The sequence below is a fragment of the Gymnoscopelus microlampas genome (assembly GCF_963454915.1).
Source record: "Gymnoscopelus microlampas genome assembly, chromosome: 2".
Classification (NCBI taxonomy): Eukaryota; Metazoa; Chordata; class Actinopteri; order Myctophiformes; family Myctophidae; genus Gymnoscopelus; species Gymnoscopelus microlampas.
Genome location: NC_139939.1, coordinates 3,683,043 through 3,755,131, shown reverse-complemented (window position 1 = coordinate 3,755,131; position 72,089 = coordinate 3,683,043). Strand labels below are relative to the sequence as shown.

The 72,089-nt window shown below is 44.2% G+C and overlaps 2 protein-coding genes across 2 annotated transcripts in view; both read right to left on the bottom strand.

Moving 5' to 3' along the window:
• Positions 1-28,995: 28,995 nt before the first annotated feature.
• Positions 28,996-56,081, bottom strand: LOC311059449 (uncharacterized protein). Its single transcript, XM_084077382.1, has 6 exons — positions 55,955-56,081; positions 53,743-54,531; positions 44,220-44,388; positions 43,693-43,843; positions 42,546-42,732; positions 28,996-29,108 (listed from the first exon to the last, which is right to left on the bottom strand). The coding sequence occupies exons 2-5, from the start codon at positions 54,114-54,116 to the stop codon at positions 42,554-42,556; spliced, it is 873 nt and encodes a 290-aa protein (XP_083933508.1). The 5' UTR covers positions 54,117-54,531; positions 55,955-56,081; the 3' UTR covers positions 28,996-29,108; positions 42,546-42,553.
• Positions 56,082-71,145: 15,064 nt separating this feature from the next.
• The window catches only part of LOC311035535 (piggyBac transposable element-derived protein 4-like), a gene marked incomplete at both ends in the record, with an annotated part of 1,326 nt that continues 382 nt past the window's right edge, over positions 71,146-72,089 (bottom strand). The window contains one exon of the mRNA XM_084043808.1: positions 71,146-72,089. This exon is cut by the window's right edge and continues 382 nt beyond it. Coding sequence (XP_083899934.1) covers positions 71,146-72,089 — 944 coding nt within the window.

Here is a 72,089-nt window from a genome sequence, read left to right as displayed (position 1 = left end):
CTGGGGGTTGATCTGGGTATGCCTATAGGAGCAAAAGTGGAATTTCACGGTGGCCACGACGGCCATGGCCCCCATTGCCCCTCTCTTTGGCCGTGTGCCCCTCGAATAATGACATGCCGCGGCCTTGATGCCCCCCCCCCCCCTGCACTGTCCAAGTTTTTTTCACGTTTCTCCTCAGCGATATATCTTCCTGTCAATACGGCAGTGGTGGAAAAATTACTCAAATGCTTTATTTAAGTAAAAGTACCAATACTGCAATATAGAAATACTCTGTTACAAGTAAAAGTCCAGAATTAAAAATGTACTTGACTAAAGGTACAGAAGTATTGGCATCAAAATGTACTTAAAGTACCAAAAGTAAAAGTACTAAAATGTTTGAAAATAGCACATCGGCTATTTGCAAATAGCCTATTTATAAAATAGGGCTGAAGTGATTAATGTATGTTTTATAATATAATAATGTATATCAGCTAGTGACTAAAGATTTCAAATAATTGTAGTGGAGTAAAAGCACAATATTTGGATCCGAGATGTAGTGGAGTAGAAGTAAAAGTATTGGAAATACTCAAGTAAATTACAAATACCTCAAAATTGTACTTAAGTACAGAACTTAAGTAAATGTACTTAGTTACTTTCCACCACTGCAATATGGTAGACACAAGTTGGTTGAGATGAGATTCTAAATTATTATTGGACAACATCAAGTGAAACGCTTCACATATAACCAGTGGTAGGTTTGATTTCGATCCTATTATGTATAGCTCGCAGCTTAAAATGCTGCAGAAGCCAAGCAACGCTTTTGACAGCGAGAGGGGGGGAGAGAGAGCAAGCGAGCAATTGAGCTAGAGCTACTGTTTAATGTTACAACTTACCAGCGTAGTTCAATTAATTTGTGTCAACCAAAAACGGGGGTCAACGGTCAAACATGCCAAAAAAGTGCAGCCAATGGGTCCACGTCCCTACTGTGTGTGTGTCTGTGTCTGTATGTGTGTCTGTGTCTGTGTCTGTGTCTGTGTGTGTGTGTGTGTGTGTGTGTGTGTGTGTGTGTGTGTGTGTGTGTGTGTGTGTGTATGTGTGTGTGTGTGTGTGTGTGTGTGTGTGTGTGTGTGTGTGTGTGTGTGTGTGTGTGTGTGCGTGTGTGTGTGTGTGTGCGCGCGAGAGAGAGTGTGTGAGAGAGAGAGAGAGAGAGAGATTATGAAACATTAACTAAAGATCTGTTGGATGACAGTTGATAATAACATTATTATGTGTATTAGCCTAATATTATTCGGCTAACCAAATTAATGATCAATAAAGTTAATCTTATATTATGAATACTTAAGCAATTCTTTATTTTAAAAAGTCATTTTTAGTGCAAGTCCAATCACATTTCATTTGAATGAAAATAACTTTTATGGGAAAAATACGACAACATCTCTAATATGTTAATGCTCATGTGATTCACGTGACTCCTACTTCAGTCAGTGATACATTATTTACATTAATTTGGGAAATAAATGGGTTATATTTCACTGATAGTTATACTGTTCTTGTACTAAATTAGATTAAAATGTAATCATCCTTAACCTTTAAGTGAAATTCATTATTTACGTGGACATAATATCATTGTTTTATTGCATGGCCTTCCTACCCTGGCATTTGGCCTTTGTGCTCTCAGACAATTGACAAACACCACATGCACACACACACACATGTCTTTGTTCCTGTGTGTCCCCAGAAATGGCTGAGACGGTTTGGCTACCTGCCCCAGGCCAGTACAGAGCAATCTGCCATGATTTCTGCTGATACCCTGTCTGATGCCATCAGTGACATGCAGAGGCTCTACAACCTTGAGGTCACTGGACAGATGGACCACCAAACCATCACGTATGCTAGCTCCTCCTATTGTCAATAATGTGTGATAATGCTTGTTTCCATTGTGGTCCATTGTACAGTACATTGAGGTCAATTGAGGCTGATGTTTTTTTGCTCCAAGGGTTTCAGATTTACCTGAAATATTCCCAATTATGTCCCAAACCACATTTAAAGGGACTACACCATGAATGTTAACTTTTCCTTCTTTTTTTGTGTGTTTTTGGTCTCCCCTACCTCTCTTCTATCCCAAAAAAGTACCCCAGTTTGAACACTCAGGCTTTCACAGCAAATCTGGGGTTTTATGTAAATTGGTCTCAAAACAGGCCAAACCGATTTGAATCTTTTTTTTAAACTTTTTTTTTGCTTATTCCACTCAGAACCAAGAGATAACATGCATATAAACTGGCTCAATAGCGCCACGTGCAAATCAGGACAATGTGCTATTGCAGGTGAAAGTGCTTTATAAGCCAGAGAGAAGTTAGTTGGAATGAGTATATCTGAGGCTTGATTTAGGCTCAAATCTTTTGAAAAACGTTTGAGGGACATACACAATATGATATTAAATATTATTATTATCTTATCTTACTACTATAATTGACAAAAGCTCAGAAAGTTTGTCCGGGATTCGCAAGCACAGGATCACTCCACATGCCTCCAAGACCCACCACAGACTGTTGATCAGAGCTATGGCTATGATTTAGGCATCTTACCCCACCTCGATCAGTGATCAGATTGATTCTCTGATTTGCCTATCAGCCTGATCTGGCAGGTTGCCATAGCAACCATATACAGGAAGTCTGACCTCTTTATCACATAACCAAGGTTAGGAGGTTGGGACTAGAGGTTAGGGCCACAAAGCAAAGCGGGGAGGGAGGAGAGGAGAGGAGAGGAGAAGAGAGGAGAGGCCAGAGGGGCCGGACTTTGCATGACATGTGTGCAGAGTGACTAGGCCAGTGCTGTCTGGACCAACCTCGGATCGGGCCTAGATGTTTTTTGACATCTAGTTTTTTGGGCGGTGTAGCCGCCCCTATAACTGGGGTTGGGACATTGACATTTGCTGCACTGTGATTGGCCACCCATTGTACACCCCATTGTACACCCCCATTGTACACCCCTTCCACCCCATTGTACCCTGCGTACCCTACGTTGTACCCTACGCTGTACTGTGATTGGCTACATTAGTATAACGCTAGCTGCACTGTGATTGGCTGACTCTATTGGCTGACTCTATTCAGCACTGTGATTGGCTAGCGAGACACATGATGAAATCAACAACCTATAAATAGGACTATGCACTTAAAAAAACATTTTTTTTTAAGTGAGCTTCAAAAAGAAGTGATGACCACTGTGATGACCACACCGCCCACTTCACACTGGGTGTGATTTTTTGGGGCGGTGTAGCCGCCCCCTATAAGTGAGTTTTGGACACTGACCAATCCTGCACCGTGATTGGCCAATAGTCTACAACGCATTGTATACCCCTAACCCTTCCATTGTTAATGCAAATCGATACTTTTGCAAAGTCGGCCAATCACATTACAGCTAGTGTCATCACCACTAGCTGTAATGTGATTGGCTGACTTTGCAAATTCAGGACTGTGATTGGCTAGCGAAACACATGACACATGTGCAGCCCTATGAATAGCAGTATGGACTTAAAAAAAAATCTTTTTTTAAGTGAGTCATGTTGTGATGACCACACACCGCCCACTTCACACTGGGTGTGATTTTTTAATTTATGGTGTAGATCCTTTAAAGAAATGCAGACTTTAAAGGGATACTAGGTAACTTCGCAGATCTGTGTTTGTACACACCCCCTCCCCCCTCCCCTCTCTGACAGGTATCAAAGTGAATTAGAGAGAGCACTAACGAAGTTGACACTTTTATGGCCCTATCAATCAACTCAATGCACAACCCTTTTGAAGTTCAAAGTGATCAATTATGGGCTCCACAGACTTTTCAGTCCGTGCAAAGGGATGAATGTCAATATAAACAGTGGAATGTCAACAAAAACAGTGGAGCCAGAGGGATGTGTCTTTCTGCAGGAAAACACACCTGCATAATTATATAGTGGCTGATAGCTGGCAAAAATGTGTATATATATATATATATATTAGGGCCGGGACTTTATCGCGTTAATTTCGATCAATTAATTACAAAAAAATTATCGCGTTAAAAAAATTAACGCATTTTAATCGCGCCTATTTTTTCACCGCGGAACGTTTCTCACTGGACGAGTTTCACACGGACCTATTATCCAGCGCACCAGGTTGGTGCGCTGGTATTATCGGGGGGTTGCACGATGCGGTGCGGGTCACATGCGCGCGATTTTTTTTAATAATTAATTAAACGACTATAAAACAACTAACAACAACACACTCTACCAGCCTCCAATGGTGGAAAATAGCAGATCTACAAGCTCACAATGCCTTGTGCTTGTAGATCTGCTATTTTCACATGGTTACTCTATGTTTTATAATATTAATCGAAATCTACAAAGTAACTTGTAACTAAAGTTTTAAAATAAGTTTAAAAGTAAAATATTTGCCTCTGAGATATAGTGGAGTTACTGGAGTAGAAGTAAAAGTATTAAAAAATTGGAAATAGGCGTATTCGAGAGTCAAGTGCAAATACCTCAAAATTGTACTTAAGTACAGTTCATTTAAATGTAGTCTCAAAGTTACCTAGTATCGCTTTAAAGTCAGCATTTACACTGAGACACATCACTAAAGGTACAGACACTTCAGCCAAAATCGTGCAATCGAACAGTCGTGCAGTTCCACTGCAGTATGTAATTTCTGTAATATCTCCTCCTCTCCACTCTCCTCTCCCCTTCCCTCAGAGCCATGAAGCAACCTCGCTGTGGCGTTTCTGACAAGACTGAATCCAAGTTATCCAACAGCAGACGGCAGAAACGCTACGCTCTGGGGGGATACAAGTGGGACAGGAATCACCTCACTTACAGGTAAAAAGGAAAGTTCTGTTACTGACATACTGTCATTTTTCTATGTATAAAGTTGTATTGACATGTGTGAAAATGATGTTGTGTTGTTCTCTCATAGAGATCTGGCATTCAAGTTGGGTATTTGTATTGACAATGTGCTGTGTCAACTTCGTATACATGCACCTTTATGGGAAATGGGCATTGTCCATTCCTATTCCTGAAGAGCTATTTGATTGTATTTGCAATACACAAGATGTGGAGCATATTCAGAGTGTGCAGACCATATTATGTTATTGCATTTGTCCTGCACCTGGACACCACTTTTCAACCTATCTTCATATAATAGTTCCTCACTAATGCTCATGATAAAATGATAAAAAAGAAAAATCTACTTGGTCTCTGTCTCATAGGAGGGCTGTGGACAGTCCAGAAACCTGTCTACCAGTGACATCATCGTTAGGCAGGATTTTTTTCCCCAAAAAGATTACAATTTTTTCATTCCGACTTTTATTAAGGCGAGAACAATGGGATCTATTATTGCATTATTATTGCAACTTTCCAGGAATACAAAGCCTGCAGTTTCTATTAGCTTGGATTCCCCATCGATGATGTCACTGGTAGACAGGTTTCTGAACTGTCTACAGCCCTCCTCTGAGACACAGACTGATTAGAAAGAAATTGTACCATTTTATCATGAGCATTAGTGAGGACCTATATGAAGATATGTTGAAAAGTGGTGAAGTCGTCCTTTAAGTGGATGTGCATACACTTTTTCCTTTATGAATGGTTACTACACGATTTGCCAACATACCTCATTTTGACCAAGACTTGCTGAGTTCTAGGCCAAATCCAACCAAAACCTGTGGAATATTAGGTTTCTGTGGGGTTACTGTGGGGTTTAGGGAATTAATATTCCAGTTGGACAGCTTTTTATTATTATTTTCTCTCTCCTTCTCTCTTCCCCTGCCTCTAGTATCCAGAACTATTCAACCAAGGTTGGAGAAGATGAAACATACGAAGCCATCCGGAAGGCCATAAAAGTCTGGGAGGAGGTCACCCCGTTGACCTTTGAGGAAATCCCGTACGAGGAGATAAAAAGTGGACGACGCAATGAGGCCGACATCATGATGTTGTTCCCCGCCCGTCCTATCCATGGACAGGACGGGCAGGACAGGATTTTTGATGGGCCAGGAGGGGTCCTGGCTCATGCCTTCTACCCTGATGATAATTTAGGTTCGATAGCAGGTGATCTACACTTTGAATCATCGGAGTCATGGACAATCGCTAATCAGCATCTGGAAGGTAATTGAAGGTGATGACATCTAGACCTGTATGGGCAATTTGGCTGTGGGCTGGAGCTGGGCGGGAGTAATACCGTTGACTGACAACCCCTTCAGCCAATCAGCAGTCCGTTACAGCACCACCAGAGCAATGTGACACAGGGGGACTTTTGAAAGGGCCATGCCGAAAATAGGTTGCTTTATTCGGATACATGCGTGTCACTGCCCGCCCCTGCCGGTTCTCTGAATAAAAATAAATAAATAGGCTCTGTCATGATTAATTGACCACATATATTAAGTTAAACAACTAAATTCTATCCGAACGATATGTTAAAAGTAAATTCCATGCCTCAAAAAAGAAGTTTGAGAGCGTTTTGAAGTTTTAAAAGAGAGACGAAAACAGCGGACTGAATTTCAATGGCGGCCGTCCCATTTCGGTCGGCTGCACTCGGCTCCATTATGATTCACTCGGGTTCCACACCTGATTGGCCTACCTCCGCTGTCAATCACAGAACAATGAGCGAGGACGCTGATTGGAGAGTTCATGTTATTAACTCCGCAGAAACGCCCAGACAGGCCTGCAGGCCAGACTCACTCCTGATATCAAATGGAAATGAGATATCCGGAGGGAGGGGTTTACCAGGCTAGGTGACATCTGGACAGGCAGTTTGTAGACTTGGCATAAATAATCAACAAGCCCCTTCAACTTATATGAATTGAGAGTTGACATGATATCAGTGAATTGACTTGCGCTCAGATGTGTTGAAGGAAGTTTTTAGTTAAACTATTATGACAATGATAATGAATGTATTTATAGTGCTTTACAGAACAAGGCAATAGACCAGCATGGTAACCATAAGAGATACAACAACATTAGATCAGTGGATAAATAACATAATATAAAAGGGGATTTGAATAAATTAAAATTATAAAGATAAAATCAATAAAAACACTAAATTGGGAAGAATACACTAAGAAAAGGCTTTAATAGAGTTGCATTTTCAGAAGTGATTTAAAAGATGACACTGATACTTCAGGTAGAACATTCCAACGCTTAGGAGCCCGGGAAGAGAGCCTTATCTGCCCTATCTACTGTCATCATCAGTAAAATCTTAAAATCATGGCGGCAAAACTAAAGTGGCTCTAAAATGTACTTAAGTAGCTCTGAGCATTACACGCATGTTTCTGTGTAAACGATTACAATTCCATCATCAAATGAAGTAACTGTGAAGACAACAACGAGTTCTTCATGGCCCTGGGTTAGGGTCTTTTTGGGTGCAGAACATTGCAGTAACATAATTTATCTTCTCTGTCCATCCTTCAAATCCCTCCACCCCATGTTTTTGTCCCACCCTTCTTCCTGTTTTCATCCATCCATCCATCCAGGTACCCATAATCTGTTCCTGGTAGCGGTTCATGAGCTGGGTCACAGCCTGGGTCTGGAACACTCCAACAAGAAGGAGTCCATCATGTTTCCAAAATACCAGTGGATGGACACTGACGACTACCAGCTGCCAGAAGATGACCTTTCAGGGATTCAAGACATCTACGGTGGGTTTGATAAAGGCCTGTGAGGACACTGTCCACAACATGGTTCTTGGGACCCTATTATCTCTGTTAGGCACGTCAACATTACCTGGATTTGGTACACAAAGCTGTTCCACATCTGACTCAACTCTAGCTAAAGACGAGAAAAACGGGTGGACAATTAATAATACTAAATAGTGGATGGAGGATGACATTAGTGGCGTAGCCTTAGCGAATCCACAATAATTTGGTCCCCACTCTTTTGGGATGTTTGTTATTATTTGCACATACGTAAAATTTGTCCTCTGCACTTTATCCTAACTATAAGAAGCAGTGAACGCTATCAATACAGCACCCAGGGAGCAGTTAGGGTTTACGTTTATTTTTCAGGGTCACTTTTGACGCGGGCCGAGGACCTCAAGGGCTTCTCTACCTAATCACTGGTCCTTGTGTATACTCTCTCCATCCATGTACTTCTTCCTGCCCTGTCCTCTACCATCACAGAGGTGACCTGCTACACTGGCAATGGCAAAAACTATCGGGGAGGGGTTGCCAAGACGATCTCTGGCAAAACCTGCCAGGGCTGGTCGGCCCAGACACCTCACAACCACGACCGCACGCCTGAAAACAATCCAAGCAAGTATGAACATCCAGCCAAATATCTATCTATCTACAGTATCTATTAGTGGTGTGCCGATACACAAATTTCATGATACAATACACGATATTGGGCTCACAATATTGATACGATACGATATATGGCACTTTTTTATTCTGAAAATATATGGGGGGGAAAAAACGCTTATGGAAATATATGGGGGGAAAAAACGCATATGGAAATATATGGGGGGGAAAAGCAAATGCAAACAAATACTTGTTTTTGCAAATTTCTTTTTAAACGTCAAAACGATACATATTGTCACGAAAACGTATGGTGATATATCGCGGGATGATATATATCGGCACACCCCTAGTATCTATTCATCTGTCTGTCTGTGTGTCTACATACTACCTACTGTACCTACGGTATATACTTACATATGTTTGTCAGAGGCCTGGACAACAACTACTGCCGTAATCCAAACAATGAGAGGATGCCATGGTGCTACACCACTGACTCAAAGACACTTTGGGAGTTCTGCCAGGTCCCAAAATGTGATGTTTCTCGCAAGCCAGGTAGCTTTTACCACTTAAGTTCATGACAATGCTTTTAATTGATTATTTTTAGGACATTTCTGTTGAGACAAATAACAAACACTCATGTCTCTATGACTATGATCAAGCTTACAGTTTACTGCTCTGTTACCAGAGCATACTTGCGGAGTGGAGTGGAAGCGGAGCGGGACAATTTTTTACGTAGCGGGGAGCGGGTTTATAAAAAGGTAGGAGCGAACGTGGAGCAAGGACCGGTTGCCGCTCGAAGCCACTCCGGTCGGGGCGGCGCACCACATGTTTGGACGTACCCGGTCACACAGACAGACTAAAATAAATCCAGATGTGCACAGCGCACGTCCCCAAGATTTAATTCAAATGTCTCCGTAATCCACACAAGTATGTTTATATCTTGATCACATGACCCAAGAGACAATCTGGGAACCCATAGTAAAACAAAAGGGAAAAAAATTGGCCTCTGCTGTTTTTTTCCTTTGAATTTGTGAATGCGTGATGACATAGATACACTACATGAAAATAAATGAATCTTGATTTCGTTCACCTGTGTGATTCCCATAGCTGCACGATCCTAACACACCTGATTTTAATTACAGAGCTACTCCGTTTTGAATCTCATTCAAGATGACATCCAGACGGCGTATTACTCATTTTAAACTTAATCGGCACACTATAATGTGTCTGAAAACATTTTAGGTTAGAAGTAAGCCACTTAGTAGCAAACATGCTTAGCTGGCCATCTCTCTCTCCCTTGTAAACAAACAATAGCCTAGCTGAATCCATGTGCAGCATAGAGTTAAAAATAATAGAGAGGGCACACGAAATCCCCTCCGATCCACTTGCATTGAGTTGCTCACCCAGCGCATGAAGCGAATTCACCCCTTCTTCCGGGTTAGAAAGTGTGATGGGTGTAGCCTATTTGGGGCTACTGTGATACGTTCTGCATCACAGAAGTGACGCGTTTTACGTCACAGAGGTGTGCGGCCCCGTGCGCAAGCTTGTGCACAAGCTCGTGAGTCGAGCCCATTGGTCGAAATCGTTTTCGCTCGTACATTGTGCAGTGGCCCCGTCCGTTTAAACTGCAGTACCTACGAATGGCCAGCATGTCCTTTTCGCTTCAATGCAACCACTGGGTTCTGGGGGCTTGATGTGCAGTTATTGAGATTCCAGCGTCCCATAGCCTGAAGGGGTGGGAGCTTCTGATTGTTTGAGACCAGGTTGAGATGACGTTTCAGACTGAAACTTCAAAATAAAATGACAGAAAAAGCCATTGCGCCCGGTCTTTAACACTATTAATACAGCACCAAGGGATCAGTTAGGGGTTTCTTGCTCAGGCACACTTTGACACAGGGCGGGAACCTTTGGTTTACTAGAGGGCGTCTCTTCCAAAACACTGGTCCTTGTGTTTACTCTCTCCATTCATCTACTTCTTCCTGTCCTGTCCACCATCCATCGTCCCAGAGCTGACCTGCTACACTTGCGAAGGCAAAAACTATCGGGGGGAGGTGAACAGGACGAACTCTGGCAGAATCTGCCAGAACTGGTCTGACCAGATGGTCATGACGCGCGAAAACTTCCCACGCAAGTGAGAACACCATTATGTGTACATGTACTGTATGTGTGTGTATGTGTGTGTGTGTGTGTGTGTGTGTGTGTGTGTGTGTGTGTGTGTGTGTGTGTGCGTGCGTGCGTGCGTGCGTGCGTGCGTGCGTGCGTGCGTACATATATATTTACATATATATACATACACATACATATATTTGTTCATTTTTCTGCCATTTGTCTGTCTGTCTACCTACTGTACCTACCTACATATTTTGTCAGAGGCCTGGACAACAACTACTGTCGAAGTCCAGGCTTAAATCCAGACTATCAAAATGACAAGCCATGGTGCTACACTAGTACGATGTTTGACTCGGAGGAAAGCTGGGAGGCCTGCCCGGTCCCCACATGTGATGTGTCAGGTAGTTTTGGCCACTTACATTTATTTATAACAATGATTTGATTGATTACTTTTAGGACATTTCTGCTGAGGAAGAATAACAAGCCGTCATGTCTCCGTGACTCACTGTGCTGTTTGCAGAGAAACTGACCAGCTTACAGTTTACTGTTCTGTTACTGAGCATCAGTATCCCTGCCTCAGGGAAAGACAAGTGTGATTACATTCATCAAGACACGTGTTTCCACTCCAAGTACATAGATACCAGACACTATTTTAGTAATTTAACAACTCGCTACAAGCCCTATAGTCCCACGGCAAACAGCAACACAGCAGATCTACAAGCTTACAGTGTTGGGCCTTGCGCAGCGACATTCTTACATGATATAATAATCTCATGTTACCCTTATATTTATTATTAATGGTTTGTTATACACAATAATTTGGTCCCCACTCCATTGGTGTTTTTTCACTAAAAAACGTGAAATAGGTTTACTGCATTTACCCATTCCCAAGCAAATTGTAAATGCATGTAAGAAAGAATATATTATAAAGCCGTTTTTTAAAGAAAATAACAAAATAAGCCACATTTGAATATGACCTGTGTGTGAAACCCCCAACATGTTTGCAATTGATCTTTGACAACGGGCGTTTTTCCAAGTGAAATGAAAACAGCTAATGTTATTCCAATATAGGCCTACAAGGCTGGAGACAAACATATTATTTTCAAATTATTGTCCGGTTTCTCTACTCCCTCAATTATCCAATGTATTAGAACAAATATTCTATTTTATCACAAAACAAAATATACTGTGCAACCAACAATATGGATTTAGAAAAAAAACGGTATACAAAATAAATAAAATCTGGGGGCTTGTTAGGAATGTAAACCAAGACACGTGGGCCGGAAGTGGAGGGCAGAGGGCGGACCTAACATCCTAACATCCTGTTATCCACATTCTATTGGGAGGTCCCCCCAGAGTCAAATTCAAAAGAAAAAAACAGCAGAGGGCGCTGCTTTTTCATTTTCTTTTAATATGGGTTCCGAGATTGGGGGTTTCTTGCTCAGGGACACTTTAACACAGGAAGGGAACCGGGGACCTTCCTAGAGGGTTCTCTATCAAAAACACTGGTCCTTGTGTTTACTCTCTCCATCCATCTACTTCTTCCTGTCCTGTCCACCTACCATCGTCCCAGAGCTGACCTGCTACACTGGCAATGGCCAAAACTATCGGGGGGAGGTGAACAGGACAACCTCTGGTTCGATCTGCAATAAGTGGTCTTGGCTACCCTCTTTCCACAAGAACTCGCCCCAAGAAAAGCCATGCAAGTAAGAACACCCAGCTTGTATGTCTGTCTGTCTGTCTGTCTGTCTGTCTGTCTACATACTACCTACTTACTGTACCTACCTACATATTTTTGTCAGAGGCCTGGACAACAACTACTGCCGTAATCCAGACAATGACAAGATGCCATGGTGCTACGTGTCATCGGCCATGTCATCGGCCAAGAAGGAGTACTGTCAGGTCCCCACATGCGATGCTCCCGGGTCAGGTAGCATTCACCACTTAATTTCATTACAGTGATTGTATTGATTACTTGATCAACAAACCCTCATGTCTGTATTACTCACTGGGCTGTTTGCAGAGAAACTGATCATGAGTATAGCTACGTAGAAGTAGATGTTTTTCATATATAAATATAATTGTTTTCAAATATATATATATATATAGTGTACCCAAAATTACCCAAAAGCACCCAAAAATAGCCAAAAGTACCATGCATACCCAAAAATACCCAAAGGTACCTAAAAGTGTACCCTAAAGTACCCAAAATACCCCAAACTACCCAAAAATACCCAAAAGTACACTACAGTGTCCAAAAAACATACCCAAAAGTACCTTAAAGTACCCAAATGTGTCATGCTAATTAACCCAAAAGTACCCAAAAGTATACCCATTTGGTTGCGTGCTGTGTCAAAGAAGAAGAGGCAACATCTGTAATGGGGTCGATACAACCTTTAATTTGGGACCCTGTTTTCTTACACTCAAAGCTTTGATGGATGTTATTATTGACAAATATACATGAACATATATTTGTACTGAATTTGTCAAAAGGATAAAACATCAGGACGTGTGAGGACGCTGGCGCTGTTTGTTCACCGCTTCCCCGTCTGTCTGTCTATCTATCTCAGCTATTTTTTTTTTTATAACAGTATTCAGTTGTTGTAGTCTAGATCTTTCTTTGTCCCCATTTGCACCTGTCCCTTTTAAATAGAATTAGCCAATTTTATTTGATCAGTGTTTTCACCTACCTGACACCGGTGCTACTAGCAGGGTGCCATGTCATTGTTCCGACGGCTCATTGTTCCGACGTATACTAACCCTATACCTAACCCTAACCCTAACCTTAACCGCACGCGGAAGCCACGTAGTCGGAGTAATGGAATGTCGGACTTATGGGCAGTCCCCACTAGCAGTGCTACCTCCTGCTGACAACAACCCGGGACCGCACTCCATCTGGATCCGTTCTCCTGTCCTCCTGTCTCCTGTCCGTCCTCCTCTGTCTTCTTGCTCTCTGTCCACGCAGTGGCGCAGTCGTTAGCGCTGTCGCCTCACAGCTAGAAGGTCCTGGGTTCGATTCCCGCCGGGAATGCTGTGGGCGCTGGGGGCATGTCTTCTCCTCCGTGTGTCATCAGCGCCCATACCCTAGGTGGGGTTGGCGAAAGGGCCTACTCTGTGTGGAGTTTGCATGTTCTCCCCGTGTCTCCTAGGGTAGTTAATACCCTCACAAAAACATGTACTAATCCTGGTTGCTATACCGCCTCCCCCATGACAGCCGGGGCGCCTGATGGAGGGGAAGGGAACTGGTTGGAATAGCGTGTTCCTTCCACGTGCTACGTCCTACCTGGGAAACTCCCCCCTGTCAGGTGACAAGAAGGTCAGTTGGCTCTCATGCATTGAAGGAAGCATGAGCTCGGCCCTGGCCTCCCTAGGCTGTGGGGGACTAGTGTAGCGCTGGTGTAGGGCTGGAGTAGAGCCCAGGATCACTTAGGAAATTGGCACCGGGTGAAAAAAATGGGTTACAAAAATCGCGGGATAAAAATGTATTATTTGTTTAGCTAGCATTGTTTGGATAGCGGTTAGCAGAGGTAGAGCCCCGACAACAACACCACTGGACAGCATGACAATCCACTATTCCACCGATGAACTTTACTAACTAAATATCCCCATCACTCCTGGATACATTAAAACCATCAAAGAACACGGACTTCTCCGCCGGCCGTGCTATGTTCACAGGGGCAGCCGACGCAAGTATATTGTTCGCTCAGAGAATCACATTCCCTCTCTGTTGCCCAGCCACCGGCCAGCTGTGACGTCACGCAATAATTACAACAACAAACCACACGTGCACACTATCTGTCTGAGAGCCTTAGCCAAGACTCCTCACTCCGTCAGCATATCATCCCATCTCAATTGTGCACTGTTCAATACCCGTTCACTCAACCTCAAGGAATCCATCATCAATGACTTCATCACTGACAATAATCTGGATTTGATCTGTTTTACTGAAACCTGGCAAAACCCCTTAGAATACATTTAACTAAATAAATCCACTCCCCCCTGGCTACTGCTACATGGACAAACCTCGCCTGGATCTTCTCTCTCTGCATCCCTCTCTGATGCCTGTGAATGCTGGACACTAAAGCAAGCCCTACAGAAGTCCCTGTAGTTGGGGGTGCTAAGTGAAAAATCGTTACGCGGCGGATAAAAGCATGAAATTTGATACAGATGTCCCTTGGGTCATCCTAAAACATCCTAGAAGGGGTGCCCAAAAAAATCTTAAACAGGAAGTGAGTTATTGGCAAAATTCAAAATGGCCACCTAAACTGCTGACAGTTGACTCAAAAGACACCAAAAGAATCTCCAAAAAGCATGAAATTTGGCACATATGTCCCTTGGGTCATCCTAAGACATCCTAGAAGGGGTGCCCAATTTTTTTTTTAAACAGGAAGTGAATTATTGACAAAATTGAAAATGGCCGCCTTTAGTCTTGGCAATTGACTAAAAAAACCTAAAGAATCTCATAGAAGTGTACAATTTGGCACATATGTCCCTTGGGTCATCCTAAGACATCCTAGAAGGGGTGCCCAAAAGAATCTGAAACAGGAAGTGAGTTATTGACAAAATTGAAAATGGCCGCATACGGTGTTGTCGATTGACTCAAAAGACAACTAAAGAATGTCATAAAAGCATGAAATTTGGCACACATGTTCCTTGGGTCATCCTAATACATCCTAGAAGGGGTGCCCAAAATAATCTGAAACAGGAAGTGAGTTATTGACAAAATTGAAAATGGCTGCCTATAGTGTTGACCAATGACGGAAAAGACACCTAAAGAATCCGTTTTTTGTGTTTAGTGACTATTCATGTGTGCCATTTCACAATTACCAGCACATTGGCATAATGCTGTGCAAGGTAACCCAGCATCCCGGCATCGACACTTTCTCGAACAGAGGGGCTCAGCTTTGCAGCCACACTTGAGGAGTTCTCTACAAACTTTGGCAGCCTCTGGCAAGAGTGTCCATAAAGGTGTCCACGAATCATCGACTTTAATCCATCCATATTTTTCAGGAGATGGTGGAGATTGCATAGCCTTCAGGCTTCTCGACCAAATGCCAGATTGGTAGACTGCTCGATGGGAATGTTGTAGCAGTGCAGCCTGTGTGGGAGGAATGTTTTCCATTGAGAGACATCTTTTAGCAAACAGATCCTTCCTTAGCTCATTGACATTTTCAATGTCAGTTGTCTTGTCATACAGAACACAGGTGTATCTTTCTAGCACTGCAAAACTGTTTGATCCCTGGCTAAGCACTTCAAAAGGATTAACCATCATAGCAGTGAAGGCTTTTGTCACTTCTGGAAATGATTTCCAGGCAGCCCAGGCTGTCTTTTTTCCTTTTCCCTGGAACTGCGAAGTTGTATCACAGCCTGTGAATGAGTGGAATCCCGGTAGAGCCAAACTCATTTTCCTCCCCAGCTTGTTGAAAATTGTGTTGATGCATATTTCCTGGAAGTTTTGCCCCATACCAAAAGCAACCCAGAGGCCTATATTTGGGTACTCTTCAATAAGCTGTCCAAACAGACCCACGAGAATCACTACGATATCCGTATCCACTGTTCGAATTACGATTGTCTGTGCACCCTTTTCTAGAGCATCTTTCAGATGGATGCATACTCTAGTGTCTGCCTCCTCATGATCACAGTCTGGCATTGTGGCTAGAGCACCTGATGAAAGCACATGTCTACCTTTAGTCGCATATACTTTCTTCCCTGGTTCGAACGTGGTGGAGTTAACCGTCTCGGCTAGCATTTCAAAGAGTTCTTCCTTGTTCATCGGGTTTTTCAGGAAATCAGAGAACTTGCGGGGAAGCTTAGTCATCTCACCAACTTTTTGTCGGACACCATGTCCTCTCTTTTCTCTTGTTGATTATTTGAGGCTATTTGTTTTGTATACATCCCAGACCATGTCAACTCTCTCACAGGCCTTCAACTGGAGCTCTAGCCATGGCAGGAAAACATCACTGGCATATTCACCAAAGGTAGATACTTTGTCAACAGGCAGGGCATGTGCGATAGCGGCTCCATCGATTATTTTAGCATCAATAGAGGATGGTACTGGTGGGTAAGTATCAGCCGCTATTAGACCCAACAAATCTGATTTCTGAGAAGGCAAATTGAGTTTACTGTCTTTGGACAGGGCTGGAGGATAAATAGCATTCTCATGAGAGAAGAACTCATCCAGGTTGCCATCTCTAAACTTGCTAGCGATGTAAAGTTGACTGAAGAGGTTACAGTCACTTTTCAAAGCTGAAAGTTTTGCTTTCTCCTTGGATCTTGGCTTTGCTTTTGCATTCTTGAAAAGAGGAAGGTTGTTCCTCTTAATGCTCTGGTGAATGGGTGTTTTCCCATCAACAATAACTTCCTTCACATATCTCTGATACTGAGTAGTTCCCAACATCTTAATAGTACGCACAGTGTTGACAACATCTTCATTTGCACAGTTTCGGGTGTCCAGGACAAGCAACTCTTGACATGTATCTTGGAATGGATTGCCCATGGCTGAAATTGCGTGGCACATGTTTGAAACCTGTTTTTGATAGGTTTTTTGGTATGAGGAGCTCTGCTCATGTTGTAGATGCAAAGAGTTTACATCTGAATCTGTATACTGTGATTCAAAATCAACAAGTAGCCTAGCCTGCTCTGGTCCTGCTACCATCCATCGGCGAAAGGCGGTGGGGTTCTCTGTTAGACCAATAGCACCTCCTCTACCTTTTACTAACTCATTATTTTGTTCGTGGGCTTGATCAATCGGCATGCACGAGAACCTATTTTTAGTTTTTGGAATAGACCAGAAGTTACACAGTTCGTTCTTGATAGATGGTGGCAGAGCTTTCATATCACGTATGTGGATAGGGATCCATCTTGCGTAGTTGGTTCTGTCCAGTGCAAAAAAACACGGGGCTAATGCCTCCAGAACTTCCACATACAGTTCAAAATCTCTGATTCTGTGAGCACGGACAAAAATCATCACAAGTTTCTCAAATTCAAGAACAATGTTCCAGAATTGGAAAGTTGGGTACTTTCTGATCATCTCTGCTCTCCATACCTCAAAGGAAGTACTTGTAGATTCCAACAGCCATGCATCCTTCTGAAGCTTTGACAAGGCTAGCAGCGATACTTGATGACTGTGCCTGGTTTTGGTTAAGTGTGCAGCCTTCAAGAAGGAGTCTGCTGTCCCAGAGGTGGCCACCCCAGCATCACATATTGCGGTTGTCCAACCACTTCCTTCCAATATTTCTCCAATTGTGTTCCACAATGTGTAACCCACCAAACATAATCACAAATTTGTTCTCACCATAAGAGTCTGGAAAGCTCCACTGAACCATTTTTGCAAGGGCGTACAGTGGTTGGTCAAATGCCATTACTGGGGCTTGACCAGGATTGAGGTGTTGTGTAATCTGCTTTAGTACATCCATGCCATGTTTGACCATAGCAAAACTGGCTGCTTTTTCATCAAAAAGAGGAAGAAGTGAGCTTATAGCAGGTGGGTCAGATGGTTCTGGCTGAAGAGACGCATGGTATGCTGCCCAAGAGATAAAGTGTCCTCTATCTATTGTATCACTTTTAAGGAGCAGGGTTGCATGATCTGCCCATTTTTCCTCTTCTGCTTTTGCCATGTCAATTTTACCATTGATATTACTTTGCTTTGCTTTAGGCACTGAGATAGCCTTTGGATTGCAAGTAACAGCTGGAACAGTTGTGTACTTCTCAGGAAGAAGGAGGCTATCATTTTCATTTGGTTCAATAGTAATTTGTTCTCTACAAACACCTGCGTTTGAAAAGGTTGGAAATTGGAACACACTTATTCCAGTACCATGGAATGATCCCTGAGCTGTGGTCGATGAAGGATTATGGTCTATGTTATCAAGTGCCCCAACAGTGAAAAGACCTTTCCTTAGGATAGCAGGGCAGACCAGGTCCTGTGCCATGTAATTTTGACAGACAGCAGATCCAAGCTGATTTTCAACCTCAAGGACACGGTGGTAGCGAACACTGATTCCTAATGCGTGGAGATCATTGACAGTGTTCTTGCTTCTCGTTTCAGTGTGAACTTTAAGACCAATATAAAGAGGAAGAGGTGGCTCGTGAGATTTGGCAGCCCTTGATGGACCTGCTGCATTAGGACATCTTTTCTTCATATTGAAAAGTATCAGCTGTGAAATAGTTAGGCATGCCTGAGAAACATCACTATCTTGAATAGAGACATTAGGGCCATTAAGTAGCATGGAAACCAGCGCCTTCAAGCTTGGTGGGACGGAATCGTTCTGACAGTTCTGTGGGAAGTGACCATCAAACTCAAACTGTGTATAGTCAAATATATCATTGCGAATTGATTTGACTATTTTTGCCAATGCAAGTGCCTCTTTATCATAGTTTGGATCCATTGTGCATTCTTTCAGCATGGCCTGCATTCCTTCTTTAAAAACAATTAATGTTGTTTTTCCACAAGATTGGTCCTGACATCCATGAAAATGAAAATGACCCATAATTTGTGATTTAAGTCTTGTTTTGTTGATTGTTTTGTTTATACCAAGCTGACTTAGCCGACTTTCATAGAAACAATGTAGTTCTGTTAGTTTGAAAATGTGTGTTCCCCCTTCCAGATTGCTTTCTATATATGACACCAATTCAGCAAAAACCAATGCTTCAGCACATTTGTCAGTTTCAATTGAAACAGTGTTTGTCTCAGACCTTTGGACACTCCTGTACGTGTTTCTGTATTTAACAAGACAGTCACGATGGTATTTTGCTTCAATCGCAATTAGATCCCCCCCTGAAAATTTTCCTAACAGAGCTGTGTCCTGCATTTTAGTGGCCATTTTACGCAAACTGTCATCAAGCTCCATCGTTGAACATTGATGAAGTTTACCTGTCTTCACAGAGCAAAACAGGCACTCAGTAAGACATGTGTTTGACATGGATTGGCGCTTGGAACGTCGCAAGTCTTCATCAACAGAGTCTTGTTTTCTTTTTTTCTGAGCCTGACGCATTCTTAGTTTCTCCAATTTTGAGAGGGAAAATTTCAGATGGCATGACTTGTGCCATTTGGCTTTATTTTCTTCAAAAGCTTTAACTGTACCACAACCTTTGAAATCAATCTCTACAGGCATCCCATCCAATTCCCTAAATTCTTCAACTAACTTAAGGAAACTGTTGTACACCTCTTCACTGTTTTTTTTGCAGAGAATCTGCTGGACACCTCATATCCCCTCCTCCCTCTGAACAAATAACACACACACTCCAGTCCATGTTTTCTTATCCTAATTGAAACTAATCTGACCCTAAATTATTTGAAAAATAAAATAAAAATCTAATCAAATCAAACAAAGTGTCTGATAATTGACGGAAATGTAATGTAATCTAGTGTTTGGAAGCCTTTAAAAAGGCTGTTGTTTAAACAAATGTAGTAGGCTACTGCTGCTCAAGTTAGGTCTTTACTTCAAGTAAGTGTACAGATAACTGAAGAGAAAGTGAGAAGCAGAGAAAATCTTATTAGGAAGACACACCCCCTTCCACTCAGTGTCCTGAGTGAGTGCAGGTGTGTCTGTGTCCTGCTTTCCCACGGGTGGGGGGGGGGGGGGGTGTGTGTGTGTGTGTGTGTGTGTGTGTGTGTGTGTGTGTGTGTGTGTCTCTCTCCTGCTTTCCCGCACAAGTTTGCAACATTGTTTCATTTCAAGCACGAGAACTGCTCCCACACTCTGCTCCCACACTCTCCTAAATTTTTGGGGCATTAAAACGCTATGGAGTTGTGCCCCAATAGAGGGCTTGATCTCTGGTCATATGAAGATTTGTACAATATATTATGTATTGGTAATCATTCATAGGGTCTTTTAAAAGTTTTTAAAAACAATTATGTATATTTGGCATTGACAATATATCACTTAGAAAAGGATTAATCTGGAAGGTCATCTTATTCAGAGTGGTTTTTAAGACAATTTGGGGCATTTAGAGTTGTTTAAAAAATATTTAAGACATTTTCATGGGTTATTTTTGCCAAATCCTTTAATATCAGTCTATTTACTATACATGTAAAAGTTATATTTAGCACAATCAGCCAAAATGTCAGAATTATATCACCTTTTAGGAATCATGGGTCATTTCTGGCGGCCATTTTAGATTTTTCCTTTAAAAAACCCTTTAATGGGTCCAATTTTTTGGGCACCCCTTCTGAGATGATGAGATACATCCTAAAGAGCGCGTGTACCAAATTTGGTGCTTTTATCCGCCGCGTAACGATTTGGCCCTTTTTTGTGGTTAGCACCCCCTACTACTGGACGGGTGCTACACCAGAATGTTACGTGTGGTACTGAACATCAACCAGGACGAGCACACATTACCAACAAGCGTCTGTACGGGGCACTACCAAGTGTATCAGAAAAGATAGCAGTCAAGAATTCCCGGTCAAAAAGCTTGTACTGTGGGAACCAACACACGGGCATCGATCAAGAGGACGTCCCACACCTACCTACGTGGATGTACTAAGGAAAGATGCTGGTGCAGAAAGCACAAAGGAGCTGGCCAGATGTATGGAGAACCGAGGTGACTGGAGACTCCGATGGAGGGCTCGTCTGAGGACGACGTAGAGAGAGATCTCTGTCTCCTCCTTCACACAGAGTGATTCTCCCACCAAACTGGTTAACATTTTCAACACCTCACTCTCCTCCTGTCTGGACCAGCTCGCACCCACCCAAACCCGATCTGTCACCTTCACACACACTGCCCCCTGGTACACTGAAGAACGTCGCCACCTCAAATCCAAGGGCCGACAGCTGGAAAGGCTCACTAGGAAGACCGGGCTCACCATTCATGCAGAAATGTACAAACAACACATGCAGCTCTATACCGACACCATCAACTCCACCCGCAACCTCCCACCTGTCTGGAATCATTCTGGCAGTGGCAACCCCAGAGTACTTTTCTCCACCATCAACAAACTCCTCAAACCCATGGACACCATCTCCCACTCCTTCACTGTCGAAAAATGCAATGGCTTCTTAACTTTCTTTCACGACAAAATCAACAGTATCCACAACCAGCTGGCATATGCATACTAATAATGTCTATGGAGCAATGAATGCAATGTATTTTAAGAGTTTAGGCGTGGAATCAAGCCACCCAGGCTCCTGGTAAATCATGCCCATAAAATATTTGATTCTGTTCACAAAAGAAATATTTGGAAAACACAAGATCAAATATGATTTGTTTAAACTTTAAGGGGTCGCAGCCTGAATAGGTTGAGAACCACTATACTAATGGACTCCTAATGTCCTGGCATAGACATAGTGCCTGTGCAATGTGCATTTTAAAATGCAACTTCTGTATTCATTAAATCAGTGTACTACCTATTCTGAAGTAAACCAAAAGACTGAGAAATCAGCCACTGCACTGTATAGTGGCGGTGCAGGCATCAAAGCATCATGGTCCAACTCTATTGTTTCTGAAAACATAAATAAAGGGCCCTATTCTTGAATTACGCACAAGGGAACTGGCACTGTCCCTTAACGGTGTCTTGCTGCCGCTATATCCGCTATTCATTATGCTGACTCCGTTACTTCCGCCTGGAGGTGTGCCCGTGGGTGTTTTGTAGCGCTTTCCCTAAAATTGCTATCTTGCCCACACACGTTTGGGAAAGCGCATAGTGGAATCTAAAACCAGTCAACCATGCCAAATTAGTTTGGTAGAGCACGCCTAGCCTGGCATGGCCAGAGGGCAATATTTTTTTTTTCGATGGCAGATTTGTCAGGAACCAGGCTAGAGCGTGCCTGCAGTGGACATGTCGGAACTCTTCTCTCCTAATTCTCCACGTATCTATGTGATTCTAATGTTCCTATAATCAGCAGAAGTGAGTGTCAATTCGGGGTCATCCCTATGTTCCCCAGGTTCTATGTTCCCCAGGTTCTATGTTCCCCTCCCCCCCAAAAAAAGGTTCTATGTTCCCCGGGTTCTATGTTCCCCGCTCAGCCAAAAAAGGGTTCTATGTTCCCCACTCATCCAAAAAAAGGTTCTATGTTCCCCACTCAACCAAAAAAGGTTATAAAAAAGGTTCTATGTTCCCCACTCAACCAAAAAAAGGTTCTATGTTCCCCGCTCACCCAAAAATGCAGGAAATGGTGAGACATTTAAAACGGTTTAAAAAAAAACTAGAAAAAGTGCTCCTTGGAGCACAGGTCTCCGCCAGGTCAGGTAGGCTATTGTGGCCTCCTGGTGACGCTATAATAGGCCAATGTGAAAAGGGTGCCATTTCTTATTAGGCCTTGCACGGCAATCGGACACTGCATTCATGGCTTGAGGCATTTGTGCAAAAAATGTGTTTTGCTAAATTAGACCTGCTGGTGGCGCTATAACATGCCAATGTTAAAAGGGTGGCATTTGATCCTCAACATAGTGTGAAGGTGCGTGTAAAGTTTGACCGCAATCGGACGGTGCGTTCATGATTTGCGGAGTTTTGTTCAAAACAAGCCACTACTGCAAACTTTAGATGTTAATCTTAGCCAATGAGAATGGAATATGAAAAATCAAACACAACCGTCTTGATCACATGACTATAGAGATCATGTGTACCGATTTGCGTGAAATTTGAATAAAATCGGACGGAGTAATATAAAAAAATGTGTTTTACGTAAGTCTGCCTCCTGGTGGCGCTATAAAAGGCAGATGTGAAGAATGCAGGGCAAAGGTTTTTCCTTGACCTCTAGGGAGTGCGCATACAAAGTTTTACACATATCGCTGCAGTTATAGGTACAAACATGAATCCGCCTGTTATAGCGCCACCATGAGGCTGATTTGAAAGTTTTCAAGTGCCATTTCTTCCTCGGCATAGTGGAAATATGCGTGCAAAATTTCACGGAAATTGCATGCTGTGTTCATGATTTGAGGCATTTTGTTCAAAACGGAGTACTCCTGCAAACTTTGGAAGCCATTTTTAGCCAATCAGGATGGAATATAAAAAATGTGAAAGACCGTTTCGTTTAATGACTATAGAGATATTGTGTACCGATTTGCGGGATTTTTGGACAAAATCTGTAGGAATACTGTAAAAAAATATGTTTTGCACAAATTGGACTCCTGGTGGCGCTAAAAAAGGCCCATGTGAAAAATGTGGGGCAGAAGTTCGGAATTGGCATCCAGGGAGTAAGTGTGCTCAGTTTCGTTGCGATCAAGGCAACGGTGGCAGAGATTAGCTGGTGACAGACGGACGGACGGACGGACGGACGGACAGGGGGTAAAACATACTCTCTCGCCATGATACTAACCGTGATACTAACAAGATACTGACATGATACTAACAAGATACTGACATGATACTAACAAGATACTGACCATGATACAGACCATGATACTAACCATGATACTGACATGATACTGACCATGATACTACCATGATACTACAGTACTATGATACTGACATGATATTGATATGAAACTGAGCATGATGCTGACCATGACACTGACCATGATATTGATACTGATTATAAGATGTAACACTTTTCTCAACAATTTGACCAGCTATGGCCCGGACGGCTGGCTTGGCGGTCCGGGCACAGCGTGTCGCGGGTTCGACTCCCGATCCCAACGGACTTTGCTGCGTGTCACTTCCATCTCTCTCTCCCCATTTCCTCTCAGACTACTGTATACTATCTAATACATTGACACGGCGTAGTGTCATCAGCGCGTCATAGCTGGGGGCGGAGTCGAGGTCGGGGGAAAAATACATTGGCTCTCGTCCACTGCCATGTTATTTCCGCAATTTTTAAATGTCAGTTCTTAACAGAACATATTTTTTTTGATAACTTATAATGGCGTACATGGATTCCCTGCTGCCAGTGGACAAAGAACGGTACTTAATAAAACTTAACAGCATAGGAATGGATTGTTGTCCGTACATTTGTAAGGAGTGGACAGACGATCCGACGCAATGGCCACCGGTTGCATACCACGACATGTATCGGTACCTCATTGAGTCGCCTGGTAAGATAAACTATTACATTTTCTACAGCTATGATCAATTAAACTTACCATAATATCAAACACCAAGAGCCAGTAATGCATTAATAATGTTTTTGGAGCTCATTTGAGTGAATTCCAGGTACAGTTGTTTTGACACCAGTGGTGTGACTGGTAACTAAGTACATTTACTTAAGTACTGCACTGAAGTACAATTTTCAGTACTTTTACTTCTACTCCACTACATCTCAGAGGCAAATATTGTACTTTTATTCCACTACAATTATTTGAAAACTTTAGTTACTAGTTACTTTGTGGATTTAGATTATTATTACAACACAAACATTAACCACTTCAGCCCTATATACATTTCAGCTATTTGAAAATTGCTAATCTACAAGCTCACAATGCATCATAAGGCATTGTGAGCTTGTAGATCTTTTATTTTCAAAACCACTATGACACATGAGCAACACAGATGTTTGCTGATGTCACTGCTGTGTTGATGATTGAAGTTTACTTTTGATTTGCTGCTTCTATATTTTATATATTTATTGTATTTCTTTTAATTAACCTAATGAGTAATATTCGGTAGTCTGTCAGCTGTATGGCTGTGCTGTATGTTGTAATGTCCTTCTTGTGGTCATCGACCTGTGTAACCTAAAACCACCTCTTAGCCAGTTATTTGTTGTAAAAGATACTCATGTCTCAATTAGTTTTACTGGTTAAATAAAGGTTATAATAATGAATATGTGCTATTTGTTATCGTGCAGGGATTTATTCAGCTGGCACCATGAGGAACTGGCGGTCCCTGGAGGCCTTCAGCTTTTATGAAAGTGGCTATGTGGGTGTTGTTCTCCACAAGAAGATCCCAGGGACTGAGAACATCATTATGCGGTGTGATGTGAAGCCATCGTGGAGGACCACTGGAAGCCCCCACCGCACCTGGGTTGCTGTGCAGGGAGATGGTCCTATCCTTACAGTCCATTGTGATTGCAAGGCAGGGTAAGTGATGGATGAAGCTATTTTTTAAAATAAAACGTTTATAAAATGCTATGACTATATTTTAACTGATATAACATAGGGATACCAGGTTGAAAGTGGTTAATAAATGTATGGTTGCAGACAAGAAAACACACATATGTCACATGTACTGTAGATAGAAGTCCATGAATGAGATGATCTGTACTGATTAATCTACAAAAAATGTTCAGAGTTGGGGAAAACATGCATAAAAGAACAGAATTTGAGGTTAAATGTGAACACTAGTGTGTGACAATTGTCATCCCCTGGGACCCTAAATTACGTCCCTTATCTTAAGCATTATAAATGTCATGATTTGTATTCTCAAAAACAATGTTTATCCTTTTTCTTTTTTCAGTCTTGGTGAATCGTGCTCGCATGCAGCTGCTGTCCTCTTCAAACTCGAGGCTTGCATTAGGCTCCAACTAAACAAAGTGGCTTGCACAAGCCAGGCCTGTGAGTGGAATAGGGTTTGTGTGAAGAAGATCGAGCCTACCCTTGTTGCAGAGACAACTTTCTACAAGCACACCTCAGAAACCAGGAAAAGAAAAGGCCCAATGCCCAAAGCCATCCCTTCACAGCAGCAGGCGTTTCTTAAAACGCTGGCTGACAAAGCACCTGATGCTGTAGGTTTGAGTAGCTTCAAAGACTTCTCCAAACCAGCTAAGAAGCCATGGTTCTTCAGCCAGCATTTAGTGACCGCAGATGAGGTAGAGGAGGTGGAGAGGGCAACCATCCTACAGGCATCATGTGACCGGTGGCATGATGAGCGTGTTGGTCGTATTACAGCCTCCATAGCGCACCGTGTCCTGAGAACGCCTGCAAACCCTAATAAGACGTTTGTCACTGAAATCTGTCAGCGAAGACACAGGCCGCTGGACAAGCCATGGCTCGATTGGGGGAGACAGCATGAAAAGGATGCCATTGCAACATATAGCCATGCTGTTGGAGGTGGAACACAGAACCTCTCCACCAAAACACACATCACTGATGAAATAAAAAAACAACATATTAACCTGGTAATTAGCAAGGCTGGTTTCCGAATATGCCAGCCAATGCCATTCATGGGAGTTTCCTGTGATGGCTATGTGTCCTGCGATTGCTGTGGTGAGGGTGTGCTGGAAGCCAAATGTCCCTACAAATGGGCGATGACCCCTGTTGGGTACCAGCAGTGGCCTGTTCAGAAAGGTGGACACCTGGACAGTCTCACCACTTTGAAAAGCAACCATAGCTACTACACACAGGTAAGTTTTTTAGTTTTCACACACACACACACACACACACACACACACACACACACACACACACACACACACACACACACACACACACACACACACACAGAGATCATTCTCAGACATGTTAACCACTTACACCCGTGTAATATATCATTGTGAAGGTACATCATTATCAGACCAAAATGACCCTATACTGCCATAATAAATGTCAAATCAATGTGAGTTTCCAAATGTATAAAAATGCTTTGAAAATAGCATATCTGCAAGCTTTCAAATAATTGTAAAAAGTTAAATATTTTCCTCTGATATGTAGTGTGGCGTAGAAGTAAAAAGTGCTGAAAATTGGAAAGACTTCAGTAAAGTAAAAACTCCTCAAAAGCCCTGAAAGTCATCACATACAGCCTGGTTGCAGCAGAAACAGTTCACTGTCTGCATCCCACAGACTTCACCTGGGTTCACCTGGCGATGACCCAACAGGGGTCATCGCCCATTTGTAGGGACATTTGGCTTCCAGCACACCCTCACCACAGCAATCGCAGGACACATAGCCATCATAGGAAACTCCCATGAATGGCATTGGCTGGCATATTCGGAAACCAGCCTTGCTAATTACCAGGTTCACATGTTGTTTTTTAGTTTCCCCCCCTACAGTTGTACATGTAAGTTTCAAGAGGCTTGCATTGCATGTAATTGTATATGTACCAAATATACAACACTAACCATGCGGTACAGGTCAAAGTGGAGGCCAAACTGAAAGGGAGCCCTGTTATTTACAGAAACATTACTTATTGCATGTACAATTTGTATTTATTTGTCAGGTCCAGATGCAGATGTTCGTCACCCAGCGGGCATATGCTGACTTCATTACATGGACTCCTCAGGACTGCGTGATCTTCAGGGTCCCAAGAGATGAGGAGTTCATCAGTACTGCTGTCAGTGTGATGCAGACATTTTGGTTACAACATATTTCTCCCAAACTTCAGGAGCTGAAAGATGCACAGGTATGTGGTTTCATTTTCTACCAGTTTGTAAAAATGAACACACAAATGTCATTAATGTCACCTACATATTTTATTTGTAATTACATGATGGCTTGAATGCTTTGTGGAAGCACTGAAATCACTTTCAAATCAATAAAAGCATTTTGTGTTACATGATTGATCTTTTAAGCCATTAGGACCGGGAACGCATTTGTGTCATGTTTAGATGTCTTTGCCAATTCTATAAATAGCAGCTATACAAGCGGACAGATTTCATATTCGGAAACCAGCCTTGCTAATGACAAGGTTCACATGTGGTTTGTTGACTTTATCAGTGATATGAGTTTTGGAGGCCATTTGTCAATGGCAACTTTTTAATGCTTTCTCCCCCAATTGAGTGGCCTGTGTCTTCGCTAACAGATTTCACTGACAAACGTCTTATTAGGGTTTGCAGAAGTTCTCAGGACACGGTGTGCTATGGCTGCAATGTGAGCAACTCGCTCATCATGTCACCGGCCTGTAGGATGGTTACTCTCTCCACCTCCTCTACCTAATCTGCGGTCACTACATGCTGGCTGAAGAACCATGGCTTCTTAGCTGGTTTGGAGAAGTATTTGAAGCTATTCAAACTCACAGCATCAGGTGCTTTGTCAGCCAGCGTTTTCAGAAACACCTTCTGCTGTGAAGCACTGTCTTTGGGCCTTTTCTTTTCCTGTTTACTGAGGTGTTGTGCTTGTAAAAAGTAGTCTATGCAACAAGGGCAGGCTCTATCTTCTTCACTCACACCCTATTCCACTCACAGGCCTGGCTTGTGCATGCCACTTTGCATTGGCAACATTTTTAACTTGAATCTTTGCTTCTGGGGATTCTACAAAATGTCTTCTAAATCCTAACAGTGTTTTGAAAAACTAATGCTGCTATAATGCAAGTGGTTCTCAAACTTTGTTCATGTCAAGGACCCCCAAAATCATATGTATTTGGCCGTGGACCCCCATCTCAAAATATGTTGTTCCAGGGATCCCCCAGAAGCACAGATTGGAGTTAAAATGTTCACTTTGAAACAAAAAAAAAGCAGAAACAAACAGCAGATCTACAAGCTCATAGTGCAGCACTCAGTGCCGCGCTATGAGCTTGTATATCTTCTATTTTTGAATAGCCAAAGAAATCTTAAAGTGACACAGATGCGTTCCCGGTCTTAATGGGTTAAATATATGCATTGGTTGTATGAAATTGAACAGAATAAGCAAACCTTAACATAATGAATATACACATTTATCTTAAGGACACATGGCCAGGCATTACTGGTGCAACTAGTGTCACATCGGGCAGCAGAAGGGGCAGCAGAGGTGGTGGCAGAGGCGCTGGCAGAGGTGCTGGCACATCGGGCAGCAGAGGTGCTGGCAGAGGTGCTGGCACATCGGGCAACAGAGGTGGTGGCAGAGGTGCTGGCAGAGGTGCTGGCACATCGGGCAGCAGAGGTGGTGGCAGAGGTGCTGCCACATCGGGCAGCAGAGGTGGTGGCACTGCCAGCTGCAGCACAGCGGACGGATGCCCAGCAGCAGAGCAGCACTGAAGTTTCAGAGACCTGGCGATCAACACATGGTACAGTCAGAATGAGTACTTTGTACAAACCCAATTCCAAGTATGTAGGACGTTGTGGAAAATCAGAATAAAACAATATGCTAGCATTTTCTAATCCTTTTCTGACATATGTTTTACCTTATCAACTTTATCTTTGTCAATATATGCTAATTCTGATTTTGATGCCATCAATACCTTTCAAACAAAAAGCCGCAAAAGACCAGGAAATTTGAGGAAATGTTACCAAAAAAAACACCTGGAATATTACACAGGTTTTATTTCAAATATTTCACTCGATGTCTCGCTATGGGAGAGCGCCCTCCGGCGTGATCACACAGAAGTACACCTTCATAAACTTCCAGACAATCCTATTGGCTGGACTGACCTTCCTCTGACTGGAGGTCCCGCCCTCCTCCTATATCAGTCAGTGGATGGGTCATTTTCCCTAATTCAGTTTCTCTTCTCGTTCGCGACCGAGGAAGCACCTTCTCAGTCCACCTTATGAAGTCAGTACGGCGAAAGTCTCAACAGGACAGGATAATATCCCGGACCGCGAGACGCTACTGATGGTAGGTGTTGACTTTCTTTACAAAACCTGTGATAATATCGCAAGTTGCCCTGCTAGGAACTTAATACGTTCCATAGCCAAGCTTATTAAGCTAAAAAGAAAGCATAGTCTGCTTACATAGTAATCGTGATTCGAAGGACAAGTTTAATACACTCTCCCTAGTCTCACCCTGATTACTAGCCACAGCTAGCCCTGAGCTAGCTGTAAAGAACAACACGCCAGTATAATATACTCGGCCCCAGTGTTTGTTTCTTTCAAGCCTAGCAGCAGGTTGCCAGAGGGAGAGCCCTGAGCTCTCCTCAGCCCCACAGACTGCTAGCCACAGTTAGCCACGAGCTAGCTAGGGAAAAACAAACATGTGAGCATAGTCCGCTCAACCCCTGTGTTTTCGTTTTTTCCCTCCTCCCTGTTCTGTTCCCTAAAGCTTAAAACGCTTAACGTGAACGTGGCCTCCACAACTCTGAGGAGCAGGACCGGGTCCAAGAGCCCCGGTCCCGCAGAAAAGAGTGTGGGACGCCACCGGGTAGTAGTATCATAATACTACCGGCTAGCGTAGCATGTCGTCACCGAGAGCTTAACAAGCTCCCACTAGCGACACTTCTTGCAGGCTACCATGCTAACACAGGGTAAACACGACACCTTAACATCGTGTTTTTCTCCGGGGTGACTTCTCACCCACAAGCTAACACCGAGTAAAAACACCAGCGTCGTCCGCTCTTAGTGTGCTTTCTCCGGGTCAGCTCTGCACGCCACCAGCTAGCGCCATAAGACACCAGCTAGTTTTTAGCATGTTGTCACCAGTGAGCTTAATAAACTCCCACTAACAACACGTCTGGCAAGCTATAGCAAACACGACAGCGTCCCTGCTTTACATCGTGGTTTTTCTCCGAGGTGTTTCTTAGCCAAGAGCTAAAACACTGAACAAACACACCAGCGTTTACACTCTTAAATGTGTCTTTTCTCTGACCAGCTTAATACGCTGCCAGCTAGCTTAGTGCGTTGCCATCGGTGAAGCTTAAAACAAGCTCCTACCAGCAACACGTTACACACTGCGTGCTAACACAGAGTAAACACGACAGCATAACCTGCTTCACATCGTGTTTTCTCCCAGAAGGGGTTTTAGCCACAAACTAAACACCGGGCAAACACCAGCGTAGTACGCTCCTACTGTATTCCTTCAGAGACAGTCCTGTACGCCGCCAGCTAGCATAATATGCTACCGGCTTGCTTAGCACGTTGCCATCGGTGAGCTTAAAGCTCCCACTAGCAACACGTTTTGCACACGACGTGCTATCACTGAGTAAAACATGACAGCATCACTGCTTCACATCGTGTTTTCGTCTCTAAAGTGGCCTCGTAGCCACGAGCTAAAACCGAGCAAACACACTAGCGTTAAACGCTCCTAGTGTTTCTCTTTCAGCTCTGCAAGCCACCAGCTAGCATCATAAACTACCAGCTGGGCAGGCTACAGTTAGCTACACGCTAAAACCGACATCGTGTTGTTTCTCTGGGACAATAAAAGCTTAGAAAGTTTTTCTCCCATACACGACTCCCCTGTTTACAGACCTTGCCACAAACAAGCTCCACGCGTGTTGCAAACAATGACCGCTGCAGTCCAGCAACGAAGGGACCCCTGTCCCTCGAAAGAGTGCGGGGTCTGCGGGAATAGAATGTCGGGTCACGACGAACACAACTCATGTGTTATTTGCCTGGGACCAACCCACGCAGCCCGAGGGCCGTGTGAGGAAGGTCCGTTCCGCATAAGTATGTGGACTAACCGAACCTAGGTTCGTCAGAAAAGCGGGCCAAACATTTCCAGTCCCTTCTACACCAAGTTAGGAAGAGGACATGGACGAGGCCCAAAAGTTACTCCGGGGTACAGATTATGTCCCCTATAACCAGGTCATTGAGCAGGCGACTGGCCAGTAAAACGAGCCTCTCCCCACGACTCATACTCGACCTCGAGTTGCCAGCGGCGTAGCCTATAGCCACGAGCCGCGGCCAGTATGAGAGAACGGTTTTAATGCCTACTCCTGTTGGCAACCAGCACTGGGACAACAGTTGACGTGTCCTGGGCTGAGCCCTACTCTTCCGCTACCCGTGGAAGAAGGGGTGGCCACACACCTCACGTCAGAAGCCACGGCTCTGACACGAGAGCCCAAATCCATTGCGAAGCACGCATCGCCTAAATGGCAGGCGTTCTCGCTTGCAGCTTACAGGCCAGGAGGAGCACCCTAGCCAGCCAGAGGCAGGCCTCGGGTAGCTACTCTACAAGAGTGAAATACAGAAAGGAGAGGGACATGGCTGGGACTATGTCAGGAGGAGACGGTGGACACCGCCTCCCCCTCTCTCTCTGGTGGTCCTGGAGTTCGGATGGCCGGGTGGGCGAGGCGAACACGCTCCGCCGCCCGATGGAAGAGAGAATAACTTTACACACTATACATTATGTGGATAATGTTGTGTGAATATAAACATGAGTTACGACTGTAACCCCGGTTCGATGATACTATGACCACGATGTCTCCTTGGCAAGACATCAGAGTGGTTATTGGAAATTGAACCCTCTCTACCTGTTTCTCCAATAAAATTCAAACCGTTACAGCCTGAATTTCAGGGGCACGGCAAAAAGAAATGAAACAGGACAAAACCAGAACATAAGGGACACACGCTCGCTACCGCAGAGGTCTCACAGACACTTCAGGGTAGCGGGGCGAATACTCGCCATGAAGAGATGGCGATTACGCCCTGTCCCCAAGGGAACGGCTCACGGTCGACTCTGTTCAACCACTATATGGCGCCATGGCACCACAATCGAGCCTAACCAGTGTTGTAGGAACCCCACTGTATGATATCGGAATGGATAAGGTGCAACACACCACAGTAGGTGCTGCACTCTATACCCAGGGATGTATACTACAGTTCGCCTCGAGACCTCCCCAAGCTAGTGGAAGCGATCTTCTCATAAGCAGGGGACAGGCGGGCGATTTTCTACAGGAAGATAATTCTCCCTGTTAGGAAAACGAACTGTACAGGAAATACCAAGAGACCAAGCTAACAGCGGGCTCTATTCGTGCTATTCCTGGTCAAAAAGAAGGGGGGGGGGGGCTGCGTCCGATACTGGACCTAAGAGCCCTCAATCAGTATCTAAAGGTGTTCAAATTCAGGATATTATCAAATCCGTTCTCTCCGCATGGTGCGTCAGAGAGACTGGTTCACATCGATAGACCTAAAAGACGCCTAATTCTATGCTCCTTTTTTTTTTTACCCACCACACAGAAATCTCTGTTGTTAGGGTTCTGAGGTTAAATTACGAATACACGGTGCTACCGTTTGTAACGTCCTCAGCCCCAGAGTATTTGTCGAATTCACGCAGGTTGCGATTGGCCCTCTGAGGAGAGAAGGCACTCGCATAACGTCTTACATAGAGTGATGGGCTGCTACAAGCCGACTCAAAAATCAGCGGCAAGGCAGCATACTCGGAAAGTGGTGTCTCACCTACTGAAATCAAGTTTTCAGGATCAACTGCGTGTTGGTGCCTGCACAAACAGCGAATTTCATAGGCAGGACTCTGAACTCACTATTGTTCAAAGCCAGTCCGCCACTGAAAAGGATCAGTCCTTTTTGTCCTGCCTGGCACAATTTTGCACGGGCCGGAGGGTCTCCTTCAAAATGTGCATGAGAATATCAGGTATGAGGGCCTCAGCCGTATCGCTAAGACAGGCTGGGCAGTTGCGGTCGTGTGTTGGTCACAGAGAAATGTGTGTCAGCGCTGTGTCGCTGGAGGAATCTGTGATTCATCTCAGACGACTGGTCTCTGCGCCTGTCCCTGTTAGCTCCCACACTCGTGAGAGTGAGGGACCAGGGGCTGATGGTGATACTGGTGGCCCCAGAAGGGGTCACTGGGTATCAGTCAAACCTCTCCTGTACGACCGCTCATGGCTGCTTCCGTTACGCAGAAACATGCTAACGCTAGCAGGGGGCGAGTTATTTTGTCCCTGACCAGTACATCTGACTCTCTGGGCTCAGCCCATGAGGGGATGAATCTGAGTGCCGTGGGGTCACCCCAGAATGGTTTGAGACATGATGCGAGACGTCTCGCACTGTGCCGTTCCATACCAAAGTCCATTGAGTCCTTCTACAGGACCTGATGGATAGGGGCAGAGCTTTTTCCTCAATAAAGTCTGCTTGGCGGCTATCTCAGCCTGCCATATTACTTGGGGCCGAGACGGTGGGTCAGCACCGCCTGGTTTGTCGGTTCATGGAAGGGACAGAACGTCTCTTCCCGAGTCAAAAGTCCCCGGTCTCGCCCTGGGATTTGAGCCGGGTGTTGGACTCCTGTCCAACACTTTTCGAGCCTCTGTGTCAGATTGACAGAACAACTGTCAATCAAGACTATGTTACTGATGGCTTCGGTGACTACTGTAGAGCTCAGTGATCTTCATGCACTGTCAAGTACACGCTGAGTGTACGCAGTTCAAGGAAGGGGCTACAAGGGTGGTTGTCAGACCCAAACCTGGGTGTGGGCCAGAGAACCCCTTGGTACCAAGTGTCCTTGTGACCTTGGGTGCGTTGCACCCGCCTATTTTTCGCCTCTTAGGAGGATGAAAGGTTACATTGCCTTTGTCCGGTTCGGGCTTTGGAAATGTGCATTGGCAGATCTAAAGGCTTTGAGAAAGTCAGATCAGCTATTTGTGTCATGGGCTCCACGGATAGTGGGCTAGCCCATTGCATAACAGACACTTTCCCACTGGATTGTAGAGGCTATTCAGTAGCCAATTCCAGTGGTGGGATGCTGCCCCAGTAAAACGGAGGGCACATTCTACGAGGGAAATAGAGACATCATGGGCCCTCTTCGGGGGGGTCTCCATCTGAGATGTCTGCAGTGTGGCATGTTGGGTTTAGGCCTTGACATTTGCCAGGTTCTACAGTTTGGACGTAACTGCAGCCCCTGTGGCGCATACAGTACGGTCCTTAGTGTAGCCTCCAGACACGGGGATCAAGTCCCTAGGCTGGTTGCTCTGGACTTCGAGATAACAATCAGGGAGTGTACTATATCTCCCATAGCGAGACATCGAGTGAAATATTTGAAATAAAACTATAGGTTACTGACGTAACCCCGGTTTTATGATAATATAAGCGAGATGTCTCGAAAGACACCCTTCTTGTTTACGAACGAGAAGAGAAAGGTTATCTTGAATTAGGGAAAATGACCCATCCACTGACTGATATAGGAGGAGGGCGGGACCTCCAGTCAGAGGAAGGTCAGTCCAGCCAATAGGATTGTCTGGAAGTTTATGAAGGTGTACTTCTGTGTGATCACGCCGGAGGGCGCTCTCCCATAGCGAGACATCTCGCTTATATTATCATAAAACCGGGGTTACGTCAGTAACCTATAGTTATTTGGAAACAAGCGATAGTTTAACACATTAAACTATAATATAAGATAATTAACACATTTTATACTATTCACATTCTCCACAATGTCCCAATGGGAATTGGGCTTGTAGTTTAAATTCTAGGTGCATGCTTCTGCTGAAGCTGGGAATTTTGCCTAGATATTAAATTGTCACATTTAATATATACTTGTGTAACCCAGGTGGAAAACCCAGCTTACATAAGCTACAATAGTTAACCAGGTTAACTAAGACATGATTGTATTTATATTTGAAATTCATTATAAGTTGTTTTATTTAAAAACATGCACAAAACAATCTACCTCTAAAACTATTCTACCTCACTAGTTTGGTTGATTTGTGTTTCACAAGGTACACTTGAAAGCATCACTTGTACAGAGCAGCAGTTGTGGTTTACAAGCACACTTGAAAGCCTCACAAGATGCACGGTGAAACGTGACGTCACCACGTCAGCACGTTCTTTCACACCGCGACTTCAACCTGAAAACACCCATTTTATTTAAACGATATTATATCGTTTAAATAAAAACGATATAATATAACTAAGAACAGATACACCAGCTGTTGCTACAGTGTGGTGCTGTGTCTTAGCTTCACAGAGGGGAATCCTACAGCCGTTTGGTGCAAGAACAACACGTTAGCCCACTCGGCAAAACCCCTTGTGAGATTGAGTCCTGTCCTGACGTCGTCAATACAGGAACATTGGATGAGATTTGGTCAGGTTTTTAGAACGAGTTTGAAGATCCATGGAGACCAGATGGCGAGCTACCCAGTTGATGATCCCAGGATTCCAGATCTGCCTCAACTGCGTTGAGAGAGAGCAGACGGACTGTCTGTCATGGTAGGATTGTGTCAGTCATCCGACTGATACAGATTTGAACACACGCGATACGAGTGCACTCCAACGAACCTTGACTTGCGCATATTCCTGTCACAAGGAGTGAAGGAACAGGATCAGACCTCCGTCTGATTCCAACTAACTATTGACTGATTACAAACACCATTGACTTGACTTTTGACTATACAGTTGACTTGAACAGAGTTACAGAGCTCTACAAGTGACAACTTCACTTAAAGGACAACTTTCTTTTTCTATTTTATTTTGGGGGGTTATTGTTCATGCCGGCTTATGTACTAATGTCAAATGTATTTCATGTATGTGCACATTTACAACTGCTAAAAACACTAAAAGGGGCCAAGTGGTTACCCAACCAAAGCTATTGTGTCAATCTGATGTGTTGTGTGGTCATTGTACATCGAAAACACCTCTTCACGGACCTAGAACGATGCGTCCACCATAATACACGGTAACGGGGTACAGGTGGGGGTTACACAAAGTGGCGAGCTAGCCAGGAGTTAGAGTACTGTTGTACAATTACAACACCACATCAGATTTATGTGTTTTCATGTATTGTTTTGAACATTGGTTATTTCGAGTGAACTTAACTAAACTAAAATGGATATAATTGAGAAAGAAGGTGTCAAGGTCCCAAACTCAGTAATCATCACAGGTCTGTCCAATACAACTGTAGATGAGGAAATAATTGACTACCTGGAACAGTATGGGGCCATTGAGAGGCAAATTAAAATTCCAGTAGTGCCAGAAAAATTAATTGTAGAATTTAAATTTGGTGTTGCTGTTGAATCTCTTAAGTTGCCATTGTACAGAACCAGTGAAGCAGACCCTGAGATCGTACACTATGTCGATGCACTAGCTAGTGCATATTCTACTGAAAAGGGCACAGTCTTAACAGACAAGTTTTTGTCTGATCTTAAAAATATGGCAAAAATTAGTGGCAAGTCCTTTGAACAAATCTTGCAAGACGGGTTAGCTAGAATAACTGACGTTGTTGGAGAACCTAATGTTGAGGGAGATGCCGAAACCGAGAAAATCGAACCAGATACTTCCTTAAACCTTAGTCCAAAAATAGCTGCGAATGTCACACCAGTTATAATAGCGTCAGAACCCAATCCAAAGCTCCCGTCCGAGCAGATTGTCCCACCTGAAGTGCAACGTCTAGTTGTAGAACACATTGTTAAAACCACAGACTCCTCAGCACAGAACCATTCAACCGCAAGGTTGCGACCTTTCTCAGGCAGGGTACCATTTTTGAAGTAGAATATGACACCTGGAGAGATAGTGTTGAATTCTACATTGCAGATCCCACAATCTCTGATAGACAGTTAGTGAGGAAAATTGTTGACAGTTTATCGTCCCCAGCCGCCAGTGTGGTCAAGTCATTAGGCCCACACTCAACTCCCAGAGCTTATTTAGAACTCCTTGACTCGCATATGCTACAGTTGAAGACGGCGATGAGTTATTTGCAAAGTTCCTCAGCCTGAACCAAAACTCAAACTCGGGAGAGAAAGCGTCAAGCTATCTTCCGAGGCTACAGACTATTCTGAACAAAGCTGTGCAAATGAAAGCCATCGCAGCCAGTGATGCAGATACGCAGCTCTTGAGACAGTTCTGCAGAGGATGCTGGGAAAATGACCTGATTAACCAACTTCAACTGGAGCGTAAGACGAAAAACCCACCTACCTTCTCTGAGTTCTTGTGGCTCTTACGCACTGAGGAAGATAAGCAGGCAGCCAAAGCTACCAGAATGAAGCGACATTCAGGTTTCACCAAAACCAAAGCTCAATCACAAGCTCATAATGTCAGCCTCTCGGACAATGTCATTGTCCGAGATAGTCATTGTCAAAAAGAAGAATGGTGATATTCGATTATGCGTCGACTACCGAAAATTGAACATTCAAACAATCAAGGATGCATACGCCTTGCCTAACCTTGAAGAGTCGTTCTCCGCACTCAGTGGATCGCAATGGTTCTCGGTGATGGATTTAAAGTCAGGATACTATCAAATAGAGATGGAAGAGAGTGATAAGGCCAAAACAGCATTTGTGTGTCCTCTCGGTTTTTGGGAGTGGAATAGAATGCCGCAAGGGATAACTAACGCGCCAAGCACATTCCAGCGCTTAATGGAAAAGTGCATGGGTGACATCAACCTGCGCGAAGTCCTAGTCTTCCTTGACGACATCATCGTCTTTTCAAAAACCTTGGAGGAACATGAGACCCGTTTAGCCAAAGTCCTGAATCGCTTGAGAGAGAATGGTCTGAAATTGTCTCCAGAGAAGTGCCGTTTCTTCCAAACATCAGTACGCTATCTGGGACATATTGTGTCTCGAAGTGGAGTGGAAACCGATCCCAAGAAAATCGAAGCCTTAAAAACCTGGCCGAAACCTCATACTTTGAAGGATCTAAGAAGTTTTCTAGGATTCTCGGGATACTATCGCCGTTACGTGGAAGGGTACTCAAAGATCGCAAAGCCCTTAACAAGTCTCACAGCAGGCTATCCACCGACTCGGAAAATGACAAAAGTATCCAAAGATGGTACCAAATACCATAATCCTAAGGAACCATTTGGAGAAAGATGGACACAAGCATGTCAAAATTCTTTTGAGGAAATCATTGAGAAACTAACATCATCCCCAGTCTTAGGATTCGCAAACCCTGAGATACCATACGTCATCCATACGGATGCAAGTACAACTGGACTTGGAGCAGCATTGTATCAGGAGCAGGATGGACAGAGTCGGGTTATTGCCTATGCAAGTAGAGGCCTTTCAAGAAGTGAAGCACGGTACCCAGCCCATAAGCTGGAATTCCTAGCCCTAAAGTGGGCTGTCACTGAAAAATTCCATGACTACCTGTATGGAAACACCTTTACAGTCATAACTGACAATAATCCACTCAGATATATACTCACCACTGCTAAGATGGATGCCACCAGCTACCGTTGGTTGGCCAACCTGTCCACCTACTCCTTTGACATCAAATACCGTGCCGGAAAGCAGAACCAAGACGCGGATGGTCTATCAAGAAGACCACATGGAGAATTGATCAATGATTCCGTTTCTCAAGAGGAAAGCTTGAGAATCCATGATTTTACATCACACCACTTAGCTCCTGTGGATGTAGTCAAAGCGACCTGTCAGTATCACATAGTGGTACCAGAAGAGGAACCGTTACAATCCCCTTGTCTCATAGAGTCATTAGCCATCCATCCAGATGCTATTCCAGCTGCATATGAAGAGGAGGATGGGTCCTCTGACGGCCTTTGCACAGTTCCCAAGTACAGTGAAGCTGAGTTGGCTAGACTACAGCAAGCCGATCCTGTAATCTGTACGGTCATCAAGTTCCTTGAATCAGGAGAACCTGTACCTGACAGCCTAAAGTCAGAGCTGCCAGAGCTTCCCCTGATACTCAGAGAGATAAGTCGGCTAGAAAGAATGGCCTGTTATACAGGAAACGACAGAGTGACAACACAACCGTGTACCAACTTGTTCTTCCACGTGTGTTAAGATCCACTGTACTCACCAGTCTTCATGATGAGATGGGTCATCTCGGAATAGAACGCACTCTTGATTTGGCCAGATCTCGATTTTATTGGCCAAAAATGACATCTGAAGTGGAGTCCAAGGTCAAAACCTGTGGGAGATGTGTTAAAAGGAAAAAACAACCAGACAAAGCCGCACCTCTGGTAAATATCAGAACCAGTCGTCCTATGGAACTTGTCTGTATGGATTTCCTGTCACTAGAGCCAGATAGTCACAACACAAAGGATATCTTGGTCATTACTGATCACTTCACCAAATATGCTGTGGCGATACCGACTAGAGACCAGAAAGCCACCACAGTTGCTCGATGTCTTTGGGAGCAGTTTTTCATCCACTACGGATTTTCAGAGCGCCTCCATAGTGATCAGGGGCGGGACTTTGAATCCTTGCTCATCAAAGAACTCTGTGCCTTGGTGGGTATAAAGAAAATAAGAACAAGTCCATACCATCCTCGAGGGAATCCAGTAGAGCGGTACAACCGTACGCTACTGAGCATGCTGGGAACTCTACAGGAAAAACAAAAGGCGAAGTGGCGTGAATATGTTAAGCCTCTTACTCATGCATACAACTGCACGAAGAACAAAGTCACAGGTTTCTCACCCTACGAGCTCATGTTTGGGCGACAACCTCGACTACCCATTGACATAGCTTTTGGATTGCCAGTAAAAGAAGGCTCAGGCACAACTCACACGCAATATGTGAAAAACTTGAAGTCTTACCTGAAAGCAAGTTACCAACTCGCTACAGCAAACGCGAAGAAAGTAGCTGACAAGAACAAGAAAAGGTTTGACTTGAAAATAAGAGAATCTACTCTGGAGATAGGAGACAGAGTGCTGGTGCGTAATGTCCGCCTCCGTGGCAAGCACAAACTCGCTGATCGGTGGGAGTCTACTGTTTATATAGTACAAAAGAGAGCAGGCGACCTACCAGTCTATACAGTATGCCCTGAGGGTCAGGATGGACCAACCCGTACTTTGCACCGAGATCTACTACTCCCATACGGATTTCTCTCTGAAATTGAGGAAGAGCCTGTCAATCCAAAGCCACCTACTAAGCGTAGGACGAGACAAACCACTCAAATGGATGATAATCATCAGTCCTTGGATGAGGATGAAGATGAAATCTCATTATTCTATCCCCTAGAAATTGAGACATTATTCTATCCTGTAGAAATTGAAACTGAAACCAGAGAATCGTCGAGACCTTTCAGTGTGTCTTCATCGGCGGATGTCGCAGCAACTGAAAGTGAGACAGGGAACATACCTGAACTGGAAAACCTACCTGAAATGGAACTACCGAACTTACCTGAATCCACTGAGGCTGAAGTTCTAAACTCACCTGTGGAAGGAGAAAATATAAACCTAACTGGAAACTTACCTGTGGAAAGCGAAACAAACACTGATGAACCTGTGGAAAAAGACAATGATCAAATGGACATGGAAAGTCAACAAACTGAAACAAACGTACCTGAAATGGAAAGAGAGGAACTAATCGAAAGAGGACAAGAGGAAATAGAAACTGGAGAAAAACAAATTGTTTCTGATCAAGGAGATGAGCATCTTCTACTGGAAGAGGAATCACACACTCATGATGAGTATGAGACTCCCTTGCCGAGCTCGGCTGAGTTGGCAGATATTTCTCAGGAAGACAACCAGTCACCTGCTGAAACGACAGAAGATGCTATCAGTGAACAAAATCCCATACAATCTGTACGTAGGTCTGAACGTCAGAGACAGCCAACTGGAAAGTTCACTTACCCTCAGTTAGGGAACCCTTTCATTTCTTTTGTTCAAACCGTATTTGATGGTTTCAATAGAGCAATAGTCGAAACCTTTGAAAGCAATGTTTTGAAGGAAGAACATGAAGGGACTCATGTTATTTAAGGATGGGAGGGTGTAACCCAGGTGGAAAACCCAGCTTACATAAGCTACAATAGTTAACCAGGTTAACTAAGACATGATTGTATTTATATTTGAAATTCATTATAAGTTGTTTTATTTAAAAACATGCACAAAACGATCTACCTCTAAAACTATTCTACCTCACTAGTTTGGTTGATTTGTGTTTCACGAGGTACACTTGAAAGCATCACTTGTACAGAGCAGCAGTTGTGGTTTACAAGCACACTTGAAAGCCTCACAAGATGCACGGTGAAACGTGACGTCACCACGTCAGCACGTTCTTTCACACCGCGACTTCAACCTGAAAACACCCAGCAGTAGCTGAGAGATAAAATAATTAAATAAAAACAATATAATATAACTAAGAACAGATACACCAGCTGTTGCTAAAGTGTGGTGCTGTGTCTTAGCTTCACAGAGGGGAATCCTACAGCCGTTTGGTGCAAGAACAACACGTTAGCCCACTCGGCAAAACCCCTTGTGAGATTGAGTCCTGTCCTGACGTCGTCAATACAGGAACATTGGATGAGATTTGGTCAGGTTTTTAGAACGAGTTTGAAGATCCATGGAGACCAGATGGCGAGCTACCCAGTTGATGATCCCAGGATTCCAGATCTGCCTCAACTGCTTTGAGAGAGAGCAGACGGACTGTCTGTCATGGTAGGATTGTGTCAGTCATCCGACTGATACAGATTTGAACACACGCGATACGAGTGCACTCCAACGAACCTTGACTTGCGCATATTCCTGTCACAAGGAGTGAAGGAACAGGATCAGACCTCCGTCTGATTCCAACTAACTATTGACTGATTACAAACACCATTGACTTGACTTTTGACTATACAGTTGACTTGAACAGAGTTACAGAGCTCTACAAGTGACAACTTCACTTAAAGGACAACTTTCTTTTTCTATTTTATTTTGGGGGGTTATTGTTCATGCCGGCTTATGTACTAATGTCAAATGTATTTCATGTATGTGCACATTTACAACTGCTAAAAACACTAAAAGGGGCCAAGTGGTTACCCAACCAAAGCTATTGTGTCAATCTGATGTGTTGTGTGGTCATTGTACATCGAAAACACCTCTTCACGGACCTAGAACGATGCGTCCACCATAATACACGGTAACGGGGTACAGGTGGGGGTTATACTTACATTAAGATTTAATCAGTGTACATGATGCTTCTAGACATGTTGACTAATGCCCCACAGACATGTACAATGCGGTCAATTAAAGCTTCTCCTCTCTCCTGTCTCTCATCTGTCAGTCTCTTCACCAGTCGCAGTGGAAGTGGACCATCCAGTATGTGGTACCGATTCTTCAGGACACCGATCACTCTCTCTGCAAATAACCCCAAAAAAAGTCGGTTGTAATCTTCTATGTATCGTTACTTTTGGTTGGAAACCTTTCATGTTCAAAACAGTTTATTTTTTATTATCATTTAAAAAACATTTTAAAATAGTGAACATAGCCGATCTACTGCCCCACAGACGAAAGGTTCTTGCACTTTATGATGTTATATTGCACATTTGTTATGTTGCACATGTGTTATGTTGATGTGACAACTATTGTGATTAATTGCTGTTTTATTAGGTACTGTTACTATTGCTGCTAAAGTGTACTTGTCCATGCTGTAGCATATGCACTTGTGTGTAACTTCTGCAGTGTCAACACACTGTCCATCCAGCCACTGTAGGGCCCCTTGGTGGCATCATTCCAATGCAGTGTTTGTTCTCTGGACCCAAATTGGTCTTCTCCAGTGCAGTTTCTGAAACAATGCAGTCCATGTGTGTTGTTGTCAGTCTTGTCACCCTAGCATGGACTCACAATACACCAGTTGAGAAACGCTGTTCTTTTAGTGTGTGTTAACATACAGAAGGTTGGGTATCTTTTCTGGCCAGGTGTATCCAGGTGAGAGCTGTGAAATGCCTTATCAAGTTTATCTGTCATTATCATTTTAATCCTGGAGGGGCAATTGAAGACAGACAATTGAAACATGAGGTCTATAGTGCCCTTTGTACTACTGATGAATGATAAATGATATTGTTATGTTAATCGCTGCAAACTTCTACAGCTACATTCTACAGGCTTATTGCACATTTATAAGCCTCATTGCACTATGTACCCTTTTCTCCCAGCCCTTAATGTGCGATCCTGTTGTGTATACTGCTGTAGACACTGTTAATTTGTTTACAATAAAACTATTAACATCTAATGTCATTCCTTAAACATAATGTATATGTAATGGTGAACTGACTGCTGACGCAGTAATACTTACCAATAATACTAATGAATACTTACCAATGTGAATTCTGACGTTTGAAGTCAAACGAGAATGTGCCACATCTTCTGCTGAAAGTTGTTTTCGTCCCCTTGTGAAAGATGGCGTTATTAGTTCAGCACCAAGAACTGCAAATTCATCCTTCAAAGTGAAGCCTCTGTCTGCAAGAATCTTAAACACAACACAACACATGTTACTGCTCTGAATAAGAATCATCTTTATTGTGACAAGTATAAAACAGTGGGTGAAATTAGTTTCTGTGCAAGCGCCATCCTTTTTGTTGTTTTCCAGAAAGAAAGTAAAGAGAGGGGGGGAGGAAATAATCCAAAGAAACAAAAATGTATCTACAGATTTCCACATAGCATATCCATCCATGCAGTATGTACTGTATGTATGTATGAGGTTTAGAGAAAAGGTGCATGAGCATAGCAGCTAATACTGTTGATGATATGGAGTACACATTAAGGTGCAATGTCTGTAACATGAACAGCATACTCAACATAATCAACAGTGTACATGAGATGAACATAGAAAGTTAAATTCTTACCTGATCTCCTGCATGGTGGTAGTCCTTAGACAAGAAGCCTGAGTTCCTTACAATGTGAACATCTGATGCTCTCCCACCCCAGCCTTTGGAGAGATAAGTGATCTGACCAGCAGGATGACACGCGATGAAATACTTAACTGTTGTTGTTCGGATCTTCAAATTCTTAGCCCTCCGAATAGGCTGACAGGAATCACACGTCTTTGTCACAACTCGTGTTTGTCTTTTGTAGTTTTATTTTAACATCCACAGTACATAGTACTAGACACACAGGTCATAAACCTGGGAATATAGAAAGAAATAAACAGCATTACCATATATTCATGGCATATATAATGCACAATTAAACAACAAGTAATATAACACAGTCTAACACAGTAGGACCGAAATTAGAACAATGACTACATTACCCATGAGGCATTCTGAACGTACAACGCGTCCCCCTCTACCATTAAGTTAGTGTCCAAGTTACACAATACACAAAATACACCAACATAACACTCCTCAATGCACTAATTGGGCAGCACTGATACTTTTAACCACAATAATGTTCATAAAGTTTGTAGATGAGACGTTTACATTATTGGTTCAGTCACGGTGACGATGTTAGCATTAACGTTAGCCGCATGCTAGCGCCAAACGTCCGTTAGCATCACGCTAACGGCTCATAACAAGCTGGTTTGTCCAATAATCATTTATCCCAACCAACGCCAACTCAGCAATGGATGCAAACATACACACACATGCTTAAGACATTATTATCAGGTTGCATTATGAACCAGCAGTTTAACAGAATACAAGTAGCAGGCCACGCTAGCAGCTAACAACATACCAACTGGCTGTGTGATCCTGACGCAGATAGAATAGGAATGAACGTCTCCACCATTGTAAAGACTACTAGTAGCATCTGCGCATGCGCATGCTCAAGCTCAAGAATTACCAGACTCACGTAACCATAACATTACTGTTACAATTATTTTAAAGACATAGAAAATGTATGAATGTAAATACCATATCAATGAAAAGTAAACATATTAAATATACATGAAATGTAAATATAATGTAAATATATGAAATGTATTTTTTTGTCAAATTATTTAGACACATTAATACTTTTACAATACTTTCACCAATACTTTTAACTTAGTGACCTAAAAGTCTTGACACCTCCCACTTAACCGACTGATCATTTCCAAGGAGGTTACATAAACACAACTGTCACTCAGTGAGCATTTCAAACTTAAAGTCCAACCTTTGTAGGCATTACAAAAATAAAGTGCTTTTCAAACGAAAGTCTCTTTCACAGTTTTAAAGCGGAACATCATGCGTGCAAAACTAACTCAGGAGGTAGGTCCCACCACCAGTCCTCCTACTGAGTGTAGGTGTGCCCTTGAAACCACTCAGTTGCCTCCCAGGGTTACCCGCTAACTAAACAAAGTTCACTTAAGAGTCACAGAGTCTTTTGGGTACCCATGGTGAGGACTTTTCTCACCTCCTGTTGATCTTCAACTGGAATCAGAACGACCAGCCGCCGCACATCTCTGCGAAGGACGATGGTCGTAGGCAGGGTAGAGTCCTTCCCCCGGGCTCTTGATACAAGAGGGGCAGGAAGGCCGATGCATGTTGTGACGTCCGCGTCGCGGACCACTCCCTTCTCGTCTGGATACGTGATGACGATTCGGCCGAGCCGGAACTGTCCTCTAAGGGCGTTCTGGTCTGCGATCCAGACCACATCTCCAACCTTGACACTTCTCTCTGCTCGGTGCCACTTGTGTCGGATGAACAAGTTCGGGCCCGCCAGCTCGCTCCACTTCGACCAGAACTTGTCCACTCCAGTCTGGACAGCTCTCAGCCTGCGCCAAGGATGAGTTTCCACGTCGATTCCGAGCATGTCTCCTCCTTGTCCGGTGCGCCCCAGGATAAGGGAGTTAGGAGTCAGGTACTCCACTGAGTCCTCTTGCTCCTGCGCCTTGGCGTCGATGGGTCGCTCGTTGGTCAAGTTGGCTGCCGAGTAGAGCAGGGTCTGGAACTCCCCCCAGGTGTAGCAGCCGGTGGTTCCGCCGAGGCTGTTGAGTGCTCTTTTGATGAGTTTAACAGCTGCCTCTGCTGCTCCGTTCCTGTGGGGCGAGTCCGCAGGATGGAAGTCCCACTGCCACTCAGTGCCATTTCTAGCGGCAGTGTTCTCAACTGATGCCTTCTGCACACAGGCCAGGTGCCTGTGCAGCTCTTTCAGAGCAGGCTTGGCGCCCACGAAGTTTGTGCCTCTGTCTGACCATAACTTCCTGGGATGCCCCCTTAAAGCAGTGAATCGGGAGTAGGCCTGAAGAAAGCTCTCGGAAGACTGGTCGTCGACGAGGTCAGCGTGGACGGCCCTGGAAGCCATGCAGCAATACACGACTCCCCAGACCTTTTTCTTGGTTCTTTTCTTCACGGCGTCCCTCACCTCGAAGGGGCCGAAAAGGTCTAGTGTTGTATATTCAAATGGGTTTGCTCTGCTGGTACGCTCCAGAGGTAGATTGCTCATCACTTGCCGGCATAGTCTGGCTCTTTGCTTCTTGCAAGAGACGCACTCATTGACCACCTTCTTGACAGTCCTCCGACCTTGTACCACCCAGGCCTTTCTTCTTGTGCGCAGCAGCGTGGCCGCAACGCCTTCATGATTTGCCTCGTGAGCTTCTCTAGCTAGCAAGGTTCCCAGCCATGACTGGAAAGGTATTAACGGTACAGCTGTTCCGTCTTCGTTCCAAGATTGGACTCTACCGCCGCAGAGCAAGAGTCCTGTGTTGTGATCTTTGGTCACAACTAGACGATTCAGGGTTGTGTCCTGAAAGTCCACGCCGTCTTGAGCCGCTAGGGCAAGGTCTTGGAAGGCCACAGTTCTCTCTTCTGGAGACAGCTTAGAGCCTCTTGCCTCCCACTTTGCTGACTCCGAGGCTTGGTATTTTGCATTCAGCCAGGAGTCCGCAGCTCGTCGAACCCAGGCGACAGTTCCACATAGTTTTGACAAGCTACTGAACCGTTCGGGCTCGACAAGGCTCACGAGAGCCACGCCCCAGGGTCTCCTCTTCTGCCTTTCTGCTGTTGGAGTTTGACCTTGGTCTTTCGGCGATGGCTTCAGTGTAGAGTCTCTCAAGTCTGCACCGACGTCAGTGTTGCTGGGGCCTGAGAGCTTTTGTGACTGAGCCCTGGTGACCACAGCTGAGAATGCCTTTCTCTGCAGCCTTTTGACGTCATCAGCAACGGTAGTCACAATTTCGCTGGCCATCTTCACGGGCCACTCAGCTTCAGGCAACCTCAGGAACTCTGGGCCTCGTTGCCACTCTGACTCATCATCGAGCTCTTCGGGAGTTGCTCCCCTTGTGAGGATGTCTGATATGTTGAGGTAGCCGTCAACCCACCTCCAATCTTCCACTGGTCCAGCCATTTGTATCTCTCCGATGCGGTTGGCAAAGAAGGTTTGGTAGCCATAACTATCCTTCTGGATCGCTCCTAGAATGGTTTGGCTATCCACGAAGTGGACCCAGTGTGCGACTTCGATGCGGCAGTGCTTTTCAAAGTACTTCTTCAGACGGATTGCGAAGACTGCGCCGCATAACTCTGCCTTAATCACGTCCCCTTTCTGGTCGAGAGGAGTGAGTTTAGCTTTTGACTCAACCAACCTCACGACGACCCCGTCTTGCGTCTCCCAACGGAGGTAGAGCACGGCGCCGTAGGAAGCCTCACTCCCATCTGAGAACGTTACTCCAACTGGGCGGCCGATGGCTCCTGGAGGTGTGAGGCTTCTCTCGAACCTGATCTGGCCGAGTCTCACATACTCCTCGAAGAGTCTTATGGACGCCTCCCGGAGTTTTGGCGAGAGTGGGTCATCCCAAGTGTCTTTAGTTGGATTTCCTAGTCCTCCTTCTTGGTAGGACTCCCTCACAAGCATTACCCCTTTCTGCTTTACGGGCGTGGCAAGCCCAATGGGGTCGTAGAACCCAGCGACCTGACTTAGCAGTAAGCGACGGGTTAAAGGGTTTGGAGTGTTACTTCTGACTTCCTCTTCGCGAAGATCAAGTCCCGTCCTCATCTTGCCTCGCTTCTTCGAGAAATTGATGGACGTCATCACGCGAAGCTTGTCAGTCTCTGGTTCGTAGCCGACTCCCAGTGCTTTGTTTTCTTCGTCCAGCATCTGGTTAGGTAACACCAGAGTCTTGGGCGCAGAAACGGTTGTTGTACTGTTACTGGAGTCAACCGCAGTCTCAGACCTCCCACTTTGGCCTGTCAAGACCCACGGTTTAAGGGAGAAGCCTCCAGCCTTCAGGATCTCTTCGACTCCTTTGGTGATCTTCTCCAGAGTCTTGAAGTCGTCGTGGGACGTCAAGATATCATCTACGTAGCTGTCCTCTACTAGAACCCTGCGCTCTTCCACCATGGATGCAAACTGGGGCAGATTTGCTGTTTCTCTCATGGCGACCTGGGCGATACAACCTGCAGGTTTATCTCCGATGTTGACCCTGACGACGACGAAGACTTCAATTTCATCCTCTGGGTTGTCTCTCCAGAGGAATCGATGGAGTTGTACTTCTTCGTCCTTTAGCCAAACAGAGTTATACATCTTCTTAACATCGCCTAGGGCGGCGTACAATCCAGTCCTGAATCTCAGAAGGACTCCTCTGATCAGATTGAGGACATCTGGACCCTTGTGCAGGAGGTCATTCAAACTCACCCCCTGGAACTCTTGGCTACTGTTCCAAACGATTCTCACAGGGGTAGAGGATGAGTGAGGGTTTGGTGCGACGAGATGACTTATGTACCACTTCGGTCCCTTCCAGCTGTCGAGTTCCTCTTTAGTGAGTTTAGCGGCAGCTCCCCTTGAGACCATATCGTGGATTTGCTCTCTGTACGCAGCCTTCCACACCGGCTCCCTCTCGAGACGTTTCTCCGTGTTCCGGAAGGTCGCCTCCACTGCACGTCGGTTGTCTGGCAGCGTCGCGGGGTCTCCTCTCCATGGATAAGCCGCGTCCCAGTGAGGGGATTCGCTGTGTTTGTCAGCTAGCACGTAGGTGAGGCATTCTTTAATCTTTTCAAGATCTCTTTCCTCTCCTAGGGTCATCTCTTTGCCTCCAGGCGGACATCTACCGCACTTGCAGCCTCCACATTGAGGATCACAAGCCGCGCCGACGCTGTCCCACTTGAACCATTCGATGACTTCTTTGTTGGTAGCCGCAGTAGTCTAGCAGGACCCACGAGGATCTCTCTGTACGCCTTCGAAGCTGTTCTCATTGACCTTGCGAAGTGAGTGTCAGACCTATGTACTGCTAGGTCCACTACCTCAAAGAGGTCAGGATGAGTTCCACCGACTGTCTTCCCCAGGGGTCCATCCCAGAGGACGAGGTCTCCTTCCACTTTGGTTGGCTGTGGGACCAGGCGACCTTCCCTGTGACTGATCAGCAGGTCGATCTTCTTGGGGCGGACTAAGTCCTCAGCTGCGACGTCTGGGAAGAACTTTTGCAGTTGCTGCGGCGTGACTGCCTGGTTCACCTTAGCGATGCTTTCCAAGCCATAACAGAGGAGTTTGTGCTCTGTCACTGTGCCTTTGGGAGTTCGTACTCTTAGCCTTAGGGTGTACCTTTTGGTAGCAACTGTCTTCTCCATCCCTCCAACTCCTTGGACAATTAACTTGATGTTCTCGCCTCTGAGCTTGAGACGCTCAGCGGCTTCCGTCGAGATGTAATTGGTATCTGAAGCGAGGTCAATCAGAGTGCCGATTAGCTGGCCTGAGTTTGTCGTTACCTCTAGTAGCATCATTACAACTGGGTACTCTTTAGGCTCACGGCTGGTCCTGGTGCACACTGTTGTTGAGATCTTGTTTGAGAACGCTTCCTTGAACTCAGCTTTCAACTCAGGGGAGAGCTTGGCAAGGAGCTCCTCTTGTTTGTCGGTCAGTCCAAATCCCTTTCTCTCCACTCTTGCATTGCTTTGCTCTCCGCTCTTCTGCTCACCACTCCTTTTATCCTTTTTCTTGGTTGGTGGCAGCGGACAGAGCAAGTAATTGTGGTCTGAGGACCCTCCTTTCCGACAGTCTTCCTTTGAGCATAGAAACTTTTGGGTGCAACTGCCATCTTCACCATGAAGGCGCAAGCACTTGAAGCATGCTCCTGATTTCTTCAGCTGAGCCTTCTTACTTGACAGGTTGAGCTTCTTGAAGACTTTGCAGGCAAACAGTTTCCCAGCATGCTCTCCATCCCCACACGCGATGCATGAGCTTGGTTGAGAGCCCTTTTGGGTGTTTCCCGAAGTGGCTTTAGTGAATGCCCTCTTTTCTTTGCTCTTGTCGTTGGTTCGCTCAGGATAGTCCGCTGGGCTAGGCTGCAACTGATCCAACTCCTCAAGAATGTCTTCTTGCCTTTTCAGGTACTGCAGTAGGCAATCGAAGTGGTTGCGTGGTGAAAAGCCGCTTAAAGGGTCTTTCTTGTGAGTTAGCCACTTTTCTTTCAGGGAGTCCGGCAGCTTACTCTCAATTGACTGGGCCACAACCCTATTTTTCACGGCATCTTCCTCCCCCAGGACTTGGAGATCACGGAGAGCTCTCTCCACGGCCTGAATCAGTTCGATTGTCTTTCTGGGTTGGTTTCCCTTAACGGGGGGAAGTCCGTGCACTTCTTTCGAGATAAGCAGCACTATCTTCGGCTTGTTACCGTACTTGTTATCCAGGAGTCTGAACACGTCGTTAGCGGAGCCGCAGCTGGACAACACAAGGTCCCTTTTGACTTTCTCGTCAAGGCTGCCTAGAAGATGGAACTTCTTCACATTTTCCAGCCCATGTGGGTTTCCCAGCTGCTGCAGGTCCTCCCATTCAGCTTTCCAACGATAATAGTCTCTCATGTTGCCGGAAAACATGGGCAGGCGTGTTCGTTCTAGAGTAATTTGGGGCTTGAAATTGTAAGCACCGGGGTACGTGCTGGAACCACTTTGCAGTGCGCTGTGAGTGCCGTGTGGTGTGCTCACTGCATTCTGATGTGCGCCAAAGCTGCGATTGGGGGCCATGCTGGGCATGCTAGGCTGGACACCACCTACAGGGGTTTGAGTGACTGCGGGGAAGAACTGGTCAGGGTGAGTGGCAGGCATCGCTGCTAGTTCACTGGTTAGCTCTTTGTTTTGGGTTTCTTCTCCCGCAACAGCTGGCTTCACCTGTTCTCGCAGCTCCTCTTCGTCGTCAGACTGGTGCCAGCCTCGCCAAGCCCATTTGTCCCACAGTGTCTCATGTCGCTTCCTCAGCTTCCTGGTACGGTCCCTTGACTCCGTTACTTTGGGTCTAGGAATCACGTCTATCCAGTCAAGTACTGCTTTGTTGAGCTCGCCGACGTCTCGTTCCAGGTTTCTATTCACCAGTTCGCGTTCCCTCTTAGTCAACTGCTGGTGGTCGGTTGCCTCGGCCTGGTCCAATGCTGACTCAGCCTCTATGGCGAGGGTGTTAATTGCCTCTTCAGCAAACCTGGCCCAGAAGTTCTTTAGGACGATGTGTTCGGTTTCATCAAACTTACGGTCGCACTCCGACGTTTTCTCGTCTACTTGCTCCGCCTTCTTTGTGGCCTCTTCATTGTCCACTTCTCGTAGGGCCATGCCGTATTCAAACCCAGCATCTCTGACTCTAGTATGCTCCATTTTGAGGTTCCTCCACTCAACTCTCAGTTCGCTTTCTCCCAGCGCGTTAGCCCTGGAGATGAGATGGTTGGCTCTTTTGGTGAAAGCGGTCTGGGCTGCCGAACGCCTCTGCTTTAGCTTCTCCAGCTCCTCCTCTGTTGTTGTCATCTTGCTTTTATGTTGCGTTGACCGAAATATATATAATCTGTAATGCCAACTGGGCTCAATAGTCCTGTTGTCAGACTTTGTTTCCTCTTCTTGGCTTTAATTATTTTTATCTTCGGTTAGCAGGTTAGCAGATGAACAAGCAGCAGTATGGATGGGCTGTTAGCTCAGTCAGATGGGTTAGAACAGTCTCTTTTAATTATTTATATTGACTTTAGACTTTGTCCTTTCTTCAAGGTCATCCGGCGTCCTCTTCTTTCAGAAAGCCGGGCCGTGGTTTATGACTGTTCGGATCTTCAAATTCTTAGCCCTCCGAATAGGCTGACAGGAATCACACGTCTTTGTCACAACTCGTGTTTGTCTTTTGTAGTTTTATTTTAACATCCACAGTACATAGTACTAGACACACAGGTCATAAACCTGGGAATATAGAAAGAAATAAACAGCATTACCATATATTCATGGCATATATAATGCACAATTAAACAACAAGTAATATAACACAGTCTAACACAGTAGGACCGAAATTAGAACAATGACTACATTACCCATGAGGCATTCTGAACGTACAACGCGTCCCCCTCTACCATTAAGTTAGTGTCCAAGTTACACAATACACAAAATACACCAACATAACACTCCTCAATGCACTAATTGGGCAGCACTGATACTTTTAACCACAATAATGTTCATAAAGTTTGTAGATGAGACGTTTACATTATTGGTTCAGTCACGGTGACGATGTTAGCATTAACGTTAGCCGCATGCTAGCGCCAAACGTCCGTTAGCATCACGCTAACGGCTCATAACAAGCTGGTTTGTCCAATAATCATTTATCCCAACCAACGCCAACTCAGCAATGGATGCAAACATACACACACATGCTTAAGACATTATTATCAGGTTGCATTATGAACCAGCAGTTTAACAGAATACAAGTAGCAGGCCACGCTAGCAGCTAACAACATACCAACTGGCTGTGTGATCCTGACGCAGATAGAATAGGAATGAACGTCTCCACCATTGTAAAGACTACTAGTAGCATCTGCGCATGCGCATGCTCAAGCTCAAGAATTACCAGACTCACGTAACCATAACATTACTGTTACAATTATTTTAAAGACATAGAAAATGTATGAATGTAAATACCATATCAATGAAAAGTAAACATTAAATATACATGAAATGTAAATATAATGTAAATATATGAAATGTATTTTTTAGTCAAATTATTTAGACACATTAATACTTTTACAATACTTTCACCAATATTTTTAACTTAGTGACCTAAAAGTCTTGACAGTTGTCCAGTTTTTGTAGTTGGAGTAAGTTGTTGCTCTGTGAGGAAAGAATGGGGGGAAAAAAGTAATACTGATATGTAAAATATGTGCATGTCTTTCCTTATAGAAAGGATCAAAGGAGTAGCGCACATCCGACCTCTCTGAAGACAGGTGCTGGCCGAAGTGAACTTAGATCAAATAACAATTAATAGAGCTGCACACTGTATTCACTCTACTTGTATTTATTTTAACATCAGTAACGTTTCGAGCCCATACTCTTCATCAGACTGATGAACGTTATTGATGTTAAAATAAATACAACTAGAGCAAATACAGTGTGCGGTTCTATTATTTGTTATGACATAAGCAAGATTACTCAAAAAGTGAAGGAAAAAACAACAGTTTCAATGCACTATAACTAACATGGATTGCTGTTAGAAGGAAAATAATCTGACCTTGTTTTCAACTTCTTTGAGTGTTCAATTCGAATCTCAAAGCAGTCAATGATGGAAGTCAGTCTAGGGTACTGCAGAAGAACTTGAGCTGGTATTGTGTTCCTGATACACTCTCTATCAGGCCAGGCAATCAAAAACGCCAGTTTAGCGTACATTACATCCAGCCATCGGGAGAACATGTCAAGATAGGTAGTTTCTGCCAGGCCCAAAACACGACACAACAAACTGTTTGACGGGTTCTGTCGCAGTTTCACCAAAGTAACAAAGAGCTGATCCTCTGTTGGCAGCTTGAACTGTGCATGTGCCCTCTTCTTTACAAATTGAACCAGGAAATGATGCAGGGACTCAAACAGTGTCCATGACAGGCCTGTCATGGTTTTACATGCAGTGTCATCATCTCTCACACAGTTTGCTGAGAATCTCAGCTGTTGCACCTGCCTGGCCAATTCATCCCTCTCCTTCCTGGCCTCATCCCTCTCTCTTCTTAGATTGTAGATCTCCTCATGAAGCTGTTCTCGAAATTGTGTGCACCATCTTGAAGAGGGACTGGGGCTTCTGAATGGGTCAATTCTTCAGGTTGAGTTTGATGCTCTGGAGAAGGCACTGGGGTTGCTTGCTGGGCTGTGGGAGTGGGTGTGACAGCTTTAGGCGGAGACACAAATACATTCTCACGTTTCCTCTTCCGGTTCACCCTTTCAACTTTAGATGCTGCAGATGATTGTGAAGTTCTTCTATTGGGGAACAGCGAGGGTGTGTAGTCTGGATGTGTTTTATCCTCATGTTTCAAACCTACGGAAAGACAAGTTTTAAAACATGGTAATGAAAACGGAGCTTAAGCAGTACATTTAGCTACACAGTAGCCGCAAGCGACTTAGATGCCATCATTAGCATCTAATCATTAGCACTACAAATGGCATCTGTTTACAAATGGAACCAAATGGACCACATTTGTGAGTCACAGACCCTTAAGGGTTCATTTGGTTCCTAACTGTCCATCATTTACCCCCTGGAACTCCCTCAAGGACCCCACTTTGATAATAAATTATCAACACAGTCAAATCCCCTGTGTTCATTTAATCATTTATAAATGGACACATTTGAGCCCCATTTGAAAAGATATGCATGCCAGGGATCCCCATAACAGAACATTGTTATGGATCCAGCAGTGATTCTCAATGAGATTCTCTCATTGTAATTTCAAGGACCCCCAGTACGTTTGACATGCATCAGGACTATGGACCCCCATTGAATGGTATTTCTAGCTCTGGTACCCCAATTTATATAATAAAAATCAATGTTAATTTAACTTTGAGAGAGTACAAATAGAACCAAATGGGTACAAATGGAACCAATCTCAGAGTTACAAACCCTTAAGGGTCCATTTGGTTCCATTTGTACTCAATTCTCAGTTCTATTTGTAACCAAATAAAGGTCCATTTGGTTACAAATAGAACCAAATGGGTACAAATTGAGTACAAATGGAACCAATCTCTCAGAGTTACAAACCCTTAGGGGTCAATTTGGTTCAATTTGTACTCAATTCTATTTGTAACCAAATGGACCCCTAAAAGGCCCATTTGGTTAAAAAAAGAACCAAATGGTTACTAATTGAACCAATCTCTTAAGGGTTTGTAACTAGCTAGGAACCAAATGGACCCTTAGGGGCTTGTAACTAGTTAGGAATCAAATGGACCCTTTAGGGTTTGTAACTACTTAGGAACCAAATGGACCCTTTAGGGTTTGTAACTCTGAGAGATTGGTTCCATTTGTACTCAATTCTCAGTTCTATTTGTAACCAAATGGACCCGGGTCCATTTGGTTACAAATAGAACTGAGAATTGATAATTGAGTACAAATGGAACCAATCTCTCAGAGTTACAAACCCTTAAGGGTCCATTTGGTTCCTAACTATCCATTATTTACCCCCTGGAACTCCCTCAAGGACCCCTAGGGGTCCCCGGACCCCACTTTGAGAATCAATTATCCACACAGTGAAATCCCCAGTGTTAGTGGAAATGGAAGCTAACATTATTAGGTTTTCTGTTGTACAACCGTGTTGTGGGGAAAGCTAAGCTAAAGCCACACCTTAAACAAACAGCACTTTATAATAAGCAGCTTTACATAATAAGCAAACGCAACATTAACCTATCAATAACCAAGAGCATCAATAAGGTTATATTTGTCACTCATACAGTACAAGAAGCAAACTTACCAGTAACAAAGTGGAGACTGCACACGTAAACATGCGGTGTTGTAGGGCTCCACAGGCCGCCAGATTTATCCTCTCTGCGGATGGCTTGCAGCCACTTTGTCCTTCGAATGGGATCTGTTTCTTTCCTTGGCAAACATATAAACTTTAATTCTGGATTTTTCACCTTATTCGATGTGCAGAACGTCACACAGCAGCTTTTCGGCATTGTCGCTCGTTTACCGCCGTTCACTTCTATGGAATATTTCCCCCGACCTAAAACCGGATGTGACGTTTATGGGCGTTCCTCTCTATCTCCGTGTGGATGTATAAAAGGAAGATAAAGCCAAAAACAATTATATAAAAAAAAAATCTTAATGTAACAAATTATTACGTTATTATATTATGCAAAAACCCGTTATTGCGCTATCGCTCATGATTTTATTACATTATGAGCTTTTATGACATTTAGTTTATTATATTACGAACTGTTATTACGCCGTTATTACATTATGAGTTGCTACAAGGTGCTCTATATCACCAAGATGGCCGCCAGGGGAAAGGGGCGGGCAAGTTTCTGATAGTAATTTCTCCCCATTATGTTCAGTTGTGTATGTTCAGATATGTTATTAATAATTTGAAATTAAAAATGTATGTTTCCTGCATTTTTGGGTGAGCGGGGAACATATAGAACCTTTTTTTTGTTAATGGGGAACATAGAACCTTTTTTGGGGTAAATGGGGAACATAGAACCCAGGGAACATAGAACCTTTTTTGGTAAGTGGGGAACATAGAACCTTTTTTGCGGGGAACATAGAACCTGGGGAACATAGGTACGGTCCCGTCAATTCCTTGTGTCAATCGTGTTTATACTATAAGATGACAGTCTATTCAGTTTCATTAATCCATTGCCCAGGAAATAATGAACGTATCCTCCTACCATAATTGGCGGCCAAACTCACGGAGGCTACACAAGTCTATGAAAGCAGTCTCCAAGCACACACATGGCCAAACTAACTCCACATTTTCCCCCCAAATTCCTCAATATTCTGCCTGTAACACCAGCTGCTTCCCATACCGTTACTCTACTTGCACGATGTACAATTAATATGAAACACATTATGCCCCAATACTATGCAAATCACCTCGCCAGCTCGCAATTTACTTCCGCATGGTTCTTTTAACAGCCAATCATCATCATCTGCGACCAAAACTGAGCACCTTCCACCAAGAAACAAGCGCTGCCGTGGTCTATGCAAACGAGCCCCAAGCAGCTCCCTGCCGACAACACAGACGCAGTAACGGCAGGGCGAGAGAGAGAGAGAGGGGGAGGTAGGGAGGGAGGGAGGGGGAGAGAGAGAGAAAGAAAGGGGGAGGGAGAGAGAGATACAAGGAGAGATGTGGCAGAGAGCGTCATAGACAGAGAGGGACAGCAAGAGAGAGAGCGAGCAAGAGAGAGAGAGAGAGAGGGGGAGGGAGGGGGAGAGAGAGAAAGAAAGGGGGAGGGAGAGAGAGAGACAAGGAGAGATGTGTGTGCGTGCGCGTGTGTGTGGGGGGGAGAGACAAACGGACAGAGGGAGAGAGAAAGATAGGGGGAGAGACATTCACGGAGAGGGAGAGAGGGAGGAGGAGCTTTGCCTTGCAGATGTTACACACACACACACACACACACACACACACACACACACACACACACACACACACACACACACTGAAACGGCTATGTTACACATCTTACCAACAACCTGTATGAACGTTAGTCTGGTAAATGTCATCAATGCTACCTAATTAGCCCGTTGAAGAGTTTCACTTTTGTGTATTTTGTGGGTTTTTGTCACACAATGTAACGTAATGGCAGCGACGCATCGCTGACCATCACAGGGCATCATGGTAAATGTAGTAATTTCTGCAAATTTCGGTTCTACTGTGTTAAGCTTGTGTTACATTATTGCTGCTTAAGGCCCCTGCATGCTACCAAATGAGGTGAGGTGGTCACCCTAGCACCGTTTGTGACCACCACAATTCTATGTGGGACCGAGGTGGGTCCCAACTGGGTTGCCCATGTGGGTTTTATGTGGGTTATACCTCTGCCCTAGGTGGGTCCCCACCTAGCCAATTCTATGTGGGGCCGAGGTGGTTCTTAACTGGGATGCCCATGTGGGTTCTACCTGGGCCCTAGGTGTATTCCAACCAACCACACTAGGTGTGTGCGCTACATGTGGACACTATCAACACATGATATCAACACGGAGGCGCAAGCACTGTTGCGACCCGGGCTGCTCCTGCTGTTAAGCCTCTTTTCCCCCCGTTTTATCCCCTCTATTGTCTTGTCTGTGTCTGTGTTTTTGTGCACTGACTGTTATCTGATGATGATGTCGTTGAGATGGCTGTTCTTAATAATCGTCCGGGATATTATAGCAGAATGTTACTCGCCGGCGTGTTCGGACTCCACGCCGACTTCGGCTGCGTACCTGCGGTACACCCATGACCAGCTAATGCTGCTACGACCCAGTGGCAATCTTGCCACGGCCCCAGTGCTCCCAAGGGAACTGCTGCTGACACCACCGCGGAGCGGAGACAGCCGGCGAACGAGGAAGAGGGGGAGACGCGGAGGGGTGAAACTGAGATTACGGAGAAGGATGTACAGACCACCTCTACCATCCATGATTCTCTGCAACGCCCGTTCACTGAGGTACAAAGCAGACACGCTTCGATTTAACACCAGATTCCTACACGAGTACCGGGAGTCATGTCTGCAGGTGATCACAGAGACATGGCTGGACGCCACGGTCCCTGACTCGCTAGTGTCCGTGGATGGCTTCACTCTGGTGCGGGCTGACAGGACAGCTGACTCGGCTAAGAGCCAAGGGGGAGGGATCGCGGTTTACATAAACGATAAATGGTGCTCCCAATTCACTGTAAGGGAGTCGTTGTGTAACCAGGACATTGAGTTACTATGTCTAAGCATGCGTCCCTTTTATTTACCGCGCGAATTCGGCAACATTGTTCTGTGTGCTGTCTACATTGCACCGAGTGCAAACGCTGCAAGAGCAGCCACCGCTGTGGCAGACTGTGTTCACAAACAATTGAAACGCACCCCCGAAGCACCGTGTTTTGTTTTGGGTGATGTAAACCATTGTAAGCTTGAATCTGTGCTACCTGGTTTTCAGCAGTATGTTGATTGTAAGACAAGGGGTAAAAACATTTTAGATAAATGTTATGGCAATGTAAAGAATGCTTATGTAGCTGAGGCTAAACCTCCACTGTCCACTGCTAAACCCCCATTTACCATGTCTGATCACAATGTTGTCCACTTGATTCCCACATATAAGTCACTGCTTAAAAGCAGTAAACCACAAGTTAAAACTATTCATGTGTGGGACAATGACAGCATAGAAACGCTCAAAGGTTGCTTTTGTTGCACGGACTGGAGCCTTTTCCACAGCCTAGACTTGGAGGAGGCTACAGATACGATGACAGAATACATTAAATTCTGTAAAGATAACGTGTTGACAAAAAAAACAATAACCATGTACCCTAATAATAAACCCTACATCTCAAGGGAAATTAAAGAGTGCCTGGTTAAGAAACATAGAGCGTTTAAAAGTGGAGACCTGGTAACTATGAGGAATATCCAGAAAGAGATCAATCAAAAGATTGGGGATGCTAAACGGAAAGAGAAGGAGAAGTTTGAGGCATACTGCTCCTCTTCTAATTCCAAAAAAATGTGGGAATCTATGAAAGCCATGACCAACATGGCTCCAGCAAAGAAGGGCCTTAGTGTTTCGAATGAAAAGGAAAAGGCCAATGAACTAAACAACTTTTATGCAAGATTTGAAACAGCTGATTTCCTGCAGGAGAAAATAGCTGCCCTTGAGTCTGTACCCACACACAGTGATCTGGGAATTACTGTGGATCTACATGAAGTCCAGAAGATGTTTGCACGCACATGTCCCCGAAAGGCCTCAGGTCCAGATGGAATATGTGGCCGGCTGCTGCACTCATGCAGTCAGGAACTTGCAGAGGCTTGGTGTCCCATCTACCAAAAGTCACTGGACTCATGTACTGTTCCGTCGACCTGGAAAGACTCAAATCCCTGTTCCCAAAAAAACATGCTGCAAGGAAAATAATGACTATCGCCCAGTCGCTTTGACCTCAGTGATTATGAAATGTTTTGAGAAAATCATTATCAGTTTACTGAAGGCAGCGGTTGATTGTTCATTGGACACCTTTCAGTTTGCTTACAGGAGTAACAGAGGCATAGAGGATGCAGTTCTGGCCTTAGATTATTTCCTTTTGAAACACTTAGAAAATAACTTAGGAAAGAACACTGCTTATGCACGCCTTCTTCTGGTGGATTTCAGTTCAGCTTTTAATACAATACAGCCACATATCTTGATTACGAGGTTGAGGGACCTTAATGTCCACCCCCTTATTATCAGGTGGTATTATTCTTTTTTAACTGAACGTACACAAAGGGTCAGTGTGAACGGTACCATGTCAGAGCCCAGAACCTTGAGTACTGGAGCACCGCAGGGCTGCGTTAGCTCACCCGTCCTATTCACCTTATACACAAATGAGTGCAGAAGCGGTAACCCGAATAATTACATTATTAAATTCTCGGACGACACTGCCATCCTATCCCTACTGGGTAAAGATAGAGATTTAGCTACCTATTTTTCAGAGGTTCAGAGGTTTGTAGCATGGTGCGATGACAACCACCTTGTTCTCAATGTGAGGAAGACACAGGAGATGGTGTTTGACCCTAGGAGTATAGGTGACCACAGGCCTGTGGTCATCCATGACTCGACCATCTCACAGGTCTCCTCATATAAATACTTGGGCATTAGCATTGACAACACGTTAACGTGGAATACACATGTGGACAGTCTCTGTAGTAAAGTTCAGCAAAGACTGCATTTCCTCCGCCGTCTCAGGGTTCATGGTGTTGACCAAAAGTTTATGTTAGTGTTCTACCGAGCGGTCTTGGAAAGTCTGGTCAGATTTGGCATCACAGTTTGGTTTGGCAACCTCTCAGTGCAACTGAGGTCCAAATTGCTCCGATTGGTGCAGACTGCAGGGAAAATCATAGGAGTAAGACAACTCCCCTCTCTGCAGTCTATTTACGAGCAGGCCACGCTAAGACAAGCTCAGAAAATAGTCAGTGATGCTACCCATGTTTTACATGGACAGTTTGTAATGCTGCCCTCTGGGAGAAGGTATAGCGAACCTAGATGGAATTATGTACGATTCAAAAAATCGTTTGTTCCTGTGGCAACTAAAATGCTAAATGAGGCCCTGCAGTGACCATTAAGAGTAGACCGATCACTATCTGTGCACTTATGTAATGTTGTCCCCCTCCCCCCCCCTGTTATGTATTTTGTATTTTGTATTGTCATTGTTTTACGTGTGGCTGCAGCTGGGGTTAAAGCCCAAAACAAATTTCCTTCGGGACAATAAAAGTTTACCTTACCTTACCTTACCAGAGTGCAGTGGCCATCACTCCAAATGTTGTGACGTCAGGGATCTCAATACTGCACATTGGGGGAGGAGGAGGGGTGCAGGGCGGGCGCACAGATCGCCGCGTGGGCACGGGCGCTATGTGGGCGCGGCTCTAGAGCTGAGGCCGCACGCAGCGCGGCCGAAGTTCTAGTTACAATAACACACAAACAAACAAAGGCTACACCGTATGATGCCAACGTTGTTTTGTGTACGCAATGTGACGCATTGTGAGCTCGTAGATCTGCTATTTTCAAACATTTTTTTAATATATTTTGAACTTGAATGAGTACTTTTACTTTTGGTACTTTAACCCTGCAAGGCCCAGATTCTTTTCAAGTTGTGATGATTCCTGGCTCTGTGGGGGGTATTTATATGCAAATATCCTGGCCAATGGCATTGTAAGACTAAACAATAGGACCCAATGAGGATTTAGAGGTGAAAAAAATAAAAAATAACAGAAAAGAAAAATGATTTAAACTCATTTCTTTATAAAACATACATGTGATCGTGGGATCACACTGGGCCTTGCAGGGTTAAGTACATTTTGATACCAATACTGTTGCACTTTTACTCAAGTACATTTTGAATTCTGGACTTTTACTTGTAACAGAGTATTTTTGCATTGCAGTATTGATACTTTTACATTACATTACATTACAGTCATTTAGCAGACGCTTATATCCAAAGCGACTTACAATAAGTGCATTCAACAGGTAGGGAACAAAACTACTAATCACCAGAAGTCTTAAGTGCATTTCCTGCAAAAACAAGCAACCAAGAGTACTTTTACATAAATAAAACATTTGAGTACTTTTTCTATCGCTGTACCAGACACTATTTTAGTCATTTAACTTATCATAAGCCCTAATAGTCCTACTGTAAACAGTGTTGATCCCCATGCACCAACCTTCTGTCACATTTCTGTCATACTTCCTTTGGCCTGTATTTGTTCTTAATTGTATATAATCAGAAAATCTAAACAAATACAACATAACAGAGTTTATAGCTAAAAGGATGTACAGTAGGACTAGCAACTAGATGGGTGCCAAAGAGCAGGTAGGTAGGTAGGTAGGTAGGTAGGTAGGTAGGTAGGTAGGTAGATATAGATAGATAGATAGATAGATAGATAGATAGATAGATAGATAGATAAAGAGAATAGCATTAGTGTGCACGCCTAAGCGAGCCCACAACAATAGACAGAGGATAACATTAGCGTGGTCCCCACTCCTTTTGAGATATTTTTGCCACTGTATATTTGCATATACGTGAAAGTTGTCCTCTGCATTTACCCATCCTAACTGTTAGGAGCAGTGAACACCGGTGTTATACCTTTCAAGCACCTCTGTGTGTAGTTGAAGTTTTTCAGAAAACTTCAGGATTTAGAAGGCATTTTTAGAATCGGCCTCAGGTCTAAATGGGTTATTACAGCACCCAGGGAGCTGTTGGGGGTTAGCCAGACTGTAGCCAGAGTGCGAACTGGGGGGCTTCTGTCTAAAGCCTCTCTACCAAAACAGTGATCCTCTCTCCATCCATTTACGTCTTCCTATAACAGATAACATCGTCTCAGAGCGGGCCTGCTACACTGGCGATGGCGTAGACTATCGGGGGAAGATTACCAGGACGATCTCTGGCAAAACCTGCCAGAGCTGGTCGGCCCAGACACCTCACAACCACGACCGCACGCCCGAGAACAACTCAAACAAGTAAGAAGACACAGCCAAATATCTATCTATCTCAATGTCGATCCTATGTCTGTCTGCCTGCCTGCCTGTCTACTACCTACTGTACCTACCTATATATGTTTGCCAGAGGCCTGGACAACAACTACTGCCGTAATCCAGACAATGAGAAGATGCCATGGTGCTACACCACTGAATCCGACACACGCTGGGAGTACTGCCCGGTCCCCTCATGTGATGTTGCTCCCGGGCCAGGTAGCTTTGAACGTGTAATGACGATGATTTTATTGATTACTTTTAAGAAATTTCTGCTGAGGATGAATAATAAACCCTCATCTCTATGTGACTCACTGTACTGTTTGCAGAGAAACTGGCCATGAGTTTAGCTACATGTCGATGTTCCCAAGCTTACAGTTTACTGTTCTGTTACTGAGCATCAGCAGTATCCCTGCCTCAGAGAAAGACAAGTGTGATTCCACTCATCAAGACATGAAGGCGAGGGATTATGTTTTCGCTCCTTTGAGTCTGTCACATGTATGCAGCCAGAGTGCAAACTGGGGACCTTCTTTTTTAAAGACCGGCTCTCTACCAAAACAGTGATCCTTGTCTTTCCTCTCTCCATCTATTTACTTCTTCCTATAATACCATTGTCTCAGAGCTGGGCTGCTACACTGGTGATGGCGTAGACTATCGGGGGAAGATTACTAGGACGATCTCTGGCAAAACCTGCCAGAGCTGGTCTGCCCAGACACCTCACAACCACGACCGCAGGCCCGAGAACCACTCAAACAAGTAAGAAGACCCAGCCAAAAATCTATCTATCTCAGTATTTATCCATATGTATATCCTATGTCAGTCTGCCTGCCTGTCTGTCTACTACCTAACTACTGTACCTCCCTACATATTGTTGTCAGAGGCCTGGACAACAACTACTGCCGTAATCCAGACAATGAGAAGATGCCATGGTGCTACACCACTGACTCACAGACACGCTGGGAGTACTGCCCGGTCCCCTTATGTGATGTTGCTTCCGGACCAGGTAGCTTTGAATGCGTAATGACGATGATTTGATGATTACTTCTAGAAAATGACTGCGGAGGATGAATAATAAACCCTCATCTCTATGTGACTCACTGTACTGTTTGCAGAGAAGCTTACAGTTTACTGCTCTGTAACTGAGCAGCAGCAGTATCCCTACCTCAGAGAAAGACATGTGTGATTCCACTCATCAAGACACGAAGGCGAGGGATTACGTTTTCGCTCCTTTGAGTCTGTCCGTCCGTCTGTCCGTCTTTGAACAGCTAATATCGGACACCGCTGGACCGGTGTGAAGCTTTGCACGCACGCACACTCCTTCTGTTAAATCGTAACATAGTTGACTAATTCACCCTTTCGCCTATAACTCACGGCCATTTGAGCCAGACTAAATTTTCCGCCATTTCACGTTTTCTTCTAAACACACTTTACTCCTACATTTCGTTCCCCCAGACGCAACCAAATTGGTACACCTTATCTCTGTAGTCATCATGATGTATCAGTCAGATTTCTAGTCGTGCATGCATGCGCACCAGCACCGCACAGACATACATTGACACAAACACACTGGAGCGATTTAGAAGCACTTTATCCACCTGTTTCCTAGGCTTTTCACTGTGTTCCACTTCCTGTCTTTTGATCCAATGAAATCCAATGAAACCGGTCAGATGACTAATGATATCCAATGAAATCCGACAGGAAGTGGAAAACACAAGGCCTAGGAAACAGGTGGATAAGAAAACTAACACTTAACAGTATGTTGGTCTAACGTTAGTACATGTGTTGCCACTGTTTTCTTGTTGGACATGCGTTCGTGGCAGGTTATTTATGGACTTTTGAATGACCCCTCCTCTTCTAACCAGTATGGCATGCCGGCACATAATCTTTAACAGAACGGCAATACCGTCTCGTTCCGGCCCACTGTAACCCCTGGTCTCAACAAGACGTGTTGTGAACTTGTAGATCTGCTATTTCCGCTACTTTCATACAACATCGTCATCTGATGAAGTATAGCAACAAGCTGTTTTAATCGTTGTTAATTGAAATTGATTCAATTGTATTTATGTTTTTATTGTCTCCCGTAGAACTGATCAGCCACTAACGGGAATCATGTTAGCAGAAGTGGAGAGCCCGACCGATGGCAGATTTCTGAGTCTGATCCTGATGTTCGAGAGTCCTAGCGATGTTTTGAATGATGGGTTTAATGATCTGCTAAACTTAACTTGACTATGAAATGAGTACTCAAAAATAAATATATAGTAAATGTATATCCTTAATGAATTCATGATAATGATGTCTGATAATGAATTTATTTGCACTTTTCAAAACAGTTACAAAGTGCTTTACAGAGCAAAGTTAAAAACAGCAAACCAATAGTAATAAGAACTTAAACATTAGAACATTCACATGCAGAACGGCTAAGAAAAAGACTTGCCATATAGATATAGGTTTTCAAAATGTGTGCGCGTGTGTGTGTGTGTGTGTGTGTGTGTGTGTGTGTGGGGGGGGGAAAGTAACATACACTTGCTTGCCCGCAAAACTACGTTCCCATTCTACTGTCACACTGCTACGAGCATGATATACCTAATAGCGTTGTAGTAGCCTAATAAGTTGTTGTTGGGTTACTTAAGGAAAACAATAGCCAGCAGTTCACCGCCAGGCCGGCGTGTACGTTGCCTGTAGTACCCTTGGCGCCCGTTGGCAGTGTAAGGAAAAAAAGGTTTTCCTTAGCCCTTTCTCCAAAAAAAGACCCACGTTGGTGCATGACATCACTTCCACCTACTGGAAGTGACGTCTCAAAGTGTCTTAAAGCAACAGTGTCTGTGTCAACACAGAACGCGAAGATAACGACAACATCATCATTCGAAGAGCGACTTTGCTTACTAGTGCGGGACTACCCATGGCTCTATGACTGTACAAGCCCAGAGCACAAGAATAAAATCACAGTCCAGGGCAGCTGGGGGCAGATTGACGAGGTATTAAATTCAGACGCAGTAACAGTTGAAAGAAAACGGAGACCATTTCACGAAAGTTAAAGAAATACAACGCGTAGAGGCAAAGTGGTGCTGCCGCCTCCCTTGCCGATGTCCCGCAAATCCTCACGGATCTGGCATGGCTAAAGACCTACATTTCGCACTGAGATACATCCACAAACTTCCCGGTCAGCGGCGACATGGTAAGCAGCAAAACAAACATTCTGGTCATCTTTTCTACTTGGCAGAAGTCGTCTTTCTTCTTTAAGTCTTTACAACAACAACAAAAAGTAAACAAGCCTATTGATTGACTGAATACTTTAATAGACATAACCTAATTGAAAATAGCAGACCTACAAGCTCACACTGCGACGTGTTATGAGCTTGTAGATCAAAATAATCTTGAAATGAAATATGGAATATTTTGAAAAACACAAATCTGACAAAAAACATTTAAAGATGGGGGATTAGGGACAAATACATATTACTTTGGGGCTCCATGACATGAAAATATTTGAGAACCACCAAATAAGCGACTACACTTTAGAAACAATGCCAACAAAAAGACCAACACAATATTCATTAGTTTTTGTGGTGCAATTTACCACATTCTCCACTATCTGACTTCTTTATAGGCACACTCTGATGAGGAGGACAGTAGCAGCTTGGGAGCATCTGAGAGCCTCGGTGAACATTCTCTTATTTCCCAACCTGGAACTCCAACAGCCTCCAGCAGCCCAACACGCTCCAGCCAACAAACCCCTGCACGACCATGTCCTTCTGGCCAGCACAGGGCTTCTCGACCTGGAACTCCAACACTAGCAGCCTCCCGCAGCCTAACATACTCCTGGCAAGAAATCCTGGCTCAGCCCAGGGCCACCTGTAATGGATAATTTAGAATGCCAACCTGTATATATATATAGTGTGTATTTGTTGGTTATCTCATTGAAGCAAGGTTTCACATAAATGTGCTAATTCCAACTCAGCTACAGCTGTCAATCTAACAGCTGACCTGTTTCCCCCATGCTACTCTCACTGTGTCAGCTATTTGTATTTGTGTAGCTATGTTTGTGTCGCTCTTATCTTTAGTCCATACCTTATATGACCATTTAGAATAGCATCTTTGGTACAATGTGGAGTATAAAGAACTGTGTTAGAAGAGGTTCAGGAGGCTGACACACCCCCTGACGCACGTTAAAGACCCATCTAGGGACCTTGAACGGCCCTTTACAGGTTACTGGTATGCAACATAAGGGCCTAGGCTATTGTTGCCTGAGGCTGCCACCTGCAGATTTTCCTTTTGTCATAGGTACTCTGTATGTCTCCCCACTCACCTATCCGCTTTGCATAAAGCTGCATCGACACTCACACACACAATATAACCAGCACACAACAGCAAAGGTCTTTGATTCTTGATTCTTCAAACTACCACAAATGCCCTCATAATGCCGCCTACTTAACCTACACCAGTAACGGTGTCAGACTTTCAGCAGAAACTCTGTATGGCATTGTTATCAGCTGTCCTGCAGACATCTTTTTCTATCGAGGGCTATCATAACCCTCCAGTGTTACTTTGACGGTACATTTTTATATAGTTTAGTCACAGTCTTTTGAATATCATTTAATGGTCCAGTGCCAGAAGGATCAGCCAGACAGCAAGAGCCGCATGAACATCTGGACAACAATCAACTTTGCGGCATGGAAACATTCCCACCCAAACCCTCAGCCCCCCTCTGCAGCCTACACTGATGGCCCTCAACAGAGGCAGACGTAGGTAGGTAGGTAGGTAGGTAGGTAGGTAGGTAGGTAGGTAGGTAAATAGATAGATAGATAGATAGTATTTGTACTTTTTGGGCGGTGTAGCCTCCCCTATATGTGAGGTTGGGACATTGACATTTGCTGCACTGTGATTGGCCACCCATTGTACCCCCCCAAACCCTGCACTGTGATTGGCCACCCATTGTACACCCCTTCCACCCACAATGGGTGGCCCCTGGACACCCCCGCTGACTCTATTCCCCGCTGACTCTATTCAGCACTGTGATTGGCAAGCGAGACACATGATGAAATGATGCTGAAATTAATAACCTTTAAATAGGACTATGCACTTAAATTTTTTTTTTAAATGAGCTTCCATCACTGTGATGACCACACCGCACACCGCCCACTTCACACTGGTTGTGATTTTTGGGGCGGTGTAGCCGCCCTCTATAAGTGAGTTCTGGACACCGACCAAAAGATTTGTATACCCCCTAACCCTTCCATTGTTAATGCAAATCGATACTTTTGCAAAGTCAGCCAATCACATTACAGCTAGTGTCATCACCACTAGCTGTAATGTGATTGGCTGACTTTGCAAATTCAGGACTGTGATTGGCTAGCGAAACACATGACACATGTGCAGCCCTATGAATAGCAGTATGGACTTTAAAAAAAGTAATTTATCCTTTTTTTAAAGTGAGTCATGTTGTGATGACCACACACCGCCCACTTCACACTGGGTGTGATTTTCTAATTATGTATGCAATATAAGACATGGCCTGACTTGTACTACAGGTTGCACCATAATTTTACGCGAGGGCTGATGCTTCAAAAGAACAGATCTGCAACACATACAGTCTGTCTTACCAGGTTTGACATTTCTGTTTGCATGTTTTATTTATCTGCTGGCTTATAGTACCTTATTCTCTCTCCATCCAGTGTCTTTACAGGTATTGTGCATTACTACTATTGTGCCATTATACACTAACTTACTAGATGTGTTGAATTTAAATAATTAGACTTATTGCAATGTGAATGTTCCAGCAATTTTCCCATTAAAAATAACCACAACAAATGTTCTATATCTCTGCTGTCGGGCAGAAACCAACTATGTCCTCAATATTAACTTTTCAGGAAAAAAAAAAAGCAAACAAACATGTTTTAAAAACAACACAACACTGCCTCATCAAAGTTATATATATAAAGGTATTGTGACTTTATACATTGTCAGATACTTGAATGTGTCTTACAATTATCATCACTTTACCCACATGCAGCTCATGTGGAGTTCGGAGGTTTTTGACCATTAATGTGGAGATAGTTATTTGTCTTTCTTTTTTTCTGGAGAGATGGACAAAACAACTATGTTGGAGTTAGGTGGTTTGACCGACAGTTTGAGGATCCAATGGAGTTAACTGGTTTAGTCAGAAGCACATATAATAATACTTTTTGTTGGTTCAATATTTGTATAACCCACACACAGACGTAAAGGATGTTCAATAGCACTGATGTATAAAAAAAAAAGATTATACGTTGAAAAATGGAGATAGTTGGTTTCTGCCCAACAGCGACGATATAGAACAGATCGTATAATTCGTATAATTGGTCCTCGCTAATGTTCATTATGATATTATATCTTATCTTCATACAACTGGTCCTCACTAATGCTCATTATAACATGTTCTTGCATTAATAAAACAAAATAAATACAAAACAAAACAACAACAACGTGTAATACATTTTTTATTTTTATATCTATTGATGGAATACTTAATTAGACAAAAATGGAATCATGGAAGTACAGTAAAACTCTTAATAGTCCAGGGGCCAACACTGATATTTTCACAAATTGGTACCACCTGAGGTGGCCGTAAAGTTTTTGTATTTTTTTATTCCTACATGTCCCTAGTTTAATATTTTGGTATGATACATCTTCCAATTCAGTAGCTTAATGGCAGTTATCACTACCTACCGGCTAATGTATCCGGTAGGAGACACAAAGTAGAATATTTGTGTCTCCTACCGGAAATACACCCGGGCATCAAATTATTGCGACAAAAAACAAAATATATCCATGTATTCAAGGCTCCATGGGGTGTGCAATTGATAACTTCTCAGATTTTTGGTGTTTGCAAAAAGACTGCTTTCCATAAGCTTGTAAAAGTTGACACTCCTTCGGTCTAGGGTGGTCATAGCTGAATGGGTAGAGAGTCCCCCTGGGAAACTTAAAGGAGGAGTTCACCCAAAAAATGATTTATTTTCTATCAATTGCACACCCCATGAAGCCTTGAATACATGGATATATTTTGTTTTTTGTCGCAATAATTTGATGCCCGGGTGTATTTCCGGTAGGAGACACAAAGATTCTACTTTGTGTCTCCTACCGGATACATTAGCCGGTTTAGAGTGATTACTGTCATTAAGCTACTGAAATGGAAGATGTATCATACCAAAATATAAACTAGAGACATGTAGGAATACAAAAATACCAAAAATGTACGGCCACCTTAGGTGGTACCAAAATCTGCCTTGGCCCCTGGACTAAAGGATAACAAAAAAGGTCCTGGGGATTTGCTTCCATTGTGGTCCTATGTATTCAATTAATCAACAAAGCATAAAACGTTAACACATTAATACATGTCATCAACAATACAAATATGTTTACAGAGACGGGGAAAAGGAAAACGGGCATTATGCGGGCTGCGGGTGAGCGGGTCAGCCACTCTCACGCGCAAAAAATAAATAAAAAAATCACATACTCTTGTTTTGTCTTTATTCCTAATAAGAATAAGAATAATAACAATAAAACAGTTTGAACACACTTGGGGTGTATACTATTTTCTAACCTCATAGATTTATATATGGGTTCGCGAGGCAAGTTGAGGTGGGTTGGGTTCCGTGGCGTGGCGTGGTGGGGCGAGGCGGGGCGGGTCATGAAAAAACCCGACCCGCACATCACTAGTAGAAGTTGTCCATGTAGATATGGTGCCCTGAAGGTAGGAAATGTGAACATAAGATTTGCACAGGAAATGGTCACATTGAAATAAAATATAACTATATACAACACAAAGCAAGTTCAGCCAATAGGTGTGTTTTCTTTCAGTAAGCCTTGCTTTATGAGGGGTTCAAATACAAATAAATAGTGCAAATATGTGTAAATATACACTGTTTTCTTTTGTTTTCTTTTAGTTTTTTTTACCTGTGCAAAATTGAAGAAGAGGTGGAGGAGCAAGGGGACAAAGGGTGATGTGATGATGAAGTCTCTTCATTTCTGGTGGAACTCTCTAAAGCAGTTTCTGCCAGGGATGATGCAATGGGGAGTTCCACAGTACTCACACATCCATGGTGTGTCGGAGGGCCTCGGCTTCTTGTCAGTCGGCTCTACTGTCCCTTCCTGCACTTTTCTCTTCCACTCTGCATTTATCCTGGCCTTGCACCGATCACATTTCTTACGCCCTTTGGTGGCTTTCTGGCTGCTGTCTTCCACTTCAGAAATGAGAACAGGCAGATGGTCATAGGACCTCTTGCTGGGAAGTCCTGACACGTCCGTCCCACACAGCTCCGACACGATCCCTACCATGAAATCTTCGTGTGCCAGGGGCGGAATGGGGTGCTCTTTGGCCAGCTCTTTATGGAGGATGAAGGCGTTGGTCATTGCTATGCCCACGAAGTTGAGGAACAGTGTCCTATACCATCGAGCAACTTTACGATGGGTGGAGTAGTAATGTATCAGCTGATCTGATAAGTCTATTCCACCCATGTGCTTGTTGTATGCCCTGATGGGAGCGGGGCAAGGGACGTCGCGCGTTGCCCACTGTCCTCCGTCTTTCGTTTTCCTCTTCACCACACTGTCATAGGAAGCCGAGTGAATGGTGGAGCACATACAGACCTCGCGCTTGTCCATCCACTTCACGAAGACCAGGGGCTTTTCACGTATCCAACGAATGGTCCCCTGTGGTGCCTTTTTCGGGAGGGCATTCTCTCTTCCTTTAGGACACCCCTGTCTGCCATCTCTGTATGTTCCACAAGCCCCATATTTCTTCTCAAAAAGGTCTTTCAAAAGTGTGGGGCTTGTGTAAAAATTGTCCATATAAATATGGCGTCCTGTCCCCAGTTTAGCTGGCCCCATCTGGTTCATGACCGCATCATAGGACAGTCCCTGCACGGAGGGAGTCAGAGCCTTCCCGGTGTACACATTTAAGTACAAAG

Excerpts from the sequence above, each read along its gene's own strand:
- LOC311059449 (XM_084077382.1), bottom strand. The coding sequence starts at position 54,116 with ATGACAGGCCTGTCATGGACACTGTTTGAGTCCCTGCATCATTTCCTG. Across the intron at positions 44,389-53,742 it reads TCAAAGAAGTTGAAAACAAG|GGCTAAGAATTTGAAGATCC; the intron begins GTCAGATTATTT and ends GCCTATTCGGAG. Across the intron at positions 42,733-43,692 it reads AAACGTCAGAATTCACATTG|AGAGAGTGATCGGTGTCCTG; the intron begins GTAAGTATTCAT and ends GGTTATTTGCAG.